The 72089-nt window shown below is 39.0% G+C and overlaps 1 protein-coding gene across 2 annotated transcripts; it reads left to right on the forward strand.

Annotated features, from left to right (window-relative positions):
- Window positions 1-2510: 2510 nt before the first annotated feature.
- On the forward strand, window positions 2511-36046 carry CD28 (CD28 molecule). Of its 2 annotated transcripts, none has more exons than XM_059393289.1 (4): window positions 2511-2601; window positions 22997-23353; window positions 23592-23716; window positions 30998-36046. In XM_059393289.1, the coding sequence occupies exons 1-4, from the start codon at window positions 2511-2513 to the stop codon at window positions 31124-31126; spliced, it is 702 nt and encodes a 233-aa protein (XP_059249272.1). In that variant the 3' UTR covers window positions 31127-36046. The 2 variants fall into 2 exon arrangements, with proteins under 2 accessions (XP_059249272.1, XP_059249271.1); XM_059393288.1 differs by having other exon boundaries at window positions 2555-2731.
- Window positions 36047-72089: the final 36043 nt, after the last annotated feature.

Raw genomic sequence — 72089 nt, forward strand, 5'->3', positions numbered from 1 at the left:
TCATTTCTACTTCCTGGTATATGGGAATACTATTAAATTTCAAGAAGAAATGTGAAAGGATTCTAATGAAATGATTTACTTCTTTAGTGGGATACCTGTTAAAAACATTCAAAGTCCGTGTTTCTTTTTATGCTAAAGAATGAAAACCAAATAAAGTTGGTCAAGTAGTGAAATCAAGTACACTTAATTATTGTTTTGTGAGTTAGTGTAAGCCTTCTAACTTCTCTGGGCTTCTTCAGTTTCCTCCTCTGCAAAATAAAGGATCTAGACCAGATAATTGCATGGTTTCTTTCCACTTAATTTGATTCTATTAAGCACTGCCATAGATATAATATTAACTAGATGCTATACAGTCATCTTTAATATACTTGAAGATAGTTATTAACTCATGCCTTAGCCTTTGTTAATCATAGGAAAATTTGGGGAGTCTTTGTTTCTACTGTATGTATTCTTAATCTGTGTAATGAGCTTCAGAGCCTCAGACAGTAGATCTGAGCTGTCCGGTGGCTCCATAATAGGGATTATCTTTTAGAGAAGGGCACCTTGCCTTCTGTAAATTGTGCCTGGAACGACATCAGGCCCTGGGTAAGATATACAGGGTCAGAGCCGGGAATCCTGGGTCAAATTCGAGAAGTATATCTTCCTCAGGGCTGGGAACATGACTTTATCATTTACCTTTTTTTAAAAAAAATTTTTAAATATTTTATTTATTTATTTGACAGAGAGAAAGATCACAAGTAGGCAGAGAGGCAGGCAGGAAGCAGACTCCCTGCTGAGCAGAGAGCCCAATGCGGGGCTTGATCCCAGGACCCTGAGATCATGACCTAAGCTGAAGGCAGAGGCTTTAACCCATTGAGCCATCCAGGCGCCCCTATTATTTACCTTTAATTCAGAAGTGTAAGTGAACCATATCCAAGGATGAATTGTTCCAAAGGGCAGAGAGAGATGTCAGTACAAAAGGGTCACCAAGATCTGTTTGTAAGAAAATTGAAATGGGGACAAAGAGGGTCTGTCAGCAGACAAAATACTTCTGATCTATCATTTCTCAGATGAGGAGAAAGAGACATGAAGACTTCTTTCACTTATAGCTAGATCATCAAAGATGTTCATGCTAACATTTTAAAATAGCAAAAAAAAATTGGTAACAACACTAAGGGATTGTTAAACAATTTATGACATAATTATAGGTTGGAATATTATGCATTAACTAACAATGATGTTTATAAAGAATGCTTAAGTGTCATGGGAAAAGGTTTAAGGTGTAACAGATAATAGTATATATCTGTTGAAAAATATAAATAAAACATGATATTAAACATGTAAAAATCTTGATAGAAAAACATATGGAAGACAATGGGCCAGAATATTAACAATGTTTGTATCAGGGTGGTGAGATTATGGGTGAGTTTGTTTTAATAATTATTTTTAACATATAAAAATGTAAAATGTGGGGCACCTGGGTGGCTCAGTGGGTTAAGCCTCTGCCTTCGGCTCAGGTCATGATACCAGGGTCCTGGGATCGAGCCCCACATCGGGCTCTCTGCTCTGCAGGGAGCCTGCTTCCTCCTCTCTCTCTGCTTGCCTCTCTGCCTACTTGTGATCTCTGTCAGATAAAAAAAAAAAAAAATCTTAAAAAAAATGTAAAATGTATCTTTTACTAAGTTTTCTATGTGAATATACCCTTCCTTAACAGTCAGAATAAAAAACCGTGTAAGTTATCTTTAAAAAATACAGAACACCCCAACTTAGGGTACTCATATAAAACTTAGATTATCAGGGAAGGAGAAAAAAATTACCAGGAAGGTTTTGAGGAAGCCGTTGAGTACAAGATCTTGACCCAGATGGCAGATGAAGAGAGCAGGGTTGGCCCCACCAGTGGGATGACTCCATGTAGAAGGCCCGGCCCGCTGAAGAGGGTTGCAGAGGTGCGGTTGCTGGCCTGGGGAGCCTGTTACAGAGCCTGTGTATGGCCTCTTACTCAGCCTTGAATGGCTCCTTGTCATGCTTTTGGAGTCTCCCTTTGCTCAGGAAACCCCCTCCAGATGCTCACTGGTTGGCGCTTGTAGGTGGGGTGTGTTCCTGGAAGCGAGCTGGGGAAGGCTCGGTATAAACTGAGCAGTGTGTGCTAAATGCTCCACAGGGCTACCTATGCCTCACACAAAAGTTCAATTCCTAATATCTAGAACTCCTCCCACACTGATGTGCATGCTTCCCAAATCCCACGTAATTCTTGTTGTCTTCTTGACACAGTCTCTCCCCATGCTCCGAAAACCTCTCTTCTGTGATTGGCTTTCTTCCTCCTTTGTTTGTCTGCCTTTCAATTCCTGCTGAATTCGAAGCCCCTATGTCCACAGCTCTGATACACGTGTATGGAGAATAAGTCTCACGAGCCCATCATAGAGTAACTGACATTCTTTTTCAGTGACAAGAAAAGCTTGTCTTTAAAAGAAGAGGAAAAGTCTAAAGTCATCAAAACAATGTAATATCCTGTGTGAAATGTTGCAGTCATGATGCCTTGTGGTTTGAGTCCCTTGATCATGTGCCCCGAGGGAAATAAGTTGGTGGGGGCTGTGGATGACGGAGACGCTGAGGCTTCAGCAGGTGCATCTTCTGTTCCCCTCACACTCTGGGCTCCTCGGGGAGGAGGGGCTGGAGCCCTGGCCCACCATTAGCACAATGATCCTCAGGCTCCTTCTGGCTCTCAACTTCTTCCCCTCGATTCAAGTAGCAGGTAAACATTTTTTATTTCTTTTCTCCTCTGGGTTTTTCTTTCCAAGTCTTTGGTGGGCTTGGCTTCTCTTCAATTTCAGACAACTTGTGAAATGTGGACTTTTGAAATGTAGTTCTGCTCTACCATGGCAGCCTGTTACTTAGAAATCCACTGAGTCTCCATCTACAGTATAATATTTTAACAAACATACTTTGGAATTGAATGAGGTTTATTTAGCTATTAATTGATAGTGTCACAGGAAGCTATGAAAATGTTGCTTTTTTAAAAAAACTGTATGAAAACCGCTATACGTAGGTGGGTCCTGAAAGTTCTGGATTTAGACTGCCAGGATTCATACCGTCGATCCATTTCTTACCGGCTAGGTTTAGACTAGTATGTGGACTTGCTAAGCGTCAGTTTTCTTCTCTATAAATTGCGGGTGGTAATAACCTCATCTCAAGTTCATTGTGGGGATAAAATGAAATGATCTGTGTGAAATGCTTAGTATAGTCAGAGCTTATCTTGCAAGATGAATGTTAGCTGTAGTTACGACTCTACTCGAATCGAATGTGTCAGAATGAATTTTGGAGTCATTACAGAAGGTGACACGATACAAATGCCAATAAATCACTTTCTTCTACAGTTGGCTGAAATCTGTTATCTTAGATTAAAATCCCTTACGTTCCCAATGATGATGAGGAGGCTATACCTAACACTATTATAACAGAGCTCCATTTCAGATGAAGAGACTGAGGGGTAGGGATATGAATTTGTCCAAGGATATACAGATATTATTTATGGGACTCAGGGTCTGAACCACCTTTAATCTGACTCTTCGGCCTATGCCAATGACCATGACATTATTCCACCTAACGTGATATGGTTTATAATTTCATAGCTCCAGAAAATTCCAGGGGTCAAACCATCTTTGGAAAATCACAATTCCAAACAGAAAGAGCTTGTTGCTTTGGTGGGCTGGAGACAGGTGTTTGTTCGATTTGTTCTCAGAGTTAGAAAATTGTCTCGCTTGGCTCAAGATTTGTACTGATGAATGAGCATGTTTAAATAAGAATCGTTCTTCTTCTCTTGAAGATATATCGAAAAGCCAGTATCTTCAGTTTTTTTTTTTTTCTCATTTATTTTGGTGGGTGTAGAGGCTGCGTTATTTGCTGTTATTCTTAACATCGTGTGCATGGGCTCCAAAGGGTATAATTTCCCAATGTGCCCAAGTGACATAGTTACAATTACGCCCATCTATTTTTGTTGCCTTCTGTGCCAGTGAGCGTATTTACAAACTGTGTGTATTAATAAAATGTACCCATTCAGTGAAAGACACAAGCTGGTGAGCTGGGTTATACCCCAGCATCTATCTGGTTGCCAAGCATTTAGAGCTACCAAATATTTTTCAAAAGAATCTTTAAAATGTAGTTTAAAGAAGGTCTTTAATGTTTATCTTAAGGGATCTTTAGAATTTATTTTAAAAAAGTATTTAAAATTTCTTAATTAATTACAAGGAAACGATAGAATAGGCAGAAAGGAAAGAGCAGCTCATTCTCACAGAAACTATGTAAGTATTTGTACACAGAATACTTTCCTGATGTGCTCTGTGGACATCCATCTGTCATCAGCTCACTGAATCTCTTTGGAAGATGTTTTTGGGAAGGCACGAAGCTTTAGATTTTTCCTTTGGAACATTTATTGAAAGGGGGTTAGCTTCAGAGCCCTGTTAAGGATACACACATGTGGCACCTTTGTTTTCTATTTTGAGATACATCTACATTGTGAAGACCAACGCACCCCTGAAACAACATTTACGATTTGATGCTGAGTGGCCATCAAATGAAGTAGGAAAAGCGCTAGAGAAGGCACTTTTGAAGTGCTTCTCTCAGTAAAAAAAACTGTTGTGATAAAATAACTACATCATACCAACAATGCATGGTCCATTCTAATCAATGGTGCAAAGCCTGTCATATGTTTTTGTCTGTATTTGTCCTCCCTGAAGAAATTATAGATGAGGTAAAATTCTCTGGTCACAGCGCCATTGTCCTCCCTAGCATTGAGGAAGTTTTCTGGTATGGCCGTGTTGAGATGTATGGGGTGTGTTGTGTATGCGTGTGTGTAGGAAGAACAGTATTACATGGTATCTTAACTAACTGGAATTTGGTAAAAAGTTTTTTAAAAAACAGGAAAAAAGGAAGAACTGTCCTTTTCCTCACTAATTTAAAGATTCTAACTCACTGGCTCCCAGCAGAGCTTAAAATGCTTATTCTAGGAAAGTTCAACCTAACCTGATTCTTCATGATTTTAATGATGCTGTAGAAAGATTTTTATGACTAATTTAAAGAGGTATAATTTAGGGAGCATGAGGAAAAATTCACTTACACAATTCCTTTCCTCAAGTCACATGTTTCCTACCGGATTTGAGTAATTATGCAATGGAGATCCACAAATTGAGAGGATTTTGTTGGATTTTCAAATAGGAGTCTGACTTAAAACTAGTTCCTTGAAAGGGAACCAATTTGTGATGGAAGATGGAAGGAGTGTGCCTCTAATAGATGGCATTGTTCATAGATTTTTCAGCCAATATTGGTCATTTTTCAGCAAGGCTAATCATCCAGAATGAAGATAAAAATCAGGACAACTTATTTTTTCAGGAGAGGATTTTTTTTCATTTCTCCCCAAACCTCAGCAAATAAACTGTCAAAATGGCCCGTTCGAACATGATTGATTTCTCCAATGCTTCTGGATTTCTCTTGGCACCTTTTTTTTTTCCCCCGAGAGAGGCACAGAAAGCAGGAAGATGGTTGGTTTTTAATAAAAAATCATCAGCAAAGCAAAGTAATGAAAGAGTTCATTTTTAGTTCAGCAAATGCCCCCTTTGAGGTAGTTGTTCATAATGGCAAGTAACTGACCTCTTATAGGGTAGTGCTGCCATGAGGGTAGGCTTAGGAAAGGAAGAGAGAGGGAGAGATGAGCATTGAAAAGGCATTGTCGTCCGCAGATTGCCTATCTGCCTGACGTCCACTGCACAGGAGCCTGTTTTTGTTTTTGTTTTTTTTTGACTTAAAAAATTGACTGGGTGTTTTGTTATCTCAAGTAAATTCAATGGGCATTTCAAATGTATAGATGTTGTTTAAGACAGGATATTACATTCTTTTTTTTTTTTTTTTTCCCAAAGGCAACCATCCAGAAAAAACTTTTACAGCAAGGACTATAAAATAAATATCAATATATCAATATCAAGAAATAGAATGAGTCATTTTCTCAGACAGATTAGAAAGAGAAATGAATCTGTGATCATAACTCTGAAGCTCTCACATTAAAACCTTTCTTATGGGTGAGGGGGTGGGGATCTTGTCTCTTCTTAAGACATAGACTGTCCTCTCTTTTAATGTCTTTATTCTATTTTCATGAGTGGACAAATGTCACATGAGTACCATTCAGCTTTTACCCTGTGTGGATATTTTCCTTCAAGTATTTCCTGTAGGCAGTGTGCTGACATTTACAAAATGAAAATTTTTATGCTACCAATATCCTAGAAGAAAATTCCGTTTGTGGTTTATCATCTCTAAAACAATAGCTCTTTTATTAACTAGTGTAGGCATAGATAAGGAGACACGATTGCCAACTTTCTTGTCTACGAATCAGAGGGCAGGCCATCTTTCAAAGCACAGTTATTTTGCAGCAGGTCACTGAAGAGGAGAAAATCTTTCATTTCCCCTTTCATCTTGGTTAAATGTTTGCTTGCCTCTTTTCTTCAAGAAGTTTGTTACTTATGGAAATACACAGAGGCCAGTAGAAGTATTCTTCTCAGTAGATGGTTTGGCTGAACTTCTGGGAAAAAAATGACGTCTGGGTGGTTTTGTGACTGACTGAAGGGGTCTCAGGTTTTCGAAGCTGTGTTAGAAAAATCTGTCTCTTTTATGGCGATTTCTTGACAGTGCGTTGTCATCAAAACATGGTACCCCAAGCTTTCAGACTGAGAATTGTTGCATGAGAATGGGTCCCTGAAGCCGGAGGAACACGGGCCCCATGGGGAAGGGGTTGCAAAATGGTTGTCTAACTTCTTGCTTGTTACCTTCATTTTAATGACCCTGAACTTCAGAAGAGAGAAGCACTGGATGGGGTCAAGGGCTACTTGGTCATTTGTTAGAGGATGTGAGGAAGAGAGTTTAGACTCCTTTGGTCTTGGTATTTAAATATTAAGGTCACTGGCGTCTTGACTGAGTCTGTGTATCACCAGGCAGGTTACGTGTGTTTATGTTTTCAGTGCTGGATGAAAACCTGCACTGTGGTGGAGAATTTCTTACTTAACTCTGAGCTGCAACTTTATCTCTGCATCACCATTACCATCATCTTTTCATTTGTCATCATCTTCATTATCTGTGGGACTCTGGCTGCCACGGTAACTGTGTTAATGGTTCCTGATGGTGTCATAAATGGCACCCACTCATAGTTCACTCTGACCTCTGATCTAATCGGCGACCCTTTTCTGCAGTAGCTAAGTGAACTTCATGGCTCACAATTCACCATGTAATGTATTGATTACGTCAGGAATTCCTGTTCATCACCCATCATTGATACAAGAATCTGCATTACTGACATGTGTTACATTGTAATACTGACATCGATTCCCTTGTTAGGAACATACGTGGTTGTTTGATTTTTTTTTTTTTTTAACACTTGCTGAGAAGGTAGAGCGTTGTGCTTTTCATTGCTTAGGGATATCTAACAGATGTTGAAGTATCAGAACATCCCTGTGGCTGTAATTAGCTTCCATGTAACCCAATGACTTTCTTTGGTACTGAACACTACTACTAATAAGGCTACAGAATTTAAGACCATCTTTAGGAATGTTGGGTCCAGGAGGGCTCCATTTCTGATCTACAGACTCTGTCCCATAGAAACTGGGTGAGAATGGGCACATATGGGAAGAATGTTTCCTTTTACTGAAGCTCCCGGGGGGACTAAAACAGGATATTACTAGGTTACTGTTCTCTAAAGTCCTAGGTTCCTGTTCTGTAAAGTTCCTCCATCTTCTTACATGTGAGCAAGACAAGTCTTCATTCTTGTGCCCATTTGATCGGTATTTATTAACATCTTCTAGATGCTATTCTAGGTTCTATGACTGATACAAAAAACCCAATCTGAGCTTCAATGAAGTAAAAATGAGAATTGTAAAATCTTTCTAGAATTTTTTTCTTTCAATTTAGCATCATCGTGAATGATTCACTGTTTGTGGTAATTTATTTTATTTGTTCTCTGTATGTAATAATTTAATTTAGTTATAAGCAGCAGCATCCATATAACTGGTGAATTCAACCAGAGACATTTAGAGATGGGCAAGGACTTAGAGATCTCTCAAGCTATTGAAAAGGTGGCTGTGATGATGGGTCCTGGAAGATGCTAAAGAAAAGTCATTTTGCAATGTTCCTTGGCATGTTTTGGATGATCTAAGGCTGGACCCCTCTTGCTTATCCAATCAATCTTCTTTCACACCCTAATATAAGACCCTCAAACCCCAAATTGCAGCTTTCTTGACAGTCCCTGTGAAGACTGCTCTGGGCGTTTTTGACCTTTCTGATGCTATAGCCTTCCTGGGGTACCCTCTCTCCCCCTTTCCATCTATCCAAATCCTACTCATCTTTCGTTTCATGACTATAATGCAAGATTCACTTCTTTTGAGGAAGCTCTCCCTGGGTATTCAGCCTTTATTATGGACTTGAAAGAGGAGTTCCAGTGGCAGTATAACTCAATCTAACAAAGACTTATTAAACCTCTGTTATATTTTAATCTTTATGGGAGCCTGAAGGAATATAAAAAGAGGAAAAGAAGTATAAGGACTTAGCACACAAGAACTGCTTGTGTAATTAACCAAGTTCTCTCTGCAGCCATAGACTTTTTGATCCAGCTGAGAAGACCATACATGACATGATATAGCAGTGCGGAAACAATAACTAAGTCTTTGGCTACTTCTTCTGCTGTTTCATGACTTAATGGCTTTGTATACATTATGCTTATAATCTGAAATGTCCCCTACACCTCTCACCTCTCACTCACCTACTGATTCCTTCTCGGAGACCCTAAATGGCAAAGTGAGGGACTTCCTTCCTTCTCAGGGTTCCCCAAATTGTTATTGTGCAGTGATGCGTCTGTTTCTCCTCCTAAACTGTGAGCTCTTTGCAGGCAGGATCGTGTCTTATTCATCATTATAACTTCACAGCACAGCAAAGATATAACTGAAGATTCCAGCACAGTGTTGGAAGCATTATTAGGTGTTCAACAAATATTTGTTGAAGAAGGAAATGAATGAGTTAGTACTAAAATGAGGAAGCATAACATCAATATTCTAGTAAGATTAATATAGAATAGTAATATAGAATAGTAAGCATTTATGGGAATTGAATGGGACATTAAAGCTAGATATGATTTGAATGGATAATGTTTTTAATAATAATTCCTAGCTCATACTGATTTTTCACTTATAATGTGCCAGGCACTATTCTCCCTGGCTTCCCTTATATTAAATAATGTGTTCTTCCCTGAAATCCTCTGAAACAGTTGCGACAATCTTCTATCTGTATGATGAGGAAACTGAAGGACGGAGCAAACAGAGCAACTTGCCTATGGTCACACAGCTAGTAAGTGAGTCAATCCAGACTCTTGCTCCAGGATTCATGTTCTTAACCAACTCCATGTAACTTCAGAAGGGAGAAGCCATACAAATAAAGAAATTAAACCAGGGATATTGTTCTGTGCTCTTGGCCAGAACTGAATGTGTGGAAGTGCGGAAAGGTAGGGTAGAATCAGGTCAAACCAAGGACTGAGCACTGGTCCCCCAAGTTTGGACTTATTTTCAAGGCATTTTGATGCAGTTGGAAGCTTTTGGAAGCAGGATGGTCTAGAATGTATAGAGACTAATGGCAAGGGGCTCACATTATAACACTTTGCCAGGAGGGGGGTAGTAGTTTAGAATTTGGGTAGCAAAGGTGGGAACAGCAAGAAGTGACTATTCTGAGGGATGCTTGAAAAGTAGAAATTCCAGGATATAGTGCCTGATTTTGTGAAAGAGAGGGAGGGATCAAGAGTGATGTCAAGATTTTTGGCTTCATAGAGGAACGGTGGTATCACCGCCTGTAATCAAGATGTTCTGCAGTTGAGTTTTGGGGCAAACTGATGTTTAGTTTTAGAACATTGAGTTTGAAGTGAAGGCTTGAAATGACAGAAAAATGTCCTGTACAAACTTGAAGCTATGGGAGCCAGGTAAGAAGAAAATATCTAGGAATCCTCATCTTTGGAGTAAAGCTGATGTCATGGGAAAGGATGGCAATAGAAAGGAGAGAGTTGAACTGTATCTGGAAAATTGCTCGGTTAGGAGTCAGCTGAAGAGGATGATCAACCAGTGAAGGAGACAAAGAACATGTTTGGAGAGAGAAGAGGAGAAAGAGACTTGATAGAACATCACTAAAGCCAAAGAAGGAAAGAATTTCAAAATGAGACAGTGCTTAATAACATCAATTATATAGGGAAGAAGTGATTAGTGGCCTGGGAAGGCTATTGGTTTTGACTAAAAGGAGACCAGTTGGGGCTTTTGAGCTTAGATAGAAGGGTAGGAAAGGAAGAGAAGACTTCAAAAAGTCAAGAAAAAGTGGAGGGGAACAATACAGAGATAGAAGAAAGAGAGGAAATTGTTGGGTAAAGACAGTTCTATCACCTGTGATGTTCACCATTTCTTGTATATGACATGGTAGGTATGTAATAAATGTTTGCAAACCCAGTGACTTTATTATGTTTAAGATGTAGAAGGAACCAAGTGCTGTTCTTGAGTGTGTGTGTGTGTCATGTTGAAGGGCCATTAGGAAATAAAAGAGGAGGAGGGAGAACAATGAAGGCCAGAGGCAGTTGTCACCTGGAGATGGGGAGAAAGATTTGGAGCACAGAGGATGGGAGTATTAGAGAGAAGAGGACAAATCTCTAAGAAGAATGCGGAGGGAGAGAAGAGATTTATACAGGCAGCCATATATTGTTAGAATGGAGAAGGGGTAGATGAGTGATTACATGCTGCCATACTTGATATTAAAAACTTTTACTTAAAAATTATATCTATTTCATTCTTTCAGAACAGGTTTTAGTGTTAAACCTGTATCAGCAAGGGCCACTGGATAACACATGCCTTAACTTTGAAGACCTCGCCCATCTCATTTTAAATTTGTTTGAGCCTTCAAAAATGTACAATATGGCTTGGCCTGGCCTCAGCTCATGGCTGAAATAAGAGGGTCATGAGATTCAGATCAATCCTGTCCAATATCATGAGCAGGGCTCCAGTTTCCAGTCAGGAAATTGAATCTCAGCATCTCCCTGTGTTTTTTGGACCAAGGATGTAGCTGCTTGCTGTTGGCTTTGGGGAGGCCACATCTGTTTTTTCTACCCTCCATTCCTTTTTATTTTTTTCAAACTTAAAAGCTAACACCACTGATTTCTCAAGATGGGGGGGATGTGATTAGGAGTTTTAGTCTGTTGAAATGTGACAAAATCTTTTCTAGGCCTTCATTTCCTTGTCTGATGTGTGAGGGGGTTGGACTTGAAGACATCTTAGGTCTATTTCTGGCTTAAACATCCTTCTTACATGCAATAAAAGTGCTGGCTTTTATCAGTTTTAACAAGACAACTCAACCACCCCATCACTTTGTGGATGCTCTTATGATCTGAGAGAGAAAATACAAAGAACCGCTGAAGAGCAATATCTGAAAGTGCTTGGAGAGACCGCAAACCAGAGTGTTAGGTCTAAAGATGCTTGGAAACTATGGCAGGACTTGGCTTTTTCTTTTCTTTTTCTCCTCCACCTTCCTATATAATGTTAAGGTTCCACATAGTAATTATTTTCAAACTTCCAAGTCATGACATTTGCCTAGAAGATTCTGTATGTGTCAAGGTGGCCCTGCACAAACTCTTTGGAGATGTAAGACTGAGTTATTGTTATACTGTTCATGTAGAAAGCTATGAAGCCCTAGTTACCTATGGTTTGGATTACAGGCAACCTTTTAGGGTAATAAAATTGGATATTTGGGAGGGGTTTGGAAGATTTCATATAAGGTGCTCTGCCTTCTTGGCCTCTTAGATTATCTTCTAGCATTAGGGACTCAGAGGACAATTGTAGACCTTTGAACTGTAGGGGCTGGGTCACATCATACCCATTTATGTTGCTTTGTGTTTAGGAAGCTTCAATCCTGGAGCGCTTACACCCTACATTGCTGGGTAGTGTGTCTGAGCATTTGGGGTGGATGACAGTGCAGGCAATGGCTTTAGGCATGTTTAATATTAACTGTCATCCTAATAAAGATGACATCCTGATGTACATAACTATTTGTAACTTTCTTGAGCTCTAGTCCAACACATCTAACTCCTGGACCTTTCCTTCGGGATGCTTTACCCACCACTCAAACCGAGTGTACCTGAAGCTGAACCCAGCAGCTTTTCTCCAAACAAAGCTAATTTTGCCAGCAATGCCTCTGCTTTCACCCTTCCCCAGCCCACAAACTCCGTGTCATTTCTGATTCTCGTTCACCGTCAGTGAGGACAACCAGGTCCCCACTCCTCATCTGTCCTGCCCACCCCAGCTGCCTCCTCTGCACCTCACACCCTGTGGGCTCACATCAAAGCTATTGCAACAGCCTCCCAATTGGTCTCTGCCTCCTCTCCACCCTCTCCAGCAAGTGTGCTCTGCACTACTGTGCTAAACCTTCCTGAAGGGGCACTTACCACCTTATTCTCAACTCAGGTGTCTTCATCGTCTCCCGTTGCCTTCCTAGCAAAATCCATGTGCCTTTTCTTAGCATTAAAGTCTCTCTGTGATTGGAAGCCACCATCTTTACCTTTTTCCCCTTTATGTAAACAGAATGCTCTGCTGGTCCCCAATAAACCTTTATACTAAAAGCTATTTCCTTCATCTTAGCCTGTCTAAATTTACCCCCGACTTCATTGCCCAGCTAAAGGCCAGTTTGTCTTCATAAAAGCCTCCAAAATCATCTCGACTGGAAACAAGGACTCTTTTATATGACTGTTAAGACAGGGCTTATAGACCATACATGGCCCTAGAGTGTAGCTAATGGTGTATTTGCCTTAGGGTTTCTCCTAGAAGAAAGAGGTTGTATCTTTTACATCTTCCATCTCCCAAGAACCTAGTACATTGGTTCTATTATTTATTTACTGAATAAATCCATGACTTCATCATGGCAGAAGTCAGAATACCAAAGAACAATTTTTGGACACATTGAAATTTCTTTTCAGAAAGTGCTTATTGATCATTTTGATAATTTTTCTCTCTTCATAATTGATGACTAGATACTCACTTGGGACTTTTTGCTACCGAACTATTTGATCTCGGAGTTAACTTCTTGACAGTTGTATGAAGCACAATAGTTATGGAGCTTAGACTGGTGCTGGTTAATGGCAGCTTGCTGAGTAAATGTATTAATCAGGTTATTATTTCTATTTTTATTGCTACCTATCTATAATCATTTGCATCTGTTTGAACTAAGGCCTCTAGATTTTGAATAAAAGTCACCCTTTCAATAAGAATAAATGTGCTGGACAGAACTGATAGTTGTAGACACACAATCTTGGGCAGGGCTGATCCCATGGTCTATTTGTCTGAACAAAGTCATTGCATCTGTCATGGCGGCCTCCTCTAGGTGATTCTATTTCCTTCTGGTTCTGGTAACCTCACCCTGCCCATGAGCTTTTAGACCTAAGGGTGCTCATAACTCTGCTGCCATGAACTACAAGTTTCTAGCATTTGCCTTGTGGCCTCCACACCTTTGCCAACAGTACTTTTAAAAAAATATACCTTCCTCCTGTTGCCCAATTTTGAGTGTGCCATTTGTTTTCTGCTGGGCTCCTGAATGGGATAACATATATGTATACACCGCATGCTTTTTCACAGCCCCTTTTGGGCGGAGCTTTCCTTAAATCTTGACCCTTGGGAAAACAGGGGGATTTCCAGATGACGGCCATTAGAAAACTAGATGGAATGACCACAAAGTTATTCTGAAAATGTGATGTTTGTTACTCTCCACCCAACCTCCGCCCACTTTATCATGAACTTTAGAGGGTCTGGAGCCATTTAAGGTATGCTAGGTCATTCATAGCTTTGTTTTTATCTTCCTAGTAACTCAAAGAAGATGGTCAAAGACTGATGAGTGTTTTTTACTCCTCTTTCTCACATCTGTAGGAGGCTGCGCCACCAGCTAGATTTCCAGAACCACCAACAGAGGAAAGAGCCACTTTCCTCCCAGAAAGCGCAATTGGTCTTACAGGTTTCGGAGCAAACACTGCATTGCCCTGTTAACAAGCCTGGCCCTTATGGAGCCTAAAAATGAACAAGTGGTCAGAGGGCCACGTGCTGAAGGGTATCCTAGGCCTGAACAGGAAATGTACTCAGAGGAAAGTTACAGTAACTTCACCAGTTCTGTGGTCAGGAGGGAGGTGCTCTGTGCCAGGGAAACCAGTGTCACCTTCACAGCGTGTTCATAAACATCGTAGGGCAAGATGGTTGAAAATAGAAAGCTTTCATTTGCTCTGGTTCCTGCCTGACATGTTAAATTCTGTTCAGTCAGAATTTTAAAAAAGGAAACGACGTGATTAGGATCTTACGATCTGATTTTTAAGCTGCAAAAGAAACTGTGATGTGCAGAAATGGAACCCAATGAAGTTCTTAAGAGGTTCCGAAAGAAAGTCACATTGCTAATTAAATACCTATCATATCTCCTTTTACTGCTTCCTTAACGTTTCAATGCACATCTCTGTCTTGAGTGCTGTCTACTCCACTCTCTGTGGTGCTATGATAGAGTAAAGGAAAGATGGCATATCCTAAATTAGACATGATAAATGTATGCAATTCACAAAGGTCCTGAGGTTGAGAATTTGCCCAATGAGGTTTAGACTGAAAAGTGATGTTCTATACTGACGAATTTAGTTCCAAGTATTTTGTACAAACTTGGGCAAGCGGAAATAGGAGAGCTGAGATGGCATCATTGTTGGTTGTGGATCTGAAATAATTTAAAGAGGCATTTCACATGACAGTATGGTCCATAGGCCTTATCTGGGATCCATCATAACCTTTAGGAAGTCTCTGAAATCATAAGCAAAATGTTTTGTGCACATGCATTATAAGCCAAGAAAGTTTGGAGACACACTTTTTCTAAATATGACCATGAAATCAAGTGAATCTACTGAATGCACAAAGTTGGCTTTCTGAATAAAACATTCATGACTTCAAACATTATTCCTAGAAACATAAATAAATAAATAAATAAATTTCGCTTTTCCATTATTTGTGTGACCTTGCTTAAAAAGTTGTTTTTTGTTTTGTTTTGTTTTCAGTTGTCTGTTCTATAAAATAAGGTTTTGGTTTAGATCACCTCAAGAGTTCCTTCCAGCTGAGCACTCCAGCAACATGTTGGCAAAAATAAAATTTTAACTTAGTTTTGTCCTGATTCCACTCCATCTACTCCCCTATTCAATGGTATTTTCCTCCCTCTCACTTCTAATACCATCCAATTATCGTCCAACTTTGAGAAGATCTAGAATCAACCATTGAAATTGTGTTGAAATTTTGATGCAAACTAACAGAGGGGAAAAAAAAAACCCACCAGTAGATTAGAAGTCATGAAGCATGAGCCAAGTCATAAAGGTCACTTGTCCTATAAACTTGGGCAACTTGTTTGAGCTCTTTAACCTCAGTTTCCCCATCTGTGAAATGCACATAGAGATGACTGTCCTATTTATTTATTTCACAGGTTAATATGGAGTTCACATGAGATAAAATAGGAAAATGCACTTTGTAGCCCTGTGGATGTAGGCCGCAATTACTAATTTAAGTCAATGTGTGTCCCATATTGCCTTTTAGGCTTCATCTTCTTTTGAAATCCAAGCATTAACTGAGTTGGTGAGGAGAGTCCTTTTAGGGGCAGGATTTCTTCTCTGGTGCTTGGAACCACACCCGAGAGATGGTTATCCACTCCATCTGTGCAGAGAATTGATGGATTATTAATATAGTAATTGACCCATTTACAACAGGCAAAAAGGGAAAGGTTTTTTTGTTTTGTTTTGTTTCTTTGTTCTTTTGGTGACCAGTTCTCATGGAAGCACAAGCAACTTTCCATTTTCTAAGTCAGCTGTATCACAAGATTCACAGATTATCTGTGGGAAATCTTTTAGCTTGCACTGCCTTACTTATAAGGAGCAGATAAGTACCTTTTCACCTCCAGTCTTACTCTTCATGTTGCCTGTTGTTAAGGAGGAGTTGTGAGGGAAAGAGGTTTGAGGTTACAGCTTCCTGTCTCCACACCTTTAGCTGATTTAGCTGCTAGGAAAGGCTTTGAAAGCAAAGCACTAAATTCATCATCAAAACAACTTGTCAATTCAGTTAGAGAAATGTCAGCCAAGCGAATCTTTTGATACCAGAAGCAAATACGATTGATGGATTGACATGTTTCTCTTTTAATGCAGTAAGTTTGACCTAGGTGGACCTTGCTTAAATACTCACAAGAAGGAAAGGAAAGGCTACATGGAAAGGCTAGGTCTGCAAAGACCAAAATAACCTGGAAGGGTGCTCTTCATTCCTAGCATGAAAGGGCTCAAATACAAGATGGTACAGGGAAGCTAAACATTTCTCTAATGTCTTCTGAGCCTGGGTATGTTCTTAAATTTTGCAATGAGTTCTTAAATTATTTGATGTCTTGCAGATTCCCTGAAACTCAGAGAACTAAAAATACATTTCAAAGCCAAATATCATTTGATGTTTCTGTTACTGGTAGCTATGACTTATCCATGTTAATACTCATTCCGGTAGAGTGAGGGGTGCACATTTTCACAATGCTCCATTTTAAGAAAAAAATAAGAATTATTGTGTCTACTGTAAGTAGACACATATGATCACATATATTCAGTATCATTTAGAGAAATTGGTTCTCTTTTTCTACCACCAAAAGTGAATTTCCTTCATTTAGTGTGTCTTCAAAGCAGAAGTAGATTTTGAAATCCTATGAGATGGTTTCTTACTTAGGTTTCTCTAAATGATTGACATGAACCAAGGTGGGGCCAAGGGCTATCAGGATATAAATAATGAAAACAAGAAGTTTTATCAGCTGATCTTTAACTTGGGTTCAACCCTAAGCTTAGGGAATCATTGCCACACACTAGCACATAGTTGGCACACCACTTCGTGCATAGCACCTAACATTAAAATTATGTGCTGACATGGAAGGCAGAGAAAAGTAAACATTGACAAATACATTGGATGGCTCTTTTTTATCAAATGGCCATGTCATCACTATTTTTCAAGTTCTTTTCCAACAAATTTTAGTACAAGGAGTCACACAAAAAAGGACTTTTCTTTCCCCTTTGAAGTTGTTGGATGTGCCATCAACCAGGAGAATATGGACTATGTAACCCCCAGTCAAGATCCTGAGAACTTGGATTACTCCTCTCTGAGAGGTTGTGTAATTTGCAGTGCTGAGGTGGAATGGGTTCAGAGAAATCCCCTATAACCATGCTCACGTTTGAATTTGGAAGCCCCATGATGAGCGGAAGTAAAGTCTATCTTCTAGTTATCCCACTACATTATGTTTTGTGAAAGAAAGCCAGTTCCAGGAGAGAAATACTACCACTTCTCCCTTGTGAGAACAGAAAACAGTGAACTAAACTCCAGGGAGTCAATTAGTTTTGAGGTAACTAATATGCTCTTTGCAGTGATCTCTTAGGCTGGAAGAATGTCTTTTTCATAGCTCAGATGTCTAACCTTCACCTCAGTTTCTCATAATGAGTGAAGAAGAGACATAGGTAAAAGAAAAACAGTATTACTTACTGGTTGGTCTGTATGGCCTGAGGATAATCATTTCTAACTCCTCCTCTCTCACTCACCACATCTAAGCCAACGTTGAGTTCTGTCAGTTTTAACCTGCACATATTTCTTGAGCTCATCCACTTCTCTGTAATCATAGTTCAGACGCTTATCACGTCTTACCTAGGTCACTATGATTGTATCCTAACTTGTCTCCATGTTTTTACGCTTGTGCCCTTCAAATTTGCCTTCCGCATTTTTACTAAAGTGGTATATAGCAAATGAAATCACCTTTCTGCTCAAGATACTTCAATAGGTCCCCATCACCAGCAAGAGAGCCCAAGCTGTGAACTATGCTTGTTTTGCCAATATTTTCTTTTACAAGTCATGGGCCAGCAAAATGGAGGCAGCTCTAATTCCCTATGTCTGCCATACTCTTTCTCACCTCCTTATCTCCTCTGCGTAGATCCTTCTTTTTCTCTCTTTGTCTTGTATTCCCTATAGTACTTGACCTCACACCCTATTCTCCACCACATACTCTCCTACCTTACTTCACCTCAACACAAAGGCTCCTCTTGCAAGGCTTTTACCTAATAAACTTGTTGAATAAATGCATGCCTACTTCCACGTCAGGTCAGCAGTCACCTTGAGAAATCCTTAGCTGGTTTTCTAGTTGCTTGCAGAAATGCCCTGCAGATCACTGTGCCACTGTCTTAAAAGTAGCTGTTGATGAATCTTTCCTTCCCACCAGACTGTAGCTGCCCAAGGATAGAAACTGAGCCGTGTTCTCTTTGGGAAATAGACTTTTTCCTTCTGTGTGCCTCTTGGGAGGGTGTCACATTCTGCGTGATACAGGACATGTTAAGTAAACTACTGGAGTATAGATGCTAGAGCTTTTCTTCCTTCTCCCTCTCTCCACCTCACTGTGGGTGCTAGGAAGAGGAGCCCAAACTGGGTCCAGGGTTTCTCTCCAGCTTCCGTCAGTTTTCCTGCTTATGCTCCCTTTTGTTATCCTAGCAAATAACTCCTATGCTCATTTTTTCCCCTTATGTCACCTCTCAAAGGCAGAGTAGGAAGAATTTGATTGCCTTTTGACACAGAACCCAGATAATTAGGGACAGTTACAATCCCTGGAGGTCTCAGTAAGCAGAAATACCAGCACCTAACCCGGACTCCCTGAAAAGCAGGCATTTCTTGCTGGATTTGGCTCTTTTAATCAGAACTGGCCCAGTGATTCTTTCTACGTAAATAAAAATAAAACCAAGCAAAATGAAACACAACAAAAACAAGTTGAATTTCCCTATTTTAAAAAATATTTTCTTTATTTATTTGGCAGACATAGATCACAAGTAGGCAGAGAGGCAGGCAGAGAGAGAGAGAGGGGAGGAAGCAGGCTCCCTGGTGAGCAGAGAGCCCGATGTGGGGCTCCATCCTAGGACCCTGGGATCATGACCTGAGCCAAAGGCAGAGGCTTTAACCCACTGAGCCACCCAGGCGCCCCATGAATTTCCCTATCTTGATGGGTTTAAATTTTGGTTACCTACATGTGCTTTTCAGTGCTTTAAGGGGGTTTTGAGTGAATAATAAATGAAGCTAATGTTGTTGTGGAGACACAAATTTTGAACAAAGATTTAATGAGATGGTAATCAGACCTCGCTGCTGATAACAATGACACAGTCAGATTACCACCTTTCACTTATTGATTATTTAATGAGATCTTATCATTCACACAGTAGTATATAAAGAAACATAACAGATTGTCCTTGCTCAAAGAAGACCCAGAAACTGGAAGTCTAGAGGAAATAAATACACATAAAAGCCTGAAGTATATGAAGCAAGAGGTGTTCCACATGTAGAACCTGACCAAATGGCAAATGAGTGATACAGGTAGTAATCATTTGAGACCTAAGAAGGGAGAGACGCTTTAGGCCATGAGATTAGTTAGCAAAGTATGGAAAGAGGAATGCTCACACAGTATATTACTGGGATGTTGAATAGTCTGGCTGATTGGGAAGATTGGGTTTGAGGAGATAAGACTGGAAAAACCTGTGGAGGCCTGGGAATTGAGGATAAGAAATGAATTTTCAATTGTTAAGTCACTGGTTCTCAAACTTGACTGCAAATTAGAATCTCCTGAGAAACTAAAAATACTGATGTCTGGGTTCTATACACAGAGATTCTGCTTAAATTGACCTGGGAATCAAGGGTTTTTAAATTGCAGCTGATTTTAATATGCTGTCACCTTGAGAAATCTGTTACACGACTGTGATTTTCAACCCTCACTAAATATTAGAATCAAAGGGGGAAATCTTTATGACAATACTAAAGATGACCCACAGAATGGGAAAAAATATTTGAAATCTGGTAAGATTTATATATGATAAGGAATTTGCATCAAAAATATGTAAAGATATCTGATAATTCAACAATAAAAAACAGTCTGGTTAAGTGGGCAAATGATCTGAATAAACATTTCTCTAAAAATGATAGACAAATTGAGCACCTGGGTGGCTCGTTTGGTTAAGTGTCTGCCTTCGGCTCAGGTCATGATCCCAGGGTCCGGGGATCGAGCCGGGGATCGAGCTGGGGATTGGGCTCCCTGCTCAGCAGAGGGCCTGCTTCTCTCTCTCCCTCTGCTCCTCCCACTGCCTGTGCTCTCTCTCTCTCTCTTTCTCTCTGTGTGTGTGTCAAATAAATAAAGTCTAAAAAAGAATGAGAGACAAATGATTAAAAAGCACATAAAAAATGCACCACATCATCAGTCATTTGAGAAATGCATATCAAACCACAATAAGATACTGTTTCATAGCCACCGGAATGGCTATGGTAAAGAAAATGAACAATACCAAGTGTTGGGAAGGAGATGGAGAAATCAGAATCCTCAGACACTTTTGGTAAAATGTAAAATAGTGGGTGCCTGGGTGGCTTAGTGGGTTAAGCCTCTGCCTTCGGCTCAGGTGATGATCTCAGGGTCCTGGGATCAAGTCCCGCATTGGGCTCTCTGCTTGGGAGCCTGTTTCCTCCTCTCTCTCTCTGCCTGCCTCTCTGTCTCCTTGTGATCTCTCTCTGTCAAATAGATAAATACAATCTAAAAAAAAAAAAAAAATGTAAAATAGTGCAGTTGCTTTGGAAAAGTTTGTCAGCTCCTCAAAAAGCTAAACAGAATTACTATATAAGCAAGCAGTTCCACTCCTGGCATACACCCAAGAGACCTGAAAGCCTATGTCCGTACAAAAATGTATATCCATTAATGTTCATAGCAGCGTTATTCATAATAGCAAAAAAGTGAAAGCAAATGATGAATGGAAGAACAAAACTTGGTATATATATACACAAGAGGATATTATTTGGTCATGAAAATGAATGAATTCCTGATACATTTTGCAACAGAGATGAACCTTGCAAACATGATGCTAAGTGAAAGAAGCCAGACAAAAAAGGCCATATAGTGTATGAGCCCATTTATATGAAATGCCCAGAATAAGCAAATCCATAGAGACAGAAAATAGTTCAGTGGTTATCAGGGGCTACAGGGAAGGAGGAATGAGGAGTGGTTGTTAACGGGTATGGGGATTTCTGTTTGGGGGGAATAAAAATACAATATTCTGGAATCAGATAGTGGCCATCCATTTGCAATTTGTGAATAAAAAAAAAAAAAAAAAAAGTGCCAGAGGGAAGGGAGGTGGGGGGATGGGCAAAATGAGTGAAAGGGAGTAGAAGATACGACTTCCACTGTGGAATGAATAAGACTTGGGAATGAACGGTACGGCATAGGGAACACAGTCAGTGGTATTGTAAATACTGATGTGTGGTGATAGATGGTAGCTATGCAGTGGTGAGGGTAGCGTAACTATAGAGTTGTTGATTCTCTGTGTGGTATCCCTGAAACCAATGTGACGTTGTGTGTCAACTACACTCGAATAAAACAAAATAAAACCCAACCACTGAATTGTATATTTTTAAAAGGTGAACTTTAAAAAAAGAGAGTGGCTTTATGGTGCATGAATTATATCTCAGTAAGTTGTGTGAAAAAAATGAGAAGAAACAATACAAATCCCTTCTTGTGTCCAGCATAGACTAATTAAATCAGAAGTTTTGGGAATGGGAACTGGATAGAAGGGTTTTTTTTTTTTTTTTTTTTGAAGTTTTTGATGTACAGCCAGAATTGAGAACAATCCAGGTGATGGAAAGCTGCTAGTAATTTAGTTCTATGCATCTTCCTTTCTCCTAAAGCAAAAACAAAACACCTGAGCACTTGAATGCAAATCCAGGGCAAATTGTAGGTTTTATTTTAATAGATTTTTATTTTATTTGGGTCTTCAGTGTGGGTGCGTGGGGTGTGGCTTCAAAAAAACCTTTTTTTAAAGAATGCGAATACATAGACAATTATTAGCATGACCCAAAATAACAGCAATTTTTTTGGAATTAAATTTTGAATCAGAGATGCAAAGCCATTCATTATTTTTGAGAAATTCATTGTTTAAGAGTGACGGAAAATTTAGAGAAATTTGCAAAGTTGATTCTCAGTGGTTAAGAAGGGTGGTTCTAAGTGGTCTGTTTCTCAGGTGGTTGTAGTTGGGTTTTTAGTCGCAGCTTTGCTCACCAACTATTCAGCGATTTTAGAGAGGCAATGGGCATACAGTGGGAGACAAGATGGAATACATGTGTTCTCTTCCTCATGTAGGCTTATAATACCTAGCTTCAGGTTCTTTGCTTTAAAAGTGAAAAGATTGAACTAGATGCTCTCCAGATTCTTTGGTCATTCACTGGAATAGCATTGAAGCAGAAAAATGGAGCAGAGGGGGAGCTCTTGTACACCCCTTCCATCTCCTGTGATTTAAGAGAACAAATACGGCAAGTTCTTGAGCAGGCTCCTCTCAGAATTTGGAAGGTAAGTTAAGCTTTTGGGGTTGTGTCTTCTCTTACTTTTTATCCTACTTCTCTTACTTTTATCCGACTCTTGGAATGGCCAATAAACAAAGTCCAAATGTTTCAAAACATTTTAGTTCACAAAAGCCTGTATCACAACTTAAAGCCAAATCTATTTTTGTATCCATGTCAGGTGTTCCAAAGCCATTTCCAAGGATCCCACTCAATCAGGAAGATAAACAATTAAGCATGATTAACATCATTGGAATCTTAGTACAGATTCAAAAATTCCAAATGCGTAGCTGTGGTGCTCAGTGCCAACAGAAGGCCACATTCTGCCCTCCAAGTGAAAACACACTGCATTGTCCCAGTCAAAGGAAGATGCAGATAATATCAAAATGCAAATTTTTAAACTCTCACTATAATTTTCTCCCAAAGAACTCCTGCAACTTCATCTGCCAAGAGAAAGCCTTTGCTGGCCATCCGTTTATTTTGTTAATTATTATGTCTTGATTTCAGGGGGGAAAAAAAGTCCTCATGCTCTTATTCTAAGCAAATGATTTTTCCTTCTTCAGAAAACAAGATTTTGGTGAAGCAGTTGCCCATGCTTGTGGTGTACAACAATGAGGTCAACCTGAGCTGCAAGTATACCCACAACCTCTTCTCAAAGGAGTTCCGGGCATCCCTTTATAAGGGAGTAGACAGTGCTGTGGAAGTCTGTGTTGTGAATGGGAATTACTCCCATCAGCCTCAGTTCTACTCAAGCACAGGATTCGACTGTGATGGGAAATTGGGCAATGAAACAGTGACATTCTACCTTCGGAAGTTGTTTGTTAACCAAACAGATATTTACTTCTGCAAAATCGAGGTCATGTATCCACCTCCTTACATAGACAATGAGAAGAGCAATGGGACCATTATCCACGTGAAAGGTAACACATAACTCTACCAGGGCACTGCTCTAAAGTAAGAGTTTTCAGTGGCAGTCTTGCAAACTAGGTCATGATCAATGGTGGGGTTGGATAAGTCCCAGAGAGGAAGTCTACACATTATAAGCTGGTGATATTTTTTATATTTTGATCCCTTTCCCATTCTTCTATAAAGTTCAGAAGGAAGGAAATGTACTCAAGTGCCACTCCCATGTTTAACCCATTCTGTTCTATTTTTCAGAGAGACATCTTTGTCCAGTGCAGCTGTCTCCTCAATCTTCTAAGCCATTTTGGGCACTGGTGGTGGTGTGTGGAGTCCTAGTTTTCTATAGCTTTCTAGTAACAGTGGCTCTTTGTGCTTGCTGGGTAAGAGAAGCAACACTATTTTGTGTAACTTTTCCATGCATGTGTAATCTGAACACATTCAAGAAATTTGTCCATGTAGTTCATTTTCTGTTTTGTTTTTTTTTTTTTATTTTTTATTTTTTATAAACATATATTTTTATCCCCAGGGGTACAGGTCTGTGAATCACCAGGTTTACACACTTCACAGCACTCACCAAATCACATACCCTCCCCAATGTCCATAATCCCACCCCCTTCTCCCAAACCCCCTCCCCCCGGCAACCCTCAGTTTGTTGTGAGATTAAGAGTCACTTATGGTTTGTCTCCCTCCCAATCCCATCTTGTTTCATTTATTCTTCTACCCACTTAAGCCTCCATGTTGCATCACCACTTCCTCATATCAGGGAGATCATATGATAGTTGTCTTTCTCTGCTTGACTTATTTCGCTAAGCATGATACGCTCTAGTTCCATCCATGTTGTTGCAAATGGCAAGATTTCATTTCTTTTGATGGCTGCATAGTATTCCATTGTGTATATATACCACATCTTCTTGATCCATTCATCTGTTGATGGACATCTAGGTTCTTTCCATAGTTTGGCTATTGTGGACATTGCTGCTATAAACATTCGGGTGCATGTGTCCCTTTGGATCACTACATTTGTATCTTTAGGGTAAATACCCAATAGTGCAATTGCTGGGTCATAGGGCAGTTCTATTTTCAACATTTTGAGGAACCTCCATGCTGTTTTCCAGAGTGGCTGCACCAGCTTGCATTCCCACCAACAGTGTAGGAGGGTTCCCCTTTCTCCGCATCCTCGCCAGCATCTGTCATTTCCTGACTTGTTGATTTTAGCCATTCTGACTGGTGTGAGGTGATATCTCATTGTGGTTTTGATTTGTATTTCCCTGATGCCGAGTGATATGGAGCACTTTTTCATGTGTCTGTTGGCCATCTGGATGTCTTCTTTGCAGAAATGTCTGTTCATGTCTTCTGCCCATTTCTTGATTGGATTATTTGTTCTTTGGGTGTTGAGTTTGCTAAGTTCTTTATAGATTCTGGACACTAGTCCTTTATCTGATATGTCGTTTGCAAATATCTTCTCCCATTCTGTCAGTTGTCTTTTGATTTTGTTAACTGTTTCCTTTGCTGTGCAAAAGCTTTTGATCTTGATGAAATCCCAGTAGTTCATTTTTTCCCTTGCTTCCCTTGCCTTTTGCGTTGTTCCTAGGAAGATGTTGCTGCGGCAGAGGTCGAAGAGGTTGCTGCCCGTGTTCTCCTCAAGGATTTTGATGGATTCCTTTCGTACATTGAGGTCCTTCATCCATTTTGAGTCTATTTTTGTGTGTGGTGTAAGGAAATGGTCCAATTTCATTTTTCTGCATGTGGCTGTCCAATTTTCCCAGCACCATTTATTGAAAAGGCTGTCTTTTTTCCATTGGACATTCTTTCCTGCTTTGTCGAAGATTAGTTGACCATAGATTTGAGGGTCTATTTCTGGGCTCTCTATTCTGTTCCATTGATCTATGTGTCTGTTTTTGTGCCAGTACCATGCTGTCTTGATGATGACAGCTTTGTAATAGAGCCTGAAGTCCGGAATTACTACCTTCTGGAAAATAGAATTCACATTAGATTTTCATCTCAAATAAAGCTAAACAGGTTAAAAGAGAAGAGAAATAACAGCAGTAATACTAACAGTCACGTATTAAACAGAAAATGAGTCAGCGTGGCCTCAGGTCCCGCAGATTCATTTTCTGTTTAATACGTGACTGTTAGTATTACTGCTGTTATTTCTCTTCTCTTTTAACCTGTTTAGCTTTATTTGAGATGAAAATCTAATGTGAATTCTATTTTCCAGAAGGTAGTAATTAGGTGGCCATGCAAAAAAAAAGAAGCTGAAAAGTGGGGATCGAGTCTTAGGGCCAGTTACTTTTCTTTTTCCCATTTTGCAATATCATGATGATATATAAATTAGTTTTCATATACATATATGTATAAAAATCTAACAACTTGGGAATCAAGGCACTGAAACCAATGCACAATTTTTGTTCAGGGTCCAAAATTGTGAGAAATTTGGTTACTGAAATTATGCATTCAAACCTAGCAAAGAAACTAGGTCTGTTTATCTGAGTCATATTTTTATCTCCTCTGAAGCAGTTGAATTTCGTGAGGCCAAGTATGGTTGCTGTCATTATGAAACCATAATGGGAGTTAGACTTTTCTGAGTTCTCAGCACTGAATTAGAGTTTACCAATTTGTGCAAATGTTCATGTAATGAGCTTGGTGTATTTTTCTTTACCTCCTTCAAAGTCGAAGGTTTGAACACATCTTGATGGCCATAACCAATGTTAAGATGGGACTCCCTTACCGATGGTCTTTCCCTTACTCAGAAACCTCCCTTTCTCATGTACATGGTGTGGGACAGAATGTCTCCTGCACTGGTTTCACGTTGTCTTTGAGTTTTTTCCTATGTTAGATGCATGTGTGAGTCATTTCTTCAATAAGAAATGTATGCTCCTCAAGAATAAAGGACCATTTCTCTTGATATACACCATCCATGTGGTATTAAGCATTTTTAATGCTTAATGAGTGCTTATCAGATTTATGCATTAATAACCTTCCTAAAGGCCAAACTAAGGACTTAAATGAACATATCTTTAACGGATATTCTACACATTTAACTAACCCATAGTTGGGTCAGTGACTTCTGGAACCCACACCTGGTGAAACCATTCTATTTACTAAAGATTTGGTGCTGGGTGGGGGGTAGGGCAGGGGATGGACAGAGGTGAGGGGGCAGCCTTGGGTTCACAATCATGTAAATGACGGATCTAGCCTGAGATTTTTTTTTTTTTTTTTTAAGATTTATTTATTTGAGAGAGAAAGAGCATGAGTGTGAGAGTTAGGGGAAGGGGCAGAGGGCAGGAATCCTCAAGCAGACTCCCTGCTGAGCACCAGATATGGGGTTTGGTCTCATGACCCATGAGATTATGACCTGAATTGAAACCAAGAGTCCAATGCTTAACAGACTGAGACACCCAGGTGTCCTACCTGAGATCCCTTTATTTTTAATTATTTATTTATTAAATTATTATTATTGTTTTTATCATGTTAGGCACCATACTGTATGTCATTAGTTTTTGATGTAGTGTTCCAAGATTCATTGTTTACACATAACACCCAGTGCTCCATGCAATATATGTACTCTTTAACACCCATCACTGGGCCAACTCACCCTCCCCCAACCTCCCTACCCTCTAAAATCCTCAGTTTGTTCCTCAGAGTCCATAATCTCTCATGGTTTGTCTTATCCTCTGATTTTCCCCCTTCTTTTTTCCCTTTTTTTCTCCTAATGTCCTCCATGCTATTCCTTTTAAACTCTGTTGGCTTATTTCCAAAGTCTGCCTCTCGATCAATCCCCACATGCTGCTAACATTTTGGAAAACTCTAGGGGCAGAGATGGACATTGGTTAGGCTGCCCGTTTGCCTAATCTGTCTCTTCTGCAGAGTAGGAAAAAAAGTGGCTGTTGATTCCTAGAAACCCCTTATACTAGATAGCAACTTGATATTTACCCGTCTTGTTTCCTCCAAGTTGCCCAACCCTGAGAGCCTTTTATGTACAGAAATATTGCTTAAATTCTTTCTCTGATGTCAGTTCTGTCCCTCATCTTTCTTGATCTTGGGGTCTTCATACAAGTTACGTTCCCACTTTGAACCTCTATGGTGTTTGCCAATGATTTTAGAGGTTAGAATCTTAGTCCTTATTATTATTATTATTATTTTAGTCCTTATTTTTATCTCTTGGGAATTTCAACTTCTTAATCTAAAATATAGGTGAAGTGGCTTTATGGGTACACTTCCAGGACAGGTACTTCCTTTGTTATTGTTGACCTAGGTCAGTGTCATACCAGCTTCCCAGGAAATAGTTTTGAGACTTACTTTAACTTTCGGTGGCCGGAATGGTGCTCACCATTTAAAACTTATTGTAAACACACATTAGAATATCAGTTACTATAATCAGGCACGAATTGGCTCAGTGACTGGAATCACCCAGAGGAACAAAAGTCTTGTCATTTTCAGTCAATTTAAATAGTTCACTTTCAACTTGGAAACATCATAGATGCTACAGGTTTTTCTTTGGTAGCACTACTTGCTTTGTCTTGATAAAATTTAACTTTGGTCTTACTCTGTTTCGTAAATTCCCTGTGAATTAGGAAGAGCCAGTGCTTGGCATGATCTTATCTTCTGCAGCCTCTTATAGTCGATTAGGTTGTCCAATAAGAACCCTTTATTTGCCTAGGTCTTTGTACTATCTGACCAAAAGAATGTGAAATAAATATATATCTTTATTTTATAAGATAACATCACATCCCCCCCCCCCACCCCAAGCTCATCTTTTCTTGCTGCTGTTACTGTTTAAGCAATCAGCACCTTGTTGATCCCAAGAGATTAGCCATTTCCTGGGTCCTATTCTGGGAGCCTATTTTTGACTGATCTGCTCTATGCCTTGGTGCGAGGTGCTGTTCTCCGGAACTTCCTGAGGGCTTGTGATGTGCTACCGTAGGCAGTTGTAGGCTTAGCGGGTTTCTGGGAGCAGCTGCACATTCTATCCCAGCTCTTGACTTGTTGCTTACATTTGAATAAATAAAGTGCTCCCCTCTACCAGCCTGCTGCGGAACAGCACCTGCGACTGTCACTCATTCCTCCACTCACCCAGCTGAGCTGGAAAACCTATTCTCTTTCTTAGTCTAAAGGAACCTTTTTGAAAACACGGTCTTCTCCATGATCAGTCACAATGTAGAAAATGTGGACAGTGTGTGGATAGGTGGTATCTTCCTTTAAACCAAGCGTGCCCTTGAAGACTGTGTCTTTAAGTGAATTGTGTCTTGCTGTTGCTTCCAGGAAACAGGTGGGTAAGGGTGGGGGTGGTGTGAGGGCAAGGGAGGAATGGTCCTGAGATCACACATCTTTAGTGGACTTAATAGCATGGTGAAGACCTTATGAGGTCTTCTCTACCAGCTATAGTTGTATTTGAGTGTTTGGAGGCAAAGACTGCTATTTGGTGTTCTGGCAAGGGAAGTCAGAGCAGGAGTAAGTACTAAAGTGCTTTCCAGGGTATCGGCAGCGGCCTTCCACATGTATTCAGAGGCAGAGGTTTCCTTGCCCTTATCCTGCTCTGCCATAACCCTGTGCTCGAGAGAACGCTGGTTCTTATTTATGGCAAGGATGTAAAGCCACGATGTTTGAAGAGCAACTTCCCTCACCCACTTTGTTTCCATGGCTACCTCTCTTGAATGAATCTCCCAATTATGTCTGTTGAACACTATCCTCTTCTTCATTTCAACTGGATAACCCATCCATCATTTATATCCTAAATGATCAAAGCTGAATTTGTAACCTTCTCTTACATACATACTTCTCCTTTTGTCCTGCCTTATATCCATGGATGGAACAGCCTCCTTCCAGGCTACCAGGCTCAAATCACTGGTCATTTTTGAGGATGAGCAAAAAGGAAAGGTCAAGCAAGCCGACAGTATTCATTCTAAATTTGGTCCCATGTTTTGTATCACTTGCTTCCTTTTCATCCCATTCCTTTTCATGATCAGATTCCTTAGATTGGGATTTCTCAGTCTTGGTGCTATTGACATTTTGGGCTGGGTAATGCTTTGGTGTCAGGGGCTTCCCTGTGCAACATAGTGTGTTTAGTTGCATTTCTGGCCTCTACCCACTAGATGCCATAGAATTCTTCCCAGTGGTGACAACCCCAAATACCTTCAGACATTGTCAAATGTCCCCTGGGACAAGGGATAGGGGACTGGAACTGTCAAGGATGAGGCTTAGGAAGTGTTGGGCAATTGTATATGTAGAAGTGTCACTCACTGAGATAGAAACACTGGGAGAAGACCAGACTTTAGGGGAGGATCTCAGTTTCCTTTTGGACATGTTTTGTTTGAAGTGTCTTTGAGGTCCCATCCAGAGATATAAATTTGGGTGAGTATGTGGTAATTGAAGTTGCAAATGGGGTTGAGTTTGCCTAGAGAGAGAGGATGGAGTAAGTAAAGGAGGTGGTCTGTGAGGAGCTTGAACACTGAATGGCTACTTAGAGAAGGATGAGCTTGCAAAAGAGGCATGGAAGGAGTAGCCAGATAGGTAAGATGAAAACCATCATGGTGCCGTCTTAGGGAAGACAAAGTGGAAGAGCATCTCAAAAAGGCAAGAGTCATCATTAGTAGAGAATGCTACCAAGAAGTCAAAAGATGAGGCCTGAGAAAGATGAAGACATGTTAGTTGGATTTAGTAATGTGAAGGCTGGGGTTTTCCAGCTTGCTCCTGCTCATTTGACAAGCCTCAGGGAGGAGCATGGAAATAAGACCAGGGCAGAAGTCACTTGCTCACTTACTTGTTCAAGTGTTCATGTCATTCATGTTCCATGTATCTATGCATCAGGCCTAGGTGCCTAGAAATAGACAATTTTTTTTTCATAATAGGGAATTCTAAATTTGGAAACCCAGGTAGCTATTTTTAGAAATTTTTATGGGTCTTTTAACAAACATGTAAAATTTGCCATCACATTGGTTCAGAAAAGATGCTCTTAACCTCCAGTAAAAACTATGCTAAGATTCATAGTGCATGTAACTCTTGCTCTGGGTTTAGTATTGCCCCTACTTCCCTCACCCCGAAAGAAATTCATCTAGAAGAAGGTGAATCTGAGGAGCAGATTAATAAGTGACACCATTATTTTTATGGAAATGTACATATACACAAGAGAGTAGGAATGTAACTTGTTGTCTTGAACTATACCTCTCCACTAATTTGGACTCCAGGGCTATGAATTTATGATTATTTCAGACTCTGGAGGGGTGAAGGTTCTCTCGGATTAATGATGCAAAAACAGCTTGTTAAGCAAATGACAGATGTAAGAAGATTGCAGTGGAGATGCTTAACCTTTTCAAAGGAGGAAGGGCCTTCAAGAGTATTTACACATAAACGGTGGATATATTAATTAGATGTGCTTTTGGAATTTAGATCAAATAACTGCATTGAGGGTAACATGGGTATATTCAACCCAAATACCTTCTTTGATTCAGATTTTGCATGTTAATTTAGAAGAGTCCAAAGAAGTTAAGTTTGATGAGGCACTATCCTGTCCAAGGCACTCAATGAATACAGGTGTGTTCAGCTTCATTTGTCAGTCCATATTCTGAGTAGTTGCCTGCCCCCGCCCAGTCTTAGAGTTACTCCCACTACATCTCGTTCTGTTCCCTGGCACCCCTTCACAGAGACACTTCTCTTTTCTGCAGATGAAGAGTAGGAGGAGCAGGATCCTTCAGAGTGACTACATGAACATGACCCCCCGGAGACCGGGGCCCACCCGAAGGCACTACCAACCCTATGCACCAGCGCGTGACTTTGCAGCATACCGTTCCTGACATGGACGCCTATCCAGATGCAAGCCGGCTGGCAGCTCTTCACCCGCTCAACACAATTGCTCTGGATAGGAAAAACCTGCCTCGTCTTCAGCCGGCCACGGGCTCCTTCTACAGGCTCTTCTTAAGCCACTGATGCCAATTTTTCTTGAATGACTAGACCAAATAATATTATTTTGAGACTCCGAAATGAAGTTAAAGAATATTATTGTGGCAGGCTCTATCTTGTAGTGCCATGACCCAAATGCCAACTTAACACATATTTATTGATTTAAGAGGTTATAGTAGAAAACAAACAAACAAATCCATGGATTCTGTCAACCTTGAAATCTGCTTTCCATTTCACTCCTTTCTCACTCATCTGAACATTGTGGTCAAGTGAAATGTGATATGGAAGGACGTTTTAGATGGAGAAGAAAGGATAGAAAAACATTCTTTTTGGTTAAATGGGGGTTTATAGTGGGGATAGTTTAGAGTGGGGGAGAAGGGACGGAGACTTACACATTTCAAAAACCATTAAAACACTCTCTCTCATTCCTGAAATGAACCACTTAGTTCCTATTAATACTGTTTTAGTTTAGAAAGATATAGACATTATTTTTTTAATTTTAAATTTTTTTTTATTAACATGTAATGTATTATTAGTCCCAGGGGTACAGGTCTGTGAATCGCCAGGTTTACATACTTCACAGCACTTATCATAGAACATACCCTCCCCAATGTCCATGACCCCACCACCCTCTCCCTACACCCCTCCCTCCAGCAGCCCTCAGTTTGTTTTGTGACATTAAGAGTCTCTTTTGGTTTGTATAGATGTTATTTTTTTGATGAACTCTGGTCATATTTAGTCATCTTGGCCAATGGAATTCATTCGAAGCAATTTGAGGCAAACAGTCTTGCTCTCCTTTACTCCCTGTGATGGGAATGCAATGTAGTATTCACAATATGATTTGAAAAGCATAAAATAGTCTTCCCCCTTACCGAGGAAGAATGTGTCAGGAAATGAAGCCACTTGATGTCAAAATCATTTGAATACTCTGAAGAAGGGTTACTCCTTCAGAAGATCATTCCTGTCAAATCATATAGGGGGCTTTTCTGTTCCCTATATTTCAGGTTTGCCTGGTTGGTCTTTTTGTCATCTGTGTGGAAGTCTGAAGTGGGAGACTGAAAGGACATCCAGAGCAGTGATGGTACTCTGAAAAGGGGCTGTTGGTATTCATGAGGGGATGGGGGATAAGTCCTAAGAAACTTCTTCTGGAGGAGGAGAATAGAAGGGAATCATGTGACTCTTGCCAATGTACTGAGGGGAGTGACCAATATCTGGTGGAAGATTTCCAGAAGACAGAAGGAGACAATGCGAGAGTTCCTTTACAGTGACTTTATATGATTTAGGGCTCAGAACTCCATAACTCTGTGGGTTCAGCTGTGTGTTTACCCTGGAGTTCCACTGACATGGAAAATTATTTTGGGGTGTATCTTTTAAGACAACATCAAAATTCTCAAGCTACCCTGCAAAGCTGGACCCTGTAAGACCTGATCTTGTCATGACAATGGATATTTTTCTGCTTCTGGTTGGCGTCAACTGGTGTATGCCTGGGGACCTTGAAGAACAGCTTTACTGCTGCCTTTACAATTTGTTTTGTGCTTTGATTTACTCAGCTGTTAGAGGAGTCTAGGTTTTGGAAGCAGGTAAAATAGATCTGGTCCAAGTCCCATTTCTAGTTGGCCTTAAGCAAGTCACTGACTTTCTAAGACTCTACTCTTCAACTATAAAATGGAGGTAATGATCATAATTGTTTGTCCCTATACTATAATCACCATCAGGGCATGGCCCAAGTTAGTCTTTTTTTTTCTGCTTGTCCCTGGCACTAGTGCCATATCTGACAAATAATGTTAGCTATTATTATTATTGTCATATTAATAATGTATAAAGATTAAACTGGGGGGGGGGTACCTGGGTGACTCAGTGGGTTAAGCATCTGCCTTCAACTCAGGTCATGATCTCAGGGTCCTGGAATTGAGTCCTGCATCAGGCTCCCTCCTCAATGGGGAGTGTGGTTCTCCCTCTGTGTTCTTTCTCTCTCTCTTTCAAGTTAAAAAAAAAAAAAAAAAAAAAAAAAAGATATCCTGGCCCACACTGCAAGAAAGGAGAGAATATTTTAACAGATTTAAACCCACTATCTGGGGATAAGGTGCTATAAAATCCGAGAGCCTCTTGATTTCCACCATTTTCCTGTTTTGGAATGAAATATGCAGTGTTCTGTCTCCCATTTTTATGTATAAAAAGAGGTCTTCTTTAATTTTTTTGTGATGTGGAAAGGAGAATCCTATGATTACAGCAGAAAATATTGTACTTTGGTTGGCTTTGAAATGGGCATCCATTCCATGAAAATAATTAATCCAGAGAAGGTCAAACTCACTAGAACTGGCGTGACAAAGAACTCTTGAATTTATACTGGCACACGTTCTGCATTGCTAGCCTCTTGGCACACAGAGTTCTTTAATCTAATGTACTGAATTGGATTTAAAAATGATAGAGCTAGAGAATTTTATAAAGAGCAATGGCAAAAAATAAATTTAAAAAATGGAAAGATCTGATCTTTGGTTAAAAAAAATGGTTTTTATTTTCTGATGGGAAAAATAGGTTTACCAAAGATGAATCACACTTTAGTTTTCTCTTACTCACTCTGAACAGAACCAAAGTAGAAATGTTAATAGGGAAGTCCATTTTCACTATTAGTATGAGCCAAGAAATGGTTTAAAAACAGTGGTTGGAGCAATGCTTTTACAGTTTCCGATATGATAATTATGAAGAAAACAATGTCATTTGCTGCTATTATTGTAAGAGTCTGATAATTACTAGTATTTCTATAATTTTTGATTGTGAGCTCACTTATTTTGGGCTGAGCAGGCCAAGTTAAAGAGACCAAGTGTACATTATATTCTGTGTATTCAGTGGTAAAATTACTGAACTACCATGTGCCTGTTTTTAATTTGAGCTTTAGTATCTGTCTTTCAGAGCAGGTATGTTTAACTTTTGGTCATGAATCTGGAGAAAGCTTGCTACTTAAAAATAGTGTGGGATAAATCTTTTTTTTTTTTTAAATAAATCTCCAGTTCAACTTTTTAAAAATATACCAAACTTCCATATATTAGTTCTATTTCAAGCAAGGTACGCTCCTGGTTTGTTTACTTGCCTTCAGTCACAATCTCTAATCAAACCAATGGTTTATATCTCTGGGATGTGTGCATTCTGTGTGACGTGAATGCTCTGTGAGAGAGATCAGACTTGACCCCATTGGTCCCTTGGATTCACCAAGTGAACCACTAGTTCTCATGGCAAATTTAATGGGGATGTTGATGGTTAAGTGGATGTTAGATCCCTTATTCCAGCTTTTTGCACTGCTGGATAAGAGCCACGGCCTACCCAGGGACTGATCCCAGTGTTAAATTCAAGTACATGCTGGAGGTTGGAGATGGTGGCAGTGATGGACCCAGAACCAGGGTCATCACTGCCATAGACTGGTTATTAATCCAAGTCAAGGACCATAGCAATGACTTTCTCAAGTCCTGGACTGAGTGACTTCTTGAAATTTGAGGCTTAGGAAATCTCTGTTATAGATATATACATACTTTCTGACATATTCCTCCTCAAACATCACAGGCATGTTCTCACCTCAGGACTTTTGCACATGCTGTTTCCTATATCTGGAATGTCTGTCTCCAGATATCCACCTGGTTTTCTCCCTCATTTCCTTCAGGCCCTTGCTCAAATGTCGCTATCCACCATAGTTAACAACCTCCCTACCCCACCCCACCGAACCCTATATGCTTTCCTGACTTGCCTTTTTTCATAGCATCTCACCCTCTCTTACACGAGATTTTTTACTTATTTATTTGTTTATTGTTTATTTCCCCAAACTAGAGCGTAACCTCCATGAGAGATGGAACTTTGTCTGCTTTGTTGATTGCCATATCCCCAATGCCTAGAATAGTACCTGGAATGAAATAAATATTTATTGAATGAATGACTTTAATATACCTTATAGATTAATGGTCAGTTTAAATGTACCAATCACATTCAGAGAAGGAGAAAGACAGTTCCGTTTTCTACTTTTCTATTAATAAGGACCAAAATCCATTTTGTCAGTGAAACAGGAGGTAATACATATATATATTTACTGCTGAAATTGGTGAAAGAAAACCTGAAGGATGGAAGTTCATTCACATTTTATAAATTTTTGTGCAGTGAGGAAAACTAATAATGTTAGAAAGAAACATCTTGAAAAGTCATGCTAAATAAGCCCAGTCAAGAGAAGTTTGATTCTCCATTGAAGTTTCCACATCTATTCTTAATGGACTCTTGACTATGTTTTAAATATTACTTTAGACTAAGACTTCTAAAAACGTTGCCTAGTTTAAATCCCATTTTACTATTGAATTACTACTCATTTCTCTCCCTCTTTATCCCTCCCCCCCAACAAATTCTATAAATCCCTTGCCTGGCTATGATTCAAAAAGAGCTCAAAGATGAGAATGCTGGGGACAGACAATTTCAGCTGCTTTACCTGTTATGCTCATAATTGAACACTCTAATGGCTTGCAATAATTTAAAAATAAAAGAACAACAATGAACAAAATTGGAGCGCTTGGAGTAAGCTGAAAATTCAAATCAAACATGTTAGTTACCATGTACAGACAGACGCATAGACACAGAGCTTGTGGGTGGGAGAACGTCCTTGAACAGGATACACAGAGCTGGTCTGAAATTTACATAGAAGCTCCTATTTATTTCATTGCAAACTGTGCTTTCAAAGTGGCCTGAAGTCAGATAGGTGTGCCATGAATTCTTCTCCAAAGCGATTCTTCTTTGTTGAAATGGAGCTCATTAAGTTAAATAAAGGTGAACTTGAAAAAAAAAAATGAGCTTATATGTGTCATTCTACTCCAAGAAAGACTGAAATTAGCTAGTCACTCATGAGTTCAACTGGACGAAACAATTCAGTTGGAAAGGGACAAGATTGGTCAAAATTAGCCTTAAATGAATCTGCTCAGTAAGCAGTCCTTTGTTGGGCTAATAAAAATAGTGTAACCTAGTTCTGTGAAAAGGTTCTAGTACCTTGAAACCCAAGTTCAAAGAGAAATAAAATGCATACTTCATAATTTCCCCTCACAGACCTCCCACCATGTTCTAGCTACTAACTATGTGAATGGTGTAATCGTTTACAGCCCCGAATTAACTTTTTTCTCCAATCTGATAAAACATAGGGACTTCTTTTAGAGCAGCCCCCTTTCTCTTCTCTCATCTTACCTGTAACAAAGATAATTAATGAATGAGAAAAATCAAGGAAACTTCTGGATCCATCTTAAAGGATGTTTAACCATCACACTAAGCAGCAGCAAAAGGGAGGGTAGGGGAGTCATACCAGACCCTTGATTGGTAACTTATCTGTGTCTCCTAAACTGAGGTACCCCTCTAACTCTTGACTTTTTGTCAGTTTTCCTGGTCCTCAAAAGAAGTTTGGTTCTTCAGGATCAAATCTGAGTGGGTGCAGAGAAAGCAACTTTCTCTGCTTTGCCATCCCAAAGGAGTGTGTGCTTTCCCTTCAAAGATTCATGGGTTCTCAGCCCTTAGAAACCTAGACCACTGTCCAGAGCACACTTTATTGGCAGTTCTTTTAGTTCTCTTCAGGGTGTATGGACACTTGGGTTCCATAACTTAAAAAAGCTTGGGATGAAATATGGCTGATCCAAGAATACTTTGTCTTTCATAAGCTGACCCCATTGTTGAGGCCACTCTGAAGACCAGACTGTATGCTTTCCAAGCCCTGTTTCCTATCCTTTTTGCCAACTGAAACTGTGAAAGTTTTGGCATGCCAGGAATTTGAGAGGACAAAAAGTCACAGAAGGGTGAATTTATCTCAAGGTAGGGGTGGACTGGATTCTCCTTACACTGCATCTGATAGTGCTATCTCAACGACAGATTAAACGTGCCTCTGGCTCCAGAGAACAAGTTGTGAGAGCTGGCTGGAAATGTCAGTTGAGACAAGAGAGCAGCAAACATCTTTGTTTTCCTATAGTTGTGGTTTTACTTGGTGATGATGACACATGAAGATGAAAATGTGCAGCATGAACTCCAGTTGTTATCTGAGCGAGCATCTCTGCCAACACTGAAGGATATGTGTGGGTGTCACCTGCAAGCAAAGAGAGAGAGAAAGAAAAAGAGGCCCCGTTTCGGAAAGAAGAGCCAGTTAATCAAAGATCAACAAGTGGTGCTGTTTATTTCATGAGCTTTATATTCGATTTCCTTCCCCTCGTTAATCTCCAAGTCTCAATTTAGTCTCTGGACTAAATATGTAAGTGTCTGGTGATGGAGGAAGAGGGGGGAGAGAGGTGGGCTCAAATGGGCATCATGGCTGTAACCATAGTGTGGTCATATCTTTCGTCCCTTGGGTGTGTACTTAACATTTGATATGTTAGCTTCCAAATGGTATGTTAGCTCTGAACTCCTGAGAACCCATGGCATATTATACAAGGGTAGACATACTTGAGTTTGTTGTTGGGGAGACTTTTCCACTCCCAACCCTTGTTTCACTTGTTTTATGCTTCTTCTTCCTCCCTTCCTCTTCATTCACTCAATAACTCCTTTATGAGCACCTGCCTGCTCTGCTCCAAGAAGCAGACTAGGTCCTGGGGACGTGGCAGTGAGCAACATGGGCATTATTCTCTCCTCCCTTGCCAAGTGTAAAATGTAGACTTCGTCTAGCCCTTCTCTTCTCCTTCTTCTTGAAGGGCTCTGCTCCTCCTCTGGATAACCACTTACTCTGAATTATGGGCTTACACCTTCATGTGACTCTTTGATAGCCTTTGCTTGGTTGGTTTGCCTGAAATTTATTTCTTTAAGATGTTCTTATTTAACATTGCTAACACATTTAATGTCTTAGATAGGGATGGGCAAACTTTTTCCGGAGAGCGCTGGAGAATAACTAGTCTAGTCTTGGCAAACACACAGTCTTGTGCAGCTACTCAATTTTTGCCCCTGGAGTGCAAAACCCACCATAGACAATATGTGAACAGATGAGTATGTGTTCTCATAAACTTTTATTTGTAGACATTGATATTTGAGTTTCATATAACTTTCATATGTCACCCAATATGAGTATTCTTTTGATTTTTTTCTTCAACCATTTATCACGTAAAATCCATTCTTGGCTCATGGGCTGTTCAAAGGCAGCCTGTGGGCTGGATTTGCCTGCAGGCTGCAGTTTGCTGACTTAGACCCAAGCCACAATTTTAGCTACAAGCACATCTTTGAGTTCCAGCCACCATCTGCATTTGTAGGGCTGGAAGCAATCAGTTTGGATGTGTTAAAGGCTTCTTGGGAGTGGTGAATGTTAAATATCTGTTTTGAAAGAAGGGCATGGATCATTCAAGAAGAAGAAAGAAACTTCATCAGAGGGAAAGCCATTTTAGGTGGAAGGAATGGGAACATGATAAGTAAAGAGGAGGAGAAGCCGTTTCAGAATGATGGAGTCCCCTGCACATTATTGCTAAAAGCCTACAAATCTTGGGAATCGTGGTTACTCTTCTCTCAAGTCGTGTTTGCCTTTTCTGCTCTTTTCTAAGCATCAAATCCTCTTCATCTCCAAGGAAACAAAGTAAATTTTGAGTCACAGCAAGCAGAGGGCAAAAAATATGGCCTTGTCTTATGTAACTAATAGGACTACTTTCCCTGCAAACTCTTCCACACATAGCACAGTCAAATTCAACATGGGCTGGGTGCTGCAAAGGTCAGAAGCAGGTTTTTCCTCCTACTTTCTGCCCATCACCTGTGCTTTCAGTCTGAACTTGGCTGTCATTTTATGGGTGACCAAGGGTGATCCCCCCCCTTGGAATTCAAACTTTCACAGGTAACTGGTGAAATTGGTTTTACTCAGATAAGGAGGTCACTGACCCGGTCCTTACCATTCCTTCATCCCTACTCCTGACTCCCGTCTACAGCTGCTGGTTACGCCCAAGGTACAAACAGTTCCTGGAAGCAGTCCAGCATACGTGGGCACCCCAAATCACACACCCATTCACACCATCTGGGCAATTTAAAAATAGGGCCAAATGGAGCATTTAGCCTGATCTGTGCCGCCAAGATCAGGAAATTGACTCTAAAAGGTCAGATGATTAAGATCATTGCACCAGCAGTCTAGGATGTCAGTAATGAATAAAGATTCTTGCAGAATGAATTTATCCTGACTTTGTTGATGGCATTCAAGTTCTGAGTCTACATGAACAGCCTCAGGAATTCCCAGATTTTTCTTCTCCATCATTCAGGGTTACTGTGTGCATTTATGTGCTGTATGCTGCGCACAAAGGCCCCCAAGCCAAGGGGCTGGAGGGGGCTGAAAACCAGTAGGATCCCCTTAAGCTACTCACCTGCAAGAGCTATGTCCACTGGGAGAGAACACCTTTCTCTAATGGCCACACATATGGGCTGCTGAGGTGCTGATAGGATGCTTGGCTCTCTGCCCTTGGTTACTGATCTCTCTATAGAATAAATTAGATCTTCATTCTCGAAACAGGAATTATCCAGGATGAGCAAGAGTTAAAAATCAACCAAAAAAAGTGGAATGATTCTTAATACAATAAAAATTTCTCTCTTGGGTCCCTTCTTGAGTCTTTTCTGCGCAGTTTAATTCAGTTGGTTGATTTTTCCTGAAATGCATCTTGATGGGCTTGAGGGGGAGGTTGTTTTTTAGGAGTAATGTGAGAAAGAGCTTCCTGGCTCAGATCTCAGAAGAAAAAAATCTGTGACCTGGAGAACACTAGGTTTGGAATTCGTTGTGGGGATGTCCTTGGAACTTTTCAGTTAATGGCAGAGTCTACTCTTACTTTATAGTTATCAGTGTGTGAGGGGTTTAGACTAAATAACCTCAAGCCTGATACTTATAATAGTTTTCATATTCTTTATTATAACTCTGCCCCAAATAAATGCCATTGTTTTGGGGTTTTGCCCACCATCCTGTTTTATAGATATAAATATTTTATGTTTGATATTTGTCAGTAAGGATTATTTGAATACACCTACAATTTCCTATAACTCTTAAATTCAACAATTTAGCACCAAGGTTTTCCATCACTTTCTTTTAAGAAAATAATGAATTTTATTCATAAGTTTAGGCTAGAACACATGAAAAATTTTTGGAACTTGTGGGCTTTTTTGTGAGTTTAGTTTAAAAAGCACCTTCACATGATGACATAAGAAACTATTACATCATTTTTAGAGTTTGTCATTCTACAAATAATAATTTTCTTTCTTTCTCTTCTTTTTTTTTTCTTTTTTGAAAGTGTGAGCAGTGGGGAGGGGCAAGGGGGAGGGAGAGAGAGAATCGTAAGGATTTGCGCTCCACTGAGCACGAAGCCTGGATGCAGGGCTTACTCTCACGACCCTAAGACCATGACCTGGGTCAAAATCAAGAGTCGGACGCTTAACAGAGTAAGTCACCAGGCACCCCTGAAATAATAAACTACCTGATGATATAAACTTTATATTATTTAGTCTCCCATGCTGAACTCTGTCTTGAATATGACAGGTGCTTGGGTGATCTTAACTGAATGAATAAATGATGGATGAATGAATATCTTTTATGTGATTAAATATCTGCAAGCTGTTTTGGTCTTTGACAGGTTAGATGAACTGACTACTATGAAAAGACTTGGGAAGATTGGGGACTACTGATGAAGATTCAGCATTTCTTAAATTGATGAAATGTATTCTCTTAGTATATACATTTTCAGACATTGTTCAAACATTCAGAAGCAATGCCCATTTCCCCCTCCTTGGCAACAAACAGAACTTTAATTGTGTTCAGGTATCTCCCCTCCACGTGTTTCTGGGGAGTTCCAGGAAGTGGATAATGATTGGTTTAAGCCAGAAAAGTGGTCCTATCTTCTGATTCGTGACTGTCCTAAGCAGGGATACGTGACAATATTCCGACCAATAGCTGTGGCAGTGTGTTCTAAGTTTTCCCTTGCTCTTAAAAAAAATGTCTGCGGAAGTAAAAAGTCTCTTTTCTGCTTCAGAGTGTTGTGTCTGTAAGCGGCATCTGGAACAGTCATTTTAGGACTGTGAGGGGAGTTAGCCTGAGAAGAACTTGCTGAGGTAGACAGAGCAGGAAGAGGGATGGAGCCCAGGTTCTGATGACATTGTTGAGCTGCAGATTGAACCAACACTGAAGCTGTTCTTTCTTCAACTTCTTGTCATGTGAGACAATAAGTAGCTGTGTTATTTAAGGTATTTGAGTTGGATTTTCTATTTTGTGAATCTTAAAGCATGTAACTAGTAATTCGATCTTCGTGCTTACTGATATTCATAAATACTCATAGATTATATTATTTGCGGATACACAGATCTTGACTCAATAGTATCTTGTGTTGTTGATCTGCTCAATAATTAGTCTCTGATAACTCTGAATAACTAAATGTTACTACCACACTCAGGACAGTATTCATATCTGCTGACATGTGAAACTTGGGACGCTTGCTTCCTCGAACATACTACCCATTGGGGTGTTATAGATTGTAGAATAGCAGAAGATACAAGACCCCCACAAGAGATCAGTAAGATGTTCTGATGATGTTCCTCTTGGAAGGAGTCTCGGAAATTCATAGTTATTTTTGAATTAAATATATATGTGAAGACCAGGAACATTGGCTTACTTCCTTGCAGTATAGACATTACACACCAGTAAAGCCTTTCAGGATTCTTCTAGCTGAGTGGTCTTGTTCTATTCCTGTATTTCTTAATGCTCCTTAAATTCTAGGGACCAGTAAGAGAGGGAGGTCATAGTAGGTGTAAAACAATAAATATTTTAAAAACATATTAAATTTTTAAAAATCAAAGTATACTTTATTAAAAATATAAATTAAAAATTATATTTAAAATTTAAAATTAATTTAGGCTAGTGGGTTAAAATTAAGGGAAAAAGTCCCTCTTTCTTTTAATGAAATCTTATCAGAAGATCAAAGTAGATTTACCTGGCTTGACCCTGACTGATTCAGTTTCTCTTAGCTTCTGGCAGTGGTTACTCAGGTAAGACTGATTTTCCTTGGGATGACACATGAACTTCTAGAGTGACTTTGGGATTTCCCAGAGGAAGCCATGTGTCCTGTGAAAAGAATGCACACTGACCACGCATGTGTTCATTATAGTGATAGACACTGAGAAGGACAGAGTGGTTTAACACATAATCTTGACCTCAGAAACTTATGATCTGGTTGGGGAAATAACTGGTCATAAATAATAGATACTAAGCTCTGATTAAATGATACAGGGTTCAAATTCAGAGGTGAGAGGTGATTGTGGACTGGAAATTCATATCTGGCTCTTGATTGGAATGAATATTATTGTATATGCATCTTCTCAACCTTGTGTGAAGTAGGAATGCTTTGAGGAGGAGTGTTGACATTTTTAATTTTTATTGTCAATTTGCTTTGCATAGAGGTCCTACTGATGTTCGAGAGAGGCTCTCATCCCATTTGTTCCCAATAATACAGTGTTATCAACACTTTTGATCTTTGTCAATTTGATAGTTCAAAAGTGATATCTTATCACTGAATTAATTTGCATTTCCTTTTTTATGAATCAGATTCATTATCTTTTCACATGGTTAAGAGTAATTTATATCTTATTTTTCGTGACCTGTCAATTCATATTTTTTTGTTCATTTCTTTTAGCTATTCTATTGCCTTTTAATTTAAGACCCTTTAAGGAAACTTGCCTTTTGGTTGTAACAGCTTCATTTTAGTGAGGAAAGAGGTAAGCTGTTGATTCATTGTTTATTTTTCAATATCTAGGAAACACTCATTTGGTGCCTGCCCTGAACTTGGCACGGGAGCTAGAAATAACCCCCATCTTCAGAAAGCTTCCAGGTTATGGGAGATACAGTATATTTCCCATGTTTTATTGATATATTATAAATAAGTTTTAGGGAGATATTGGAGCTCAAGGGTACAGCACCATTTAACCCATGGGAAGAGTTGGGGAGACTCAGGAAAGTATTTGTGGAGCATATGACGAAACCAAATCTTAAAGGACAAGGGAGACTTGGCCAGAACACAGAAAAGAGATTTATATTTCAGGTAGAGAGGCCAACTTGTACAAAAACACAAGCACAGTGCCTTTGAGGAGTTCAGTATGTGAATTCAGAGCAGCTGGAGGGCAGGTTAAATGTGGGAGAGAGTAAGAGTTGAGAGGGGCATGGGGCTGACATCATATTGTAACAAACTCTTGCCAAGAAATTCAGAGTTTATTCCAAGGGCACTGGAAAGCTAAATAAATAAATAAATAAATAAACATTTACATATATTTTAATATATATCTTCACTTTAAATTATTATAATTTAGAATTAATAACCTTACATTATGGAAAGCCACAAAATGAAAACTAAAAGTCTTCCACTTCCTTGTCCCTTCCCTTAGTTCTGGTCTTCAGTTTTTACAGTTTCTATTTATTTTCATAATAAATAAGTTTATGTTCTGGGGCGCCTGGGTGGTTCAGTGGGTTAAGCTTCTACTTTTGGCTCAGGGCATGATCTCAGAGTCCTGGGATTGAGCCCCGCGTCAGGTTCTCTGCTCAGCGGGGAGTCTGCTTCCCCCTCTCTCTCTGTCTGCCTCTCTGCCTACTTGTGATCTCTCTCTGTCAAATAAATAAATAAAATCTTAAAAAATATGTTTATGTTCATATTTCTTGATTTGTCAAACTTCACAGTACTTACGGACTCTCCACAGGGAAAGATGAAGAATTAGCTCACTTCCATTAACTCCCACCCTCCCAATTTTTTGGAAGAGTCTTAAGCATACGAGGGACCTAATTAGATTAGCATTTTGGAAAGAGAGTTTTGCTAGCATGCGAAGGGTGCTCTAGTAGCTGCTATAGTAATTGGGGCAAGAATGTGGGATGGAGGGTGGGGTTAGTGAAAGGTACTTGGAAAGGTTAGGATGGAAGCTCACTAGGAAGATATTAGAGGGAGGGAGAGGGTGCTCTTTGGGTGCTAACGTGTGCTACACCAGGTGGTACTTACACCGAAAAAGGGCTGCAGGAGGAGACAGAGATTTTAGTGGGAAAGGAAGATGATGAATTTCACTTTGGTTATGTTGAATTTGACATGTTTCTGGGAATCGAGGTAGAGATGCCTTCTCAGGCAGATGGACACAGAACTGTGGTACTCAGGAGTCAGACCTGGGCCAGGAGATAGATTTTTGAGTCAGACATCAATCCATTCATTCATTTTCTCATTTATTCCTTCAACACATATTTATTGAGTATGTTCTATGAGCTTCATGTTGGGTATAAAATGGCGACAGCAGACAAGTCTCTTTACTTCATGGATCTTTCAGAGAGGCGGGAGATAGACAGTAACACAAAAACGTACAAAAATATGCATAATTACAGATTGAGGTAGGTGCTGCGAAGAAAAGAATATGGTTTATGAGATAGAATAACAGCATAAAACAAACCTGAACTGGGCGGTAGGGGGAGAAATATGGGGGTAGGTAAGGTTTCTCTATTGGACCTGCAGAGTGCAGAGCATTAAGGGGGTCTTTAAACAGGGGGCCTTTTATATTAGAAGTCATGGGCAGACCAAGCCCTAATCTTCATGGAGCTCGGGATAAAGTACCAACGGATGGAGGGCCCAGAAAATACCTAAACATCATAAATCAAGACAACAAAGTGTTAATAAATATGTTCTATTCCCTTACTGGGACAAATATACCTTCATGATGATAAAATAGAAAAATATGTGTGAAGACCAAGAGTTAGCAGTTGTCAAGGACAACTGAATTTGTCACACATGACTCGGTCTTCTGTTAATGGGCTGAGATGTCTGGATGAGCAGTCAGATTAAAACACAGAGCATGCTCTGTTTCTTAAACTGGGTGAAACTGGGTGCTGGTTTTTTTTTGGGGGGGGTGTTGGTTATTATTTGCTCTGAAACTTCACTGAGCTGTACACATATGATTTGTGCACTTTTCTGTATTGTTCTACCTTAGCAAAGTGTTTTTAAATTTATCACATACTAATGCCATAAAATTTATTCTTCTTGTTTTGATTTCAGCACAAATCATAAGTGTTATAATCTAGATTTTAAACACAGTTTGTGTATGTATTATTGACTATAGTGTTGCATAAGACAACTTACGATGAATTATCATTGTAATTCATTGTAATTCTTCATCTAAGTTGAGATTGTGCCTTGATCTCAAATGGTCAGAAAAGAGTCTATAGAGAAATTAGTTTCAGGATAATTTATGGGTGGATCTTCTTCATATCCATTTCTTTATATTTTATTACAATGCCCATTTGTTGTATTTTTCACATGGAGTTTTTTTCTCATTTAGAAGAGTAATTTATTCTGAAATAAAAATACTCTAAGTTTCTTTTAAAAAGAAAACATCCACACTTAGATCTATTTCTTTTTATAATATGTAACAAGTAATAGTCCATACCAAATTAGTGTAGCCACAACAAGTATGGAAGTAATTAATTTTTCTAACAAGATCACAATTTGTTTTTTATTCAAGGATCTTCTGTTACTTCACTTCATTCTTCTAATGGATTCTAAGGTCTAAGGTAACTCTAATTGCTTTAACAGTATCTAGTTGGATTCCCATTATGTGTTTAAAAACAGTTGTAAAGTCAAATTTACTGTTTAATGAAGGTTTCTGTCTTTTGGCAAATCCATAAAGTATTGCGCATAGTCTTTCAATTTTTTCAGAGAAAGTTATCACTCACAGCATATTTGAAGTCATATCTCATATAGAGCCAAATATAAACAATGAGTCTTATATGACCTCTGTATTTTGGACCAAAATTCTGGCTTGCTTACATTTTTCTTTCCAACCATGTTAGCCTTATTCTCATAGACTTTCTTTTGACTATTGAAAAATTATTAAGATTATTTTATTTATTTCTTTTGAAGATTTAACCAAATGGTAATAATGTTTTTATAAATATTGTATACTTCATGATTCTACAGTGTAATGTCCATTTAGTTGCCCACACAATTGTGGTGGGTGCTAAGATGTGCCATCCAGATTCTCTGCAGGACCCAGCCCTTCATTTCTGAGGTATTGGAGTGCTTGCTTCTGATGGTACCCTTTCTAGGAATTGCTCTTTGCTGACAGCAATTACTTTACCCAGAGTTATACCTTCTCCCTTAGAACAGCCTTTGTTTAGTGGTTGGTCAATTTGAAAGTTCCACCATGGAGAGAGTTCAGAAGGGCTAACCATCTCTGCTCCAGAACTTCTAGTAGTATTGACTGTGTCTTCTGTTAAAACAGCAACTGCATCACAGTTTGGTTTCTCCCTGTGCTCAATCGTAATTCCTTCATTGCTCTCCCTTACTGAGTATTTTTTTCCCCCTGTAAAAGCTCTAATATATTCTGAATCTCAGAGTTTGGTCCCTGGAAACCTAACCTATGATACTAAAGAGTCAACTTCAGTTTTCATACATGTTGTTTAGGCTTACAGATACATAATTTTTGGAGTCTTTTTAATTGTTTAATATTGCAAAATATTCCAAAATATTATGTGACCTTATTGCAAATATGTGCTAATTTTTGAGCACCTCTGGAACCAGAAACTAGAACTGAAAGAGAAGCAAGAAAAAGGCTGTTTAGTAGTAGTGGGAAGTGATATCTTGTTTTAAAAGGGTCTATTGAATTTATACTGAGAGGAAAAACTTAACGGGTTAATTTTTATTTTGATGAAAAGTTCCTGGCATTCAATTATTCTCAAAACTTGGAAGCAGAGTCTGCATCTGAAATGGGCAGAGGTGCAACCTACAACCTTTCATAGCATTCACCCAGCATTTTGTGGTCATAGGATAAGAGATGTAGAAAAGCATTTCCTGCACCCTGATACGCAGGATCCTCAAGACAGAAAATGTTTTCCTGTGGTGTTTTCAGAGTGAGAAGAAAACACAGCACCCTAGAGAGTACCAACAGCTAAGGAAAGGACTGAGAGAGGAAAACCTGCAGAGACTTAAAGGAGCTTCTGGAGAGGAAGGGAGTAGAACTGTTAGGTTGAATCATGTGAAATTGCTAATATTTGACATTTTAAAAATTAGTACATAATTCTTTGAAAGAATAGTTTTAGGTTTACTGCAAAATGAGGTGAAAAAGTAGAGAGAGATCCCATATGTATATACATGGGGAGGGTCCTGTGCCCCCAAAAGCCTTCTCCACAGTTAACATCTCCCACCAGACTGGCACATTTATTACAATCACCATTGTAATAAATGGGGAAACACCTTTGATGCATCATTATTGATCAAATCCATAGTTCACATGAGGGTTCGTTCTTGGTGTTGTACATTCCATGGGTTTTAACAAATATATAGTGATGTGTATTCATCATTATAACATATGGAATAGTTTCACTGTGCTAAAAAAATTTCCCTGCATTCTGCTATCATCTTTTTCTTTCTTGGCTATTTGACTATTTTTGAACTAAAAATACAGTTATGAGAAAACATTACATTTACTCTAAAGAAGAAGGAAGTTCTAAGTCTGACAGTGTGGTCAGCAGTGGTCATTAGGGGAGATGAGGGATGAAATCAGCTCTTTGGATTTAGCCTGGGGCTAAATCTTTGGGGCCTGGGTAAGACTACTTACCCAGTGAAACAGTAGGGGTGGAAGTGAAATCCTAGCCAAAAAAAATTGTGATCGGACAGGGAAAAATGGTAAATCAAGAGAGTAGAACTTCTGGCATGAAATTTCCTTCTGAAGAGCAGTCTCTTGGCACCTGAGCTCCTTTACTGGTCTGGGAGCTTCTTGATTGTATCTCCAAAGTTCAGCACACTATGTAGTAACTGGTTCATGGCAGACCCTCTAATGTCTGTTGATTTGTAAGCAAGAGGGAAATAATTAGGTAAAGGAAAGTTTGGTTGTTTTTGTAAGAAGGCAAATATTTAAGCTGTTTAAGGAAACAGGACAACTGGTAGAAAGGCAGAAATGGAAGCTGAAGGAATAAGAGAAGTCATAGATGATGGATGATGAAAGATCTTTAAGCAATGGGGTGAGATGATAGTGCTGGGGAACGGGATCTAGGGCTGGGTAGAGCCGTGAATCTTGGTCTGGAGAGAGATTCTGGTCACCTTTCACTCATACATACGTGTACAGAGAGCCCTGAGCATTCATTTCTTTTAGAGTATGGGGAAAGGCCATTTCAACCATCCAATCCTGACCTTTTCGCTGCACTATGTGCTGAATAGAAAGGAATGGACTAAGTGGGATTTGTTTTCTGCAAAGCGGGATTTGTTTTCTGCAAAGCTTCGATTCTTCTCTTCGTGCAAAATGTACAGGATGACTTGATATCAGAGGGGCAAAGACAAATCATCAGAGCTTGCACTATATTCCTTTTACATGTGGGGAGAGCTATTTCCCACGTAGATCAGCTGGTTCTTTGAGGGTTGTTGCCTATGTCTACAAATAGTACTGAAAGGTGTGAATGTTCTCTCCTCACTCTGTACCCCTGTTTCCATTCTGTTATGTACTGGTATGTAACAAACCATCCCAAACTTAATGGCATATAACAGCAACAGCAATAACAACAACAACAACAACAACAACATTATTATTATTGTCTCTTATTGTTTGAGAGTTGACTAGGTTCAACTTGTTGAGTGGGCCTCTGGAGCTTCTTGAAAGCTTGAAAGCTTCCAGGCTTTCCAAAGTTTTCCAAGGCTTTACAACTTGAAGGCTTCCTCATATAGTCTGGCAGCTGATGTTGCTGTCTGGCTAGGATTTCAGGGGATGTTATTAGCTGGAGGCTGTTGGCCAACATGGACCCTCTCCATATGGCCCAAGATTCCTAATCGTATAGCAGCTGGAGGCCAAAGGCAAGGATCCCTCAAGAGATCCAGCAGAAGCAGTTTGCCTTAGAGGATAGAAGTGAGTCACTGAGACCAACCCATTTTTAAGGAAGGAGAATTAAACTCTATCTCAAGGTGGGAGGAGGGGCAGTGAAACAAAGCATGGCAAAGGGGAAAGGGTCTAACATTTGGAATCAGGAGACTTGACTTGGTGGGTAGTTTGCTATGTAAGCTCACTTTAACACTATATTCTCTTAAGCTTGCAGATGAAGATGCCAAAATATAGTATCAGTGTTTGTTGGGACTCCTTCATCTGCATTCAGTATCTGTGTAGCCTCTATTATCTCTAAATTCCTTCCAAATGTCCTGAATATATGTGTAGCTTTCCATATATTCAAGAAGTTAATATTTGAATCTTCAATAGTAATGTATGGCCTATGTTTCGAGAATGCTTACAAGCACCAAGCACTGTAACGTGTCCATTATATACATAGCTTTACCCAATCTTCACAACTTTTCTATGTGATTGGCTCCATTATTTTGTCCCTTTGAGATATAATGAAACTAAGGCTTAGAGAATTTAAGTGGGTTGTTAAGGATTCAGACTCAGGGAATCTATTTCCAGAGCCACTTTTTTTTTTTTTAAAGGAATCAACAAATACTCATTTTATTATATTTTAACATACAATAAGATACTATATCATCCATATATTACTGAATTAATATAAAATATTTAATGTATATAATTATAGTATATTCTATCATAAATAGCAATATACTTATGAATATGTAAGTATGTAAATATGGAGATATATGGTATATTCACATTGTAGTTCATGGTATATTCCAGAGCCACTTTCTTAACCATTTTGTTTTATGTAGTCTCTTCCAACTTGTGCAACTCATCAGTGCCCATGACTTGTGATAATTTCTTAGGTGTGAATCTGAGACTTTTTTCCCCATGAGGTTCACCTGTGGAGACAAGTCACTTACCTAGCGAATGAGCTATGCTAGGAATTGCTTGAATATTGCAGGTTCCAAGGTGCTTACCACTGCCAACCCCTTCACATTTTTGCTAGCAACTATATAGTCAAATTCTTTCAACCCTCTGTGACTAAGCTTAGGGGCCTTGCGGGTAGGGTACGTATGTGTAGGAGGGCTAAGGAGCACATGCTGACCTGACTGAGCCTGAATTTTTAAAATCTATTCCTATTTATCTGAATCCACAGTCTCCTCTGTTAGTCCTTAATATAGCCCTTGCTACCATCCAGCCCCGGTGTCTTCCTCCTTGGGCAGTTGGCAACCACTTGTAGTGGTTGGCCACACTTTGTAACTAACTGCTAGATAATTTTCCAAAGAAGGAAAGGACTGACTAGGCAAGCAAAGAGTTTCTCATCTCTAAAGGGAAGATAGCTGGATGGTCATTTATTAAATATATTAGGAATTAAGCAAGTAAATAAATAAGATGATAGCTACCATTTATTTGGTGCTAAGCACAATGTTAAACTTCTTAAACATATAACCTTCTATGCTCATGATGAACCTGAACACTATTTTCAGCATTTTTCATTTGAGGGAACTGAGACCCAGGGAAGTAAAGTAACTTGTCTAAGGCCATGTGTCAAGAAGTAGCAAAGTCAGCCATTTTCTCCAACTTCAAAGCAACCTTTCTTTTCACTAGTGCTTGTGTCAGTCTTGTTGTGGGCTAGGTGCTGAAATCATCGTGACCTTCAGAACTCTTCTAATTCAGAGATTCTACAATTCGATGAGCTTTTGTGTCAAGGCATGAAATCATACTGTATGAATTTTCCTTCCCACTTGTTTTTCTTTTCTTCATTTTTCCGGGGTGGTGGGTGGGGAGTAGTCCAGAATTTGAAGTGATTAATACATCTTCATAACTCTTCTAACAAATAAGTGAATACGTGGTTTTCACACTCAAATCCAAGGTTGTTTTCTGACTGTAGATGGGTCTTTGCAGAATGTAGTCATTTATAAATTAGGTGGAGCTTGTTCCTGCTTGCCCTAGCTGGAGTGGAGAAAATGAGCCATGAGGGACTGTGGGAGTGTGGGGGTCGTGCTGGGGGAGGTGTGCAATATTTTGAAACACAAACTACCACAGTCACAAATATGTTACACCTGGGTGTTTGGGAAGGATTACAAGTACTAAGTATAATACAAAAGGAAAAAAAGCAGGGCAGGGGAGTTGGGTTTGGCCCAAGAAGTTACGATCTGACTCATAGAAGCATGAAAACATTTGAGAGAAGGGGAAGGTGTGTGCTTTAGACAGATATGAATGGACACACACAGGACAGCAAATTTGTGACTTTGAAAGCGTGTTGGAACTTTTTCATGCCCCAGATTAGGAACTGAGTGTCACTTATATTGTGCTAAGGCCTAAAAGGTACTAAATGAAAAAAACTTACTATGCATTCTGTCTTTATATTTGCATGTAAACCAATGCCTATTGAACCCCATGTTGTATAGTGCCGGCGCCTAAACTACTGTGTAACTCAAACTCAGTTGAAAAACTGAGATGGTGGGTGTGGAAAATCTGCAGTAAAGGAACCTACAACTAAGACTTCATTTCATACTGCTATTTCATAAGAAAGAATAAATAAATATAAATTATGATGTTGATTATTTATCTTTACGAAACCCTGTTTTGTAGGTCAGAAAGTATAATTACAGTATAACTCATGTTTTTGATTCCTTTTAATAATTTGTTCTCTTGTATTCCTTTTTTTAAGAAAAAGATTTTATTTATTTGTTTAGAGCACTCATGCAGATGGGGGTAGGCGCAGAGGGAGAGGGAGCAAGAGAATCTCAAGCAAGCTTCCCACTGAGTATTGAGCCTGACTCAAGACTCTCACAGCTCTGAGACCATGACTTGAGCTGAAACCAAGAGCTGGATGCTTAACTGAGTGAGCCACCCAGGCATCCTTGATCCCTTGCATTCTTCTTCTTCTCCTCATTTTTAAGATTTTTTTTTTGGTCTGTTTATTTATTTGAGAGAGAAAGGGAGAGAGGTCACAAGCAGGGGGAGCAGCAGGCAGAGAGAGAGGGAGAAGCAGGCTCTCCACTGAGCAGGAAGCTTGATGTGGGACTCAATCCTAGGACCTTGGGATCATGACCCGAGCCAAAAGCAGATGCTCAACTGACTGAGCCACCCAGGTGCCTCTTCCTTACTTTCTTATATGCTATAATATATCATATAGAATGGGCTTACCCATGTAGTTTTTGCTCCAACAAAACAGTATTTTGGAAAATCTATTATTCTCTGTCTATTGATAGATTTCTAGCATAAAAAAAAATTAACATGTCCTAAGAGTAACAAAATGGAAGAGGATGGGCAAAAGATAAAGTTGTGTTTGCTAGAGATAGCATTTTGCAAAAAGAAAACAGACGGGGTTCAAAAAATTTGGGGAAACACTACAGATAATATTCCCTTCAGATAGTGACCATGTACATTAGCACATTAAATGTTCTGAGAAGTCTTGTAATTAAAAAACTGATCCACCTTTTTTAAAAATTCAAGTATTGTTGACATACAATGTTACATTAGTGTTAGGTGTATAACGTAGCGATTTGACAACTCTATAGGTTGTGTTAATGATCTCCAAAAACTGATTTACTTTTTAGATAAATGTTTCCCAACTAATTTTGATCTTTCCACTTATTTTTAACACATTATAATTATTAGTAACTCATAGAAATAGTATTCTGCATCACATTTTGGGATGCTGGTTTAGGATTCTTTTTGTTTCTGTCCTTGGCCTCTACAGAAGGTTGCTAATACTTGTCTTACCCAGTGTGAAGCTGAGAATTAAAATAAATAGCAACAAAACTAAAGTTGCATGTTACAATTCAGCTTATGAAACGCTGTCACATATACTTTCTCTGTTGATCTTCATGGCAGCACTCTAAGGTAGACATATTGTTCCAATTTTGTAGATGACCAAGCACAGAGAGTTGAAGTGGTTGTTATGGTAGCACATGCACTAGAGAAAGGAGTTGAACCTTAGCCTTCTGCATCTTAAGGACAGACCCATACTCACTGTACTATTAGAAAATTTTTAAATGAATCTGTATACTTAATTGAGCATATGTAACTGGCTGAGAGCTAGAGGAAAGAGAAGGGTACAATTATGTAAATATCAGTGAAGGTCCTAGTCTTTCTCTGGACAACCAGCACTCCCTGCTGGAGCAGATGTGTGGATGTGGAGAGTTTTCTTGCTCTCTTTAGGCTGGTATTTTGCCCCAGGGTTTGCCCTAAAGGAAGACCAAAATAGTTTAAGGAGAATAGAGTAGGCTGGGCTACTCTGGAAATTCAGACCAATGGGTGCAGAATCCATCCATCTTCAATATCTCCAGTGGATGCTGGAAATAAATGGTTTATTTTGTTTATTGACATGGATTTCATAATGACTCCATGTTTATCATGATTTGAATGATTCAGTTAACATTCTTTTTAACTAAACACTTTAATCATTGGGAAGAAAGGACACAGCACCATGACAGAACTGCAGAATATTTTATCCCTGCATTTGGTAACTGGATCATGGATTAAAAACAAGGGCAATAGAATTTGTCAGTTCCCAGAAATATTTCTAAATAGTCACAGCCAAAAGTTTTAACAAGCATTCTTAATGGCATGTGAAATTAGAAATTTCACAATACTGTTCTCAAAATCAAATCAAAGTTTTAATCTCTAATGCATATGCATGCGACTCTATGTGCACGTGTGGTTGTATGTTCCTATGACCACACAAAGCACAATATAGTTAGACTACAGGAGCTTCATGAGAAACCTAATTTTAAGGTCAGCTATTGAATTCAAGGGTGGGAGATCTTTTGATAATACGAATCAAGAAACAATCATAAACAAGAAAAAAGACTTATAAATAATAGAGGGGAGAAATTCAGGTCACAACATGCCCAGAAGCCATACTTTTTTCTTCCTTCAAGTAAAGGATCTCTAAAAATATAATCTTTATAGATACAGAGAACATTTTTTTATAGATACCTTTTGTAGGAGACTATTTGCTGATAATATTCCAGAACATAATTCTCTGTTAGAGCTTTACTGAATTTTTCTGAATTTTCAGCATTTGCCTGGGTAATGATGCATAGGAACATAATGAGCTATACCAATCTAGACATAATTAATGAAGCAAGTGGTTGAACTGGAAAGTATAGGTGAAAATGGAAGTTCTAGCAGGTGAAGAAATTGGGAATGTGTTGTAAACATGTTGCTATTAGATTTGATATCTATTATCAATATCAGCATGGGGTATGGATCAATATATTTCATTGACATCAGTGTGATCAGAGGATCAAGACAGAAGACTATAGTTGGGACTAGAATCCTGAGGATTTCATCAATAACCTTTGCTCCAGGATTTCATTCAGGTGAGAACCAAAGACAGCCTGGCTTTAGTAGCAAATTTCTCAATCACAAGACGTTTCCTAGGCTGTCTAGGGCTGATACAGGGGCTCAACTACATGATCCAAACCTGTTTTGGGGGAGTCTGGGGGGCTCAATCAATTAAGCGTCCGTCTTTGGCTCAGGGTACTGGGAATGAGCCCCAGACCGGCTCCCTGTGTGGAGTCTGTTTCTCAGTGTGGAGTCGGTTTCTCTCTCTTCCTCTGTTCCTTCTGCCTGCCCCCCCATCTGCCAGCCATGTTCTGTTTTGCATGCTCTGCTCTCTTTCTCTCTCAAATAAATAAATAAATGAATAAATCTAAACAAACAAACAAAACCCAGGCTTATTCTGTCTTCCCATGCCACCATCTTTCTTATGTGGCTATTGTCTCCAAGGTTGTGTATAATTTACTTCATTTTTGGGAATCATATCTATATAACACTAAGGAGAAAGGTTGAAGTGTGAGCTTGTCTTCTTCTTTTCCTTAAAAGTGTTATTTTATTATAAGCTATATCACACATATAAAATATTCCAAATAATGTACATGTAATGTGTGTACACACACATGATTCGAAGCAAAATAATATAATGAAAACCTGCAGACAACGGTCCTAGAATAAGAAAGGAAATGTAGAGCACAGCCAGTATCCTGGGAGTTTCCTGTGTTCATCTTCTATTCCGTGTCCCTTTTTCCTTATCTGAAATAAATACTGGTTTGTGTTTTGTCATTTTCTTGGTTTGCTTTAATTTTGTTATATATGTATGCATCTTTAAGCAAGGTACATTTTAGTTTTGCACGCTTTTGGCCTTTATGTAAAGAGTCATTTTACGTTTTCTTCTGCAACTTCCTTTTTTGCTCACTATTCAACCTAAGGTATTTATTCATTAGGATGTTATTCATTTTCACTGAACTCTGGTTTTCCTGTTGTTTGACTATATATCAGTCCAGTCTTCAATTTAAGTTGTGTTCTGCTTTTTCCCTATGTTAAGGAAGAAAGCTAGTATCTCCTTGTGCATGCACAGAAGATTTTCTTTAAGGAACACATACCTAGAGGCAGAATTGCTGTGTTACAAGTTATGTTAATTCCTAACCTTTGTAGATAATGGCACTTTCCAGGTATTGTATGTATCGTATCAATTTTCTTTCCTACTGGCAGTGTTTAAGGTATCTGTTTCTCCACTTCCTTGCCAACATCATTATCATTTAATTTTTGTGAGTATGATGGGTATAAAATAGTATCTCAATGTGTTTTACTTTGTATTTTTCAGATTACAAATGAGTATATTTCTTCAACTTTTTTGGCTATTTATATTTTCTCTTCTGTGAAATGCCTGGACAAGTCTTTTATCCGTTTATGTGTTTTTTTTGGGCGGGGGGCGGGGTAGGTGCTGACTTCTCATTTACTTTAAGGAATTCTTTAGATTTTCTGAATTCTAGCTCCCTATTACTGATTTGTGTTACAAATACAATCTCCTATCTTGAGGTTTACCTTTGCCTGATCTTTATAGCGCCTTTGAATAAACATGGCTAAGATAAAATTGGTAATTTCTGTTTATAAGTTTTGCCCTTTGGTTTTGTGTGTTTCATGTCTCATTAAAAGTCCTCTTACCATGGAAGGTGCCTGGGTAGCTCAGTTGATTGAGCAGCTGACTCTTGATTTTGGCTCAGGGCATGCTCTCGGGGTCCTAGGATCTGGCTCTGTGCTCCATACTCAGCAGGGAGCCTGCTGGACATCTCTCTCTCTCTCCCTCTCCCTTTGTGCCCCTTCTCCATGCATGCACTCTCTCTCTCTGTCTCTGTAAAATAAATACATCTTTTAAAAAATCCTCTCATCTGAGATCATAAACATATTCCCTTCCAAATATTTTTATGATTTGCTTTTCATATTTGTGCCCACAATCTATTTGAAAGTGATTTTTGAATAAAGTACAAAGTTGAGATAGTTTTATTGTTTTCCATGTAGATTCCATTTGTCCCATCATTGCACTGAAACCCAATGCCACCTCCTCCTCAAGCCCCCACATGGGTATGGGTCAATTTCCCAGCTTTCTCTTTTGTTCCAACTGTCTAGTTGTCTGTTTTGCTGAGCTGAGATTGTGCTCCACTAATTGCAATAGATTTCTGGGCTTCTACATCAGCAGTACCTTACCTATTTGGTCTTCTCTATATATGCTGCTTTGTCAAGTTCCAAGAAAAATTCTCTTGGGATTTGGATTGCAGTTTCTTTGAATTTGAAGGTCAATTTGGGGAGAATTCACATGTTTATAATATTAAGTTTTCCCATCTAAATACATGGCAGAATGTTGCATGTATTTCATCTTCTAAAAAATGCCATTTTAGAAAGTAATAAAAATATGGTATCTGGGGTGCATGGGTGGCTCAGTCAGTTGGGTGTCTGCCATCAGCTCAGGTCATGATCCCAGAGTCCTGGGATTGAGCCCCACATGGGGCACCCTGCTCAGCGGAGAGTCTGCTTCTCTTTCTCCTGCCACTCCTCCTGGTTGTGGTTTCTTTCCCTGTCAAACAAATAAATAAAATCTTTAAAAAATATGGTATCTAGGAATGAATCTGGGAAACATATGTAATAAAGGAGAAAAAATTTATTGAAGATATATTTTCTAATGTTTTGTTAGTGGTGTACAGTAATGTAATTGACTTTTATATATTAACCATATATCCAACAATCTTGTCAAACCCTCTTTTTAATTCTAACAATTTTTCTGGCTATTCTTTTTTGTTACATATGTTCGTATGTTATATATTCACATATGAATAATGATGACTTCTTTTTCCTTTCCAAGTCTAATATTTTTTATTCCTTTTTCCTGCTTTTTGTTGTAATTAAGAGCTTCAGTACAATGTTGAACAGAAGTGGTAAGGGCAGGCATTCCTATTTTGGTCTTTATTTAAAAGAGAAGGATTTCAATATTCACTGTTAAGCTTGATATTTGCTCTAAGTTTCTTCCTTTCTCTTCTCTCTCGCTTTCTTTCTTTCTTTCTCTTCCAATTAACTATATTCACTTCTAATCCTATGTGCTAAGGATTATTTTAAAATCACAAATGGACATTGAACTTAAACAATGTTTTTGCTATATAAAGTCAATCTTATAGCTTTTCTAGTCTTTATCTATTAATGTAGTTGTGATGCACATGAAAACATGTCACTCAGCTTTCCTGTTGCAAGGAGCATGATTGACTGTGTCCCCAATTTTGCCCTAACTTGATCTAACACTGTGTTCACATAGAGGCCCAAACTTTCTGTGGGCTGCTGCCAACCAATGACTAAAAGGGTGAGAATTCGAATGCAGGCTATTTCTACAAAATGTGGGACTCCCTCATGAACCATTGTGGCTTTTGGTGTTGAGTTGTATAAGTTCTTTATATATTTTAGATATTAACTCTTAATCAAATATGTCACTTTCAAATATCTTTTCCCATTTAGTAGATTATCTTTTAGTTTCGTTGATTGCTGTGCGAAAGTTTTTTACTCTGATGTCATCCTAATAGTTTCTTTTTGCTTTTATTTCTAGACATATCTAGAAAAGTGTTAAAAAAAAGAAAGAACTTAAAAAAAAAAGTTCTTAAGGGGAAAAAAGGAGCTTTTGAAGAACTTAGTAGAAAGGAGAGAAGGAAAACGTATTCCTTGGCCAGGGATTATATGAAATGATATTAAGAAGACAAAATGAATAAATTCTTATTTCATTTCCCTGTTTTCTAGAATGGAAAATTATCATCAAACTGAGATACGTAAAATAAACATGGTTAAGATAATTTCTAAGAGCGAATTTGCTGGTTCGTCTCCATCTCTATCTTTTCCTGCTCTGCTCCCTATTCTGGGAGACAGCCCTAAATGGATTATATCACAAGAGCTCCTTTGTTAACTAGCTTCTTGTTGGGTTTGAATCAGGGGGCAGGAGTTGAGAACTAGATAAGAGAGAAGGTGTGGTGTTCTTCCCTGAACCCTCCCCTGCTTTGGTGCCTACTTCCTTCACATCTACAGCTTTCCACCAGATGACCCCTCTTCCTCTCCAGTTCTAGTTTGCAGCAGGCTCCAGTAATATTTCATCCTCTTGTCCCTTTCAGCCAAAGGAGATATGCTGGCTATCCTTTGCAATTCTGGATCTACTTACCCCTATTGTCCTTCTTGCTCTGTGTCTAGGAGGCTACTCTGTATGGACTTCACCAAAAGACTCCCTTTTCTCTGGCTCCCAGGTGTGTTCAATCAATGAGAGGCATCAGTAGGATTTTGGATGGTGGGGGTGGGGTATTTATTCCTCTGTCCCCTATCCCTCTCTATCCTCCCTCCCCTTGCCATGCTGTGTTGGTTTTGGGTGGTGGGCCTCCACCAAAGGCCAAATATAGCTTCTATCAGAGCTATTCCATACTGTAATATCTGTGGATTCTAGCAGCAGTTCCCTCCACTTACTCATTTAGGCTTAGGGGATACTTTTGTTCCTAATCTCCCTCCCTTACTAGCTCTAGGATTTTACACTATCACTCCTCTTTTATCCGAAACACTGCCCAGGGTTTTGTCATCAAACTATTCATTCCCTCAAGTATGTCATCTATTTCTTACTGGTACCCTGATTGATTCAGGGTCTAACCAGCTTCCTGCCATCTTTGGTCTTTTTACCATCCCTGTTCTTTTTTTTTTTTTTTCCCTTAAGTCTGTCCACATCCCTGTAAGTATTCTGCCTGTTAAAGTCTATTGATATTATCCCTCTGGGAGTAAGGAGGGGATTCCATGTCTTTCCAGGACCTTGACTGATACAAGATATAACAAGACATTTCCTTGTTGCTTTGTGGGCATTTTAGTTCTAAGGCAGAGACAGATTGTAACCCGTAGAACTGACAGCACTTGCATTAACACCCTAGGAATTAGTGTCAGTAATTTCTAATAGATTGTGGGAGGAGAGGAGGCATGACAGGAAACTAGAAATGAACAGCTGTAGTCCTTAAAGTTCAAAAAAAAAAGGGGGGGGGAGTAGCTTCTAGAAAATTGATATCCATGAAAGCATAGTTGGAGGATGTACACTACCAGATGTGTCAAGTCTGATTAAAATAGTATTTGCAAAAGAGAGGCAGACTGACCTAAGGACAATTATAGAAAGTCTGAAAGCAGAATCCACGTGTACCTATTACCTGAATATGACAAAGGAGTTACTCCAATGCAATGGGTAAAGGATGGTCTTTTCAATAAATGGCATTGAGTCAATTGGATATCCAAATGGAAAAAAACCAACTTGATCCCTTCCTCATATCATACCCCCAAATTTAATTATAGCGAGTTGCCAGTATAAATTTAAAAGGTAAAGCATAGGGGTGTAAGATGGTGATATAGGAAGAGCCAGGATTCATCACCTCTCACAGTTATAGCAAATCTATTGTTACATGTGGAATAGATCCCTCTGAAAAAGAACTGGTAGCTGAGCAGATGCCTCCACAACAAGGGGTAAAAGGCCCACATCTGGATAAGGAGGAGAGGTGGAGATGAGGTCTCACCAAAAATCCCACCAACAGTGTGGTGACACACAATAGGGCAGGAGCTTAGAGTTTGGACCTTTCCCCTAAGGAGTGAGGGGTTTGGCACTATATTGGACATCTCAACCCTTGGGACTTGAACCAGAGAAACAAGGACTTCCAAACATTTGGTTTTGGAAGCCAACAGGATTTATGTCCTTGAGGTCTGGGAATCATAGGGATCTAGGATGCTTCTTTCAGAAAGCTTGCATGTAGACTCACTTATACCAGGAACCAGCACAAAGGCAGCAGAATGAGAGAAGACTGGATTATATGTAAAGGAGATTCGTTTGCTAATCCTAAAGCATCTGCTAGGAGAGCAGGGGCCAGTTAAGACTTTTTTTTTTTTTAATTGTGTTGTGTTAGTCACTGTAAAATGTATCTATGCTGCCTAAAGGAATCTATATTTTCAATGCCATCCTGATCAAAATACCAGCAGCATTTTTCAAAGTGCTGGAACAAACAATCTTTAAATTTGTATGGAACCAGAAAAGACCCCAAATCACTAAGGAAATGTTGAAAAAGAAAAAAAAAGCTGGGGTATCATGTTGCCTGATTTCAAACTTTATTTCAAAGCTGTGATCACCAAGATAGCATGGTACAGGCACAAAAACAGACACATGGACTAATGGAACAGAGTAGAGAGCTCAGATATGGACCCTCAACTCTATCACCAAATAATCTTCAACAAAGCACAAAAGCATAAAAAAATAGTCTCCTCAATTAATGGTGCTGAGAAAATTGGACAACTATGTTTAGGAGAATGTAACTCGACTGTTCTCTTACACCATACACAAAGATAAACTCAAAATGGATGAAAGACCTCAATGTGAGACAGGAAGCTATCAAAATCCTGGAGAACATAGGCAGTAACCTCTTCAACATAGGCAGTAATCTCTTTGATATTGGCCACAGCAACTTCTTTCAGGACATATCTCCAAAGGCAAAGGAAACAAAAGCAAAAATGAACTTTTGGGACTTCAAGATAAAAAGCTTCTGCACAGCAAAGGAAATAGGAAAACAAAGAGGCAACCACAGAATGGCAGAATATATTTGCAAATCACACTACAGTTAAGACTTTCTTTTGGGACAGAGGTGCTGGTGGGCACCATTTTTACACTCTCCCTCTACCTTGGTAGTGGGAGCAAGCATGTATGGACACAATCTTGCTAAATCTGAAGGCATGCCCTGCCCCAATACCCTTCTCCTACAACACTAAATCTCCTTTGCCAACACTCTTTCCTGACCCTGCTAAAGCTGTGAGCATGCGTCACTCCCAGTACTCATCCCAGGCCTTACTAAAGCCAAGGTTGTGCCCCATCCCACGTGTGCTTCTCAGGCATTGTTAAGGCCAAGGATGTGCCTCCCCCTCAAAACTCTCCTGTAGCCTTGCCAAATCTGGCAGGCAAACAGTCCAACAGGAGATGCCTCTTGGTCTCCTGGCTCTGGGGGTGAGAGGGGCTTGTGTTCCTAGGGCTCACAGGACTATAATAATTAGAAAGACAATCCTGGGCAGGCTACCACACCCATCACATCCCTTCCACACCCTGAAGCACATCCCCAGTCTGCCTGTAAAAAAGGCTCATTTAATTGTCTTAGAGCTTCAGCATGAGGGATAGACTTCAGGTTTGTCACACAGCTAGAGGTTACAGAGGTACTCTAAGAAAATGTAGGCTGGAAGACATCATACTTGAGACCTGGCTAGAATCCCTTCCTTTGGAACACTGACAGGTCTTAGCTTTCCTTCAACAACTGAGACTCATCAAGAATAAGTTAGGCTATATAGACAAACATAAGTGTTCAAGGGACAACCAAGAGCTAGGGCAAGGTTGATCAATGAGTTTCATCTTCTACACAAAGTCACTCATTGAAAAGTGAGAGAAGTTGCTGTTTCACCCAAACATAGAAACAAACACAAAGAAGTCAAGCAAAATGTGGAAACAGAGTAGTAAGTTCCAAATGAAAGAACAAGACAAAACTTCAGTAAAAGACCTAAATGAAACAGAGATAAGGAATCTATCTGAAAAAGAGCTCAGGGTAATTAATGGTCAAAAAGAACAGAAGAATGGACAAACACAGCAAGAACCTCTTCAAAGAGATAGACAATGTAAGAAAGTACCAAATAGAAGTCACAGAGCGTAAGTATGCAGTAACTGAATTGAAAAATACGCTGGAGGGGTTCAACAGCAGGCTAGATGAAGTAGAAGAACAGATTAATGACCTGGAAGACAGGGCAGTGGAACTCACCCAAACAGAACAGAAAACAAGACAAACAAAAATTTTAAAAAGTGAAGATAGCTTAAGAGACCTATAGGAAAACATGAAGCAAAATAACACTTGCATTTATAGGGGTGTCAGGAAGAGAGGGAGAGAAAGGTGCAGAAAATTTTGTGAAAAAATAATGACTGAAAACATCCCTAATCTAGGGAAGGAAACAGACGTCCAGGCCCATGAAACACAGAGTTGCAAATAAATGAGCCCCAAAAGGCCCACCCCAAGAAATATTATAATTGAAATGTCAAAAGTTAAAGAGAGGATCTTAAAAGCAGCAACAGTAAAACAACTTGCTATGATGTGCAAGGGAACCATAAGACTTAGCTGATTTTTTAGCAGAAACTCTGTAGGCCAGGAGGCAGTCACATGATATTTTCAAAGGGCTGAAAGGAAACCAACCAACCAACCAACCAACCAACCAACCAACCATCTTCCAACGAAGAATACTCTACCTGGAAAGGCTATCATTCAAATTTGAAGGGGAGATAAAGAGTTTCCCAGACAAGCAAATGTTAAGGGAGTTCATCACTACTAAACCAGCCTTATGAGAAACAAGAAAAGGGACTAACTAATAAGAAAACATATGAAATTAAAAATATCATAGGTAAAGATGAATATATAGTAACAATAGTGGATTACCCACTTACAAATCCAATATGAAAGTTAAAAAACAAAAGTAGTAAAATTAATTATAACTAGAATAATTAGTTGGAGGTTATTAAAAAAAATGCAAGATATGACATCCAAAACATAAAACATTGGCAGGTGGGGGTGGTGGGTAAAAATGCAGAGCTTTTAGAATGCTTTCAAATTTAAGTTGCTATCATGTTGAACTAGACTGTTGTATTTCTAGAATATTATATGTGAACCTCATGGTAACCACAAAGCAAAAACCTATAGTATAGATACACAAAGATAATGGGGGAGGAATCTAAACATAACACTAAATAAAGAAGGCCATTAAACCACAAGGGAAGAGAGCAAGAGAAGAAAGGAAGAGATAGACATTACAAGAAGTGCCAGAAAACAATCAACAAAAGGTTAAGTACATACCTATCAATAATAATTTTAAACATAGGGACACCTGGGTGGCTCAGTGGGTTAAGCCTCTGCCTTCAGCTCAGGTCATGATCCCAGGATTCTGTGATCGAGCCCCACATTTGGCTCTGCTCAGCGGGGAGCCTGCTTCCCTTCCTCTATCTCTGTCTGCCTCTCTGCCTACTTGTGATCTCTTTCTAAAATAATAATAATAATTTTAAAAATAAATGAATAAATTCTTGATCAAAAGACAGAATAGTTGAATGGGTAAAAAAACAAGAGTCATCTACATATTGCCCATAAGAGATTTACTTCAGATCTAAGGATACACATAAATGGTAAGTGAGGGGATGGAAAAAAAAATAATCCATGCAAATGGAAACAAAAGGAAAGTTGGTATAGTTATAGTTATATCAGAAAAAAGAGTGTAAAACAAAAATTGTAATAAAAGACAAAGAAGGGCATTGCATAATGCTAAAGGGGGTCAATCTAACAAAAGTGTACAATATTTATAAATATTTTTGCTCCCCCAAAATGAGCACCTAAGTATCTAAAGCGAATATTAACAGACCTATGAGGAGAAATTGATAGCGATGCTATAATATAGGGGACTTTAATACCCCAGTTCCATCAATGGCTGCATCATCCAGACAGAAAATCAATTAGGAAACATTGGCCTTAAATGATTCATGAGACTAGCTGGGTTAAATTAATATGTACAGAACGTTCCATCCAAAAGCAGTAGAATGCACAGACATCTCAAATGCATATAAACATTCTCCAGAATAGGTCACCTGTTAGAGTTACAAAATGAGTCTCAATACATTTAAAAGATTCAAATCATATGAAGCATATGATGCTTCAATGGTATGGAATCAGAAACTGATTACAAGAAAAAATAGAAAAATCAAATATTTAGAAATGAAAACATGCTACTGAAGAACAAATGGGTCATGAAGAAACCAAAGAAGAAATTAAAAAATACCTTAAGACAAATGATAATGGAAATACAACACTCCAAAAATCTATGGGATGCCACAAAAACAGTTGTAAGAAGGAGGTTCATAGAAATACAGGCCTACTTTAAGAAACAAGAAAAAAAAATTTCCTATAAGTCATCTAACCTTATACTTAAAGGAACTAGAAGAGGAACAAACAAAGCCTAGAGTTAGTCAAAGGAAAGACATAATAAAGATTATAAATAAATGAAATGGAGAATAAAAAAAAAGCAATGCAAAAGGTCAATGAAACTAAGAGCTGCTTCTTTGAGAAGATAAACTATATTGACAAACCATTAATCAACAAAAGTCCAGGACCACACAGTTTTGCTGGTAAATTCTACCAAATATTAAAAGATGATTTAATATCTATCCTTCTTAAACTCTTCAAGGAATTTAAGACAGAGGAATGTTTCCAAACTCATTTTACAAGGCCAGAATTACCTTGATACTGTAACCGGACAAGACACCACAAAAAAGAAAGTTATGGTCCAATATCCCTGATAGAACATAGGTGAATCTCCCATGAAATATTAGCAAACTGAATTCAATAATTTGCTATAATAGCTCAACAATAATCAGCAACAATCCTATGATTAAAAGGACCATAGACTATTATCTAGTAGGATTTATTCCAAGGATGCAAGGCTGGTCCAACATCTGCAAATCAATCTATGTGATGAAGGATAAACATCATATGATCACCTCAATTGACGAAAAAAGCATACGAAATTCAACATACAATTATGAAAAATACTCAACAAAGTGCGTCTAGAGGGAGTGTACTTCAACATGATAAAGGCCATATATGACAAACCCACAAGTGACATCATACCAATGGTGGAAAGTGGAAACCTTTGCCTCTAAGATCAGGAATAAGATAAGAATGCCCACTCTTGCTGCTTTTATTCAATATGGTATTGTGAGTCATAGCCATGGCAAGAAAAACAAATAAAAAACATCCAAATAGGAAAAGAAGTAAAACTGTCACTATTTGTGGATGACATGATACTGCATATAGAAAACCCTAAAGACTCCATCAAAAAGCTGTTAGAACTAATAAATGAAGTCACTAAAGTTGCAGATTACATTACCATATAGAAATCTGTTGCATGTCTATACACTTATAATTAACTATCAGAAAGAGAAATTAAGAAAATAATCCCATTTTCAGTTACATCAAAAAGAATAAAACATCTGGGAAAATACCAATGGTTGCTGAAGGGGCTTCTGAGATGCTGGTAATGTTCACTTTTATGATCTCCATGTTATACATGTGCATTAAGTATGCAAAAGTTCATTGGCTTATTAATTCAGTTATGGTACTTTTCTGTGGTCCATATAAAGAAATAATTTAAAAATTGATAGAGATAAACATAAAGATTTTTTAATAAGATTTTATTTATTTTAGAGAGAGAGAGACAGTGAGTGGGGGAGGAGCAGAGAGAGAGAATCTCCAGGACACTGTACAGTGAGTGTGGAGACCAAAGTGGAGCTCAATCCCAGGACCTGAGATCATGACCTGAGCCAAAACCAAGAGTCCGATGCTTAACTGACTGAGCCCCCAGCTACCCCAATTATAGAGTTTTGAATTAAAGTGTAAACAGATGAATTGCACTAGTACCAGTTTGGGGAGTCAAGTTAATTACTGGTAGATGTGATAACAGACAAACTCTCAAATTTTAGCATTTTAGCACAGTAGATGTTTATTTCTCATTTATGCAATGTCTGATGCAAGTTATGAAGTCTACCTTCCTCTGGAGCACGTCTTCCAAGTTCACTGCAATGAAGAGAGCAATGGCGGGGGGCACTGTCTCTAGCGGCACATGCCATCTCCACTCTCAGAAATAGAGACTAGCTTCAACTGAACTACAGGGGAGGCTGGGAAGTGGAGGAAAGTTGGTGGGATATTTGGTGAATATTAACTGTCCTGCCCCTAGCTTAAGAGAAGTTGGTTTGAAAATACTTTGGTGTTTTTTGTTAGCTATAGGGTTAACTCGTGCCACACGTGTTGGTGTGAGGTGGCTGCTAAGCACAAGGCAACTTTGGAAAGCGTTGATAAAATATACTCAGGAAAATAAGGAGGGCATTTTCTTCCATCAGACCTGAGTCACATTTGAAAAACTGTATTCAGATGATACAAAAATGGTGTCGTCTTTTAAGAGGGCCACTGGGGTGTTGGTCTATGTCCAGAGAAGGCTAACTACAACAGTGTATTAGCCTTAATAGGCTCTGATATACTGCAGTAGTGAATAAATCTTCATCTTAACTGCTTAATTCAATAAAGGTTTATATTCCACTTGCGTCACTGGCAGGTGTCCGACAGGTAGCTTTTTATGTGATGACTCAGGGATTCAAGCGTCTTCCATTTCTGGCCTCTGTATCTTCCAGGTTCTCCTTGGAATCGTCTACTGGATCATTGGCATCAAGCAGGTCTACCAGAGAAAGAGCAAGGAGACTCTCACGGGACATTTGACCTGGCATGGAAGTGGCCCACATATGTTGCCCTCATTTTGCTGGCCAGAACCTTATGTCTAGGGAGGTGAGGAAATGGGATATTCCTGTAGGCCCAAGGAAAGGAAATGTGATCGGTGAGTATCTAGGCAGCTTTGCCACAGGACTCAACGGTGTGTGGAGAATGGGTGAAGGAACTCAAGATAATCAAACATGAAAAATAGTGGCTATTCCCAAATACATGAAAAGAGGCACATGATAGCTTCCTTAAATATTTAAAATACAATTGTATGGAAGAAAGAATATCCACATTCAGGGTAGCTTCTGGAGGCAGAACTCAGAGCAAAGAGTGATATTATTAATGAAATGAATTTTAATCTTTTTAGTATAAAAAAGAACTATAAAAAATATAATCAATCAAACTGTTCATTCCAGGAACAGATATTTTGTGAGTGCTAGTAAATAATAATTTATTAAGTGCTTACTATGTGCTAAATTCTTTTTATTTTGAGATATAATGGACACAAAATGTGTAAGTTTAAAGTGTATAATACATTGATTTGATACATTTATATACCTTAGAATTATTGCTCCTGTGGGTTGGCTAATGCCTCCATCATGTCATATAATTACCATTTCTTTTTTATGGTGAAAACATCTAAGATCTTTTTTCTTAGCAACTTTCAAGTACATGAAACAGTATTATTAACCATAGTCATTATGCTGTACATTAGGTCCCCATAACTTAAATTTATTTTATAATTAGACATTTGTGCTCCTTGGCAAACATTTTCCCCATGTACTAAATTTTTAACAACCACTCTTAAGGCGCTATTATTATATATAATTTTACTTTGCAGATAAGGAAGCCAAGTTTCAGAGAGATTAAGCAACTTGCCCAAGGATGCACAGATGGTAAGGAACTGACAGAGTCAGGATTTGAATCCTGATCTTTCTTAACCCAAAGCCTGTGCACTTAAACCCTATATGCCACTTTCCTCAGGAAATGTAGTGTAGATGCAGTTCAGCAGGAATATTTCAGAGAGGATTTCTTGCTAGATACATCTCTAAAGGCAAGGGAAACAAAAGCAAAAATGAACTTTTGAGACTTCATCAGGATAAAAAGCTTTTGCACAACAAAGAAAACTATCAACAAAACTAAAAGACAACCTAAGGAATGGGAGAAGATATTCACAATGCCATATCAGAGAAGGCGCTAGTATCCAAAATCTATAAAGATTTCAAACTAAACACCCCCAAGCCAAAAAGTCTAACCAAGAAATGGGCAGAAAGGCGTGAGCAGACATTTCTATGAGGAAGACATATACATGGCCGACAGACACATGAAAAAGTGCTCCACATCACTCGGCATCAGGGAAATACAAATCAAAACCACAATGAGATACCACCTCACACCAGTCAGAATGGCTAAAATTAACAACTCAGGAAACATCAGATGTTGGCAAGGATGCAGAAAAAAGGGGAAGCCTCTTTTACTGTTGGTGGGAAAGCAAACTGGGAAAGCCACTCTGGAAAACAGTATGGACTTTCCTCAAAAAGTTAAAAATAGAACTACCCTATGACCCAGAAATTGCACTACTAGGTTTTTACCCAAAAGATACAAAAATGATGATTTGAAGGGGCACATACACCCTAATGTTTATAGCAGCAATGTCCACAATAGCCAAACTATGGAAAGAGCCCAGCTGTCCATCAACAGGTGAATGGATAAAGAAGATGTGGCGTGTATATATATATATATATATATATATATATATATATATATATACATACATATATATATGCAGTATATACATATTTATACATTTATAACATAAAACATCTACAGGCCCATATATATATATGCAATATATACATATTTATACATATATATATAAATTTTAAAAATGCATGCAATGGAATAGTCAGCCATCAAAAAGAATGAAATCTTGCCATTTGCAACAACATGGATGGATCTAGAGGGTATTATGTTAGGCGAAATACGTCAGAGAAAGACAAATACCATATGGTTTCACTCATAGGTAGAATTTAAGAAATAAAACAGATGAATATAGGAGAAGGGAAGGAAAAATACAATAAGATAAAAACAGAGGGAGGCAAACCATAAGAGACTCCTAACTATCGGAAAGAAACTAAGGGTTGTTAGAGGGGAGTTATACGGAGGGATGGGGTAATTGGGTATTCAGAAGGGCACTTAATGAGCAGTGGGTGTTATATGCAACTGATGAATTACTTAAATTCTACCCCTGAAACTAATAATATAATATATATTAACTGAACTGAATTTAAATTAAATTTTTTTTAAAAAGTGGATTTCTTTGTTGTGTCTGAATTGGACAGACATGGAAGATGTTTCATGACAGAAATGTATAAAGAAACTTCTAGGAACATTGACAGGCCCTGTTAAGTAACTAATGCTTTTGTGTGGAAGGGGGCTGGGGAAGCAGAAGAAACAGAGTTTGAATTAAACAAAATGGATTGCTGGTCCAACACAAACTTTGCCTAAATTATGGTTACCCTATGTGACGAATAGCATTAGGAGGTATGGGGGCTAAAAATGATCCATGGTGTTATTTCCTCTGCCTGAGGGATTGGCCAGCACCAAAGTAAAACTTGCTCCAGTCACTGCCAAGCATGTTGTACCCTCCCTGGACACTCAACATCTCCCCCTACAGGGCTTGGCGATACAGATCCTCTCTTCTGTGTAGGCTGTAGTGATTTTAGTTCACACTCAGCCACATAGGAGAAGGCTCTGACAGCCTTAGTAATTTTGTCAAGTAGCCATAGAGATGCTGTACTGCTTCAGAAATTCATAGCCTACAAAGGGAGAATAGATTCTGAAGGCACTGGAAACACATCATAGCTCCCTGTCTCTGGCTTTTACTTGTAAAAAATAGATGTGTAAGACAAACACAACTGGACCTAAGCATCCAATCCAATGACAAGACTCAACTGGACAGAATACGGTACGACTAGTTCCTCATCTTAAAACAAGCAGGTTTTAAAATTTGACTCAAGTTCCCTTTCAGGAATTGCTGCATGCCAAGAATTGTATGCAAGAAAATGTACACTCGCTAGTTCGTAAAATTTATACCATCTGCAGTGGTTCAGAGGTCACCACAAACCACATCTGTACAGTATGTCATTTAAATGTAAAACAAAACTGAGTTCACCTACAAGGAGGAAAAAGAATAAATATATTTAGACCACAGAGTTGAACAGATTATCACATTTGGGCAAGAAAATTGCTGTAAGATTTCCAGTTGCTAAAGTTATAAGAAAAACACAGTATTACAAACTTTTCATTTTCTGCCAACAGGAAGAAAGTAAATCCATCAACGGATAGGTTTTTCTCCCCTTCTGCAACTACATGAAATCATGAATAAATGGGATGGGGTTCTTGTATAAAACACAAAAATGTATGGAGTGAGGAGAATCTTAACTTCACTAGTATAAAAGATACTGAAGCCAAACCCTCAGATGGTTCTCAAATCCATAAAAACAGAAGGAATAATTTTAAGAAGTAATAATGAAGTCAGTTTTGCAACAGACTGTTGAAAAGCAAAAAAATTATTTTTTCCAGGGTTTAAGTCAATAGAAGGATGGAATGTGAGGGTCTACATCAGAGATTCTTAAGGTTTAGGGAATCACCTTGGAAGCTTGATTAAAAAAAAAAAAAAAAGGTGGATTCCTAGGCCCCTTCCCTTGAAAAGCTTTGGATTCAGTAAGTCTGGGGCAGGACCCAGAAATCTGCATTTTTAAAAATTTTTATTTTTTTTCAGTGTTCCAAAATTCATTGTTTATGCACCACACCCAGTGCTCCATGCAATTCGTGCCTTTTTAATTACATTTCACCAAGTGTTTGAGGTGGAGAGTGTCCCTGGATCTGATTTTGAGACACACGGAGGGGATGACATAAGTGGATTTGGGGCAGGTGCCGGATCCAGAGCTGATTACAATCGTGGAGGATTAACTGGAGGTACTTCACAGCCTATGCGGAGATGAGGCTCATCTGGAAGGAGAAAGCATCAAGGTCTATGTGTATCAGGCACAGTGTGAGACGCTTTGCAGTTGGAATGAGGAGCCTCAAGCAGTAGTTTACTTCCCAACATATTAGATTTGATGCCTATTTAAAGTATCTGCATGGGGGCGCCTGGGTGGCTCAGTGGGTTGAGCCGCTGCCTTCAGCTCAGGTCATGATCTCAGGGTCCTGGGATCGAGTCCCACGATGGGTTCTCTGCTCGGCAGGGAGCCTGCTTCCCTCTCTCTCTCTCTCTCTCTGCCTGCTTCTCTGCCTACTTGTGATCTCTCTCTTCAAATAAATAAATAAAATCTTTAAAAAAAAAATTTAAAGTATCTGCATGAACTGTTTGGAGCAAAACGCCTACCATTTCATACTAATCACAGAATTGGGTGAACTTGGTGTTATGTCCAGAGTCCCAACACTACTAAGTGTACCCTCAAATGGTTCCTTTTTTTTTTTTTTTTATTGCTCACAGTTATGAAACCCAGAAATGTATAGGCTGTGTCCAACATGAAAAGAATTCATACTTTTAGGGGCGCCTGGGTGGCTCAGTGTGTTAAGCCACTGCCTTCGGCTCAGGTCATGATCTCAGGGTCCTGGGATCGAGTCCCGCATCAGAGAGCCTGCTTCCCTTCCTCTCTCTCTGCCTGCCTCTCTCCCTACTTGTGATCTCTCTCTGTCAAATAAATAAATAAAATCTTAAAAAAAAAAAAAAAGAATTCATACTTTTGAAGTTTTTTTTCTAGATCTGAGCAATCTAAACATGCCGGTGGTCATCATGAACTGGAGGGGCATGTGGGTGATGGGGGACAAGGAAGCTGAGGCAAGATCAGAGAGTTCCTTCAAGGTTTCCCACTGCTGCCACCCCAGGAGGTATCCAGGTTTTGAAGGCGGAAACAAAACAAACAAAACCCCACCTGGCTCTACGAGTGGTTAACTTTTTGGCATGGTGTTGATACACATCTCTGTTTGTGTCAGTGTGCGGGTCAGAGAGCATGTGTAGGAGAAGGAAAGATACATGACTACGGCTGAGGGTCTAATCCGTGTCCCAACAATGGTGTTATGAACCTGAAACCTTTGAAAGTCTACATAGGAGATTTCCCCATCATGAATCTCATTTTTAAAAATTTCCATTATGGTGGAGTATAGAACATTGACCTTGGGACAAATTTATAGAAAAAAAGGAAAAGTCCAGTCTCTGGGGTTCACACCAATTGAAGACTCAGTGATGACAATGTGTATACAGTACTACCCCACACCAGATTGAAAAGTTAAAAGGCCTATCAGCCATTTGTTTGGTCTCTACAATATGAAAAAATTAATTAAAACACTTTTTCTTCCCCTC

This window comes from Mustela nigripes, chromosome 3 (assembly GCF_022355385.1).
Source record: "Mustela nigripes isolate SB6536 chromosome 3, MUSNIG.SB6536, whole genome shotgun sequence".
NCBI classification, from domain to species: Eukaryota; Metazoa; Chordata; class Mammalia; order Carnivora; family Mustelidae; genus Mustela; species Mustela nigripes.

Bases quoted from the DNA above. Each gene is read 5' to 3' on its own strand.
- CD28 (XM_059393288.1), top strand. From the start codon at position 2,575: ATGACGGAGACGCTGAGGCTTCAGCAGGTGCATCTTCTGTTCCCCTCA. The intron at 23,354-23,591 runs GTAACACATAAC...TCTATTTTTCAG, and splicing joins GACCATTATCCACGTGAAAG to AGAGACATCTTTGTCCAGTG. The intron at 23,717-30,997 runs GTAAGAGAAGCA...TCTTTTCTGCAG, and splicing joins TGGCTCTTTGTGCTTGCTGG to ATGAAGAGTAGGAGGAGCAG.